This window comes from Arctopsyche grandis, chromosome 9 (assembly GCF_051622035.1).
Source record: "Arctopsyche grandis isolate Sample6627 chromosome 9, ASM5162203v2, whole genome shotgun sequence".
In the NCBI taxonomy this organism is placed as follows: domain Eukaryota; kingdom Metazoa; phylum Arthropoda; class Insecta; order Trichoptera; family Hydropsychidae; genus Arctopsyche; species Arctopsyche grandis.
Genome location: NC_135363.1, coordinates 3,091,962 through 3,164,050, shown reverse-complemented (window position 1 = coordinate 3,164,050; position 72,089 = coordinate 3,091,962). Strand labels below are relative to the sequence as shown.

The following is a 72,089-nucleotide window of genomic DNA, read 5'->3' as shown; positions in this document are numbered from 1 at the left end:
AAACAAATTTCACATTTATGTGGTTTTATCCCAGTATGCAATTTTTCATGTGACACACGGATTGATTTTTGAGAAAACGATTTTAGACAAATTTCACATTTGTGTGGTTTTATCCCAGTATGCAATTTTTTATGTTTCCGGAGAGTAGAATTTTCAGTAAATGATTTTTAACAAATGTTACATTTGTGTGGTTTTATCCCAGTATGAAATTTTTCATGTGACACACGGCTAGATTTTTGAGAAAACGATTTTAGACAAATTTCACATTTGTGTGGTTTTATCCCAGTATGCAATTTTTTATGTTTCCGGAGAGTAGAATTTTCAGTAAATGATTTTTAACAAATGTTACATTTGTGTGGTTTTATCCCAGTATGAAATTTTTCATGTGACACACGGCTAGAATTTTGAGAAAACGATTTTAGACAAATTTTACATTTATGTGGTTTTATCCCAGTATGCAATTTTTCATGTGACACAAGGCTAGATTTTTGAGAAATCGATTTTAGACAAATTTCACATTTATGTGGTTTTATCCCAGTATGCAATTTTTCATGTGACACACGGCTTGATTTTTGAGAAAACGATTTTAGACAAATTTCACATTTTTGTGGTTTTATCCCAGTATGCAATTTTTCATGTGACACACGGCTTGATTTTTGAGAAAACGATTTTAGACAAATTTCACATTTTTGTAGTTTTATCCCAGTATGCAATTTTTTATGTCTCTGGAGAGTAGAATTTTCAGTAAATGATTTTAAACAAATTTCACATTTGTGTGGTTTTATCCGAGTATGCAATTTTTTATGTTTCCGGAGAGTAGAATTTTCAGTAAATGATTTTTAACAAATGTTACATTTATGTGGTTTTATCCCAGTATGCAATTTTTTATGTCTCTGGAGAGTAGAATTTTCAGTAAATGATTTTAAACAAATTTCACATTTGTGTGGTTTTATCCGAGTATGCAATTTTTTATGTTTCCGGAGAGTAGAATTTTCAGTAAATGATTTTTAACAAATGTTACATTTGTGTGGTTTTATCCCAGTATGAAATTTTTCATGTGACACACGGCTAGATTTTTGAGAAAACGATTTTAGACAAATTTCACATTTGTGTGGTTTTATCCCAGTATGCAATTTTTTATGTTTCCGGAGAGTAGAATTTTCAGTAAATGATTTTTAACAAATGTTACATTTGTGTGGTTTTATCCCAGTATGAAATTTTTCATGTGACACACGGCTAGAATTTTGAGAAAACGATTTTAGACAAATTTCACATTTATGTGGTTTTATCCCAGTATGCAATTTTTCATGTGACACAAGGCTAGATTTTTGAGAAATCGATTTTAGACAAATTTCACATTTATGTGGTTTTATCCCAGTATGCAATTTTTCATGTGACACACGGCTTGATTTTTGAGAAAACGATTTTAGACAAATTTCACATTTTTGTGGTTTTATCCCAGTATGCAATTTTTCATGTGACACACGGCTTGATTTTTGAGAAAACGATTTTAGACAAATTTCACATTTTTGTAGTTTTATCCCAGTATGCAATTTTTTATGTCTCTGGAGAGTAGAATTTTCAGTAAATGATTTTAAACAAATTGCACATTTGTGTGGTTTTATCCGAGTATGCAATTTTTTATGTTTCCGGAGAGTAGAATTTTCAGTAAATGATTTTTAACAAATGTTACATTTATGTGGTTTTATCCCAGTATGCAATTTTTATGTTTCTGGAGAGTAGAATTTTCAGTAAATGATTTTAAACAAATGTTACATTTGTGTGGTTTTATCCCAGTTTGCAATTTTTCATGTGACAAAAGGTTAGATTTTTTAGTAAATGATTTTAGACAAATTTCACATTTTTGTAGTTTTATCCCAGTATGCAATTTTTTATGTCTCTGGAGAGTAGAATTTTCAGTAAATGATTTTAAACAAATTTCACATTTATGTGGTTTTATCCCAGTATGCAAATTTTCATGTGACACACGGATTGATTTTTGAGAAAACGATTTTAGACAAATTTCACATTTGTGTGGTTTTATCCCAGTATGCAATTTTTTATGTTTTCGGAGAGTAGAATTTTCAGTAAATGATTTTTAACAAATGTTACATTTGTGTGGTTTTATCCCAGTATGAAATTTTTCATGTGACACACGGCTAGATTTTTGAGAAAACGATTTTAGACAAATTTCACATTTATGTGGTTTTATCCCAGTATGCAATTTTTCATGTGACACACGGATTGATTTTTGAGAAAACGATTTTAGACAAATTTCACATTTGTGTGGTTTTATCCCAGTATGCAATTTTTTATGTTTCCGGAGAGTAGAATTTTCAGTATATGATTTTTAACAAATGTTACATTTGTGTGGTTTTATCCCAGTATGAAATTTTTCATGTGACACACGGCTAGATTTTTGAGAAATCGATTTTAGACAAATTTCACATTTATGTGGTTTTATCCCAGTATGCAATTTTTCATGTGACACACGGCTTGATTTTTGAGAAAACGATTTTAGACAAATTTCACATTTTTGTAGTTTTATCCCAGTATGCAATTTTTTATGTCTCTGGAGAGTAGAATTTTCAGTAAATGATTTTAGACAAATTTCACATTTATGTGGTTTTATCCCAGTATGCAATTTTTCATGTGACACAAGGCTAGATTTTTGAGAAATCGATTTTAGACAAATTTCACATTTGTGTGGTTTTATCCCAGTATGCAATTTTTTATGTCTCTGGAGAGTAGAATTTTCAGTAAATGATTTTAAACGAATTTCACATTTATGTGGTTTTATCCCAGTATGCAATTTTTCATGTGACACACGGATTGATTTTTGAGAAAACGATTTTAGACAAATTTCACATTTGTGTGGTTTTATCCCAGTATGCAATTTTTTATGTTTCCGGAGAGTAGAATTTTCAGTAAATGATTTTTAACAAATGTTACATTTGTGTGGTTTTATCCCAGTATGAAATTTTTCATGTGACACACGGCTAGATTTTTGAGAAAACGATTTTAGACAAATTTCACATTTGTGTGGTTTTATCCCAGTATGCAATTTTTTATGTTTCCGGAGAGTAGAATTTTCAGTAAATGATTTTTAACAAATGTTACATTTGTGTGGTTTTATCCCAGTATGAAATTTTTCATGTGACACACGGCTAGAATTTTGAGAAAACGATTTTAGACAAATTTCACATTTATGTGGTTTTATCCCAGTATGCAATTTTTCATGTGACACAAGGCTAGATTTTTGAGAAATCGATTTTAGACAAATTTCACATTTATGTGGTTTTATCCCAGTATGCAATTTTTCATGTGACACACGGCTTGATTTTTGAGAAAACGATTTTAGACAAATTTCACATTTTTGTGGTTTTATCCCAGTATGCAATTTTTCATGTGACACACGGCTTGATTTTTGAGAAAACGATTTTAGACAAATTTCACATTTTTGTAGTTTTATCCCAGTATGCAATTTTTTATGTCTCAAAAATTTCAGTAAATGATTTTTAACAAATGTTACATTTATGTGGTTTTATCCCAGTATGCAATTTTTTATGTCTCTGGAGAGTAGAATTTTCAGTAAATGATTTTAAACAAATTTCACATTTGTGTGGTTTTATCCGAGTATGCAATTTTTTATGTTTCCGGAGAGTAGAATTTTCAGTAAATGATTTTTAACAAATGTTACATTTATGTGGTTTTATCCCAGTATGCAATTTTTATGTTTCTGGAGAGTAGAATTTTCAGTAAATGATTTTAAACAAATGTTACATTTGTGTGGTTTTATCCCAGTTTGCAATTTTTCATGTGACAAAAGGTTAGATTTTTTAGTAAATGATTTTAGACAAATTTCACATTTTTGTAGTTTTATCCCAGTATGCAATTTTTTATGTCTCTGGAGAGTAGAATTTTCAGTAAATGATTTTAAACAAATTTCACATTTATGTGGTTTTATCCCAGTATGCAAATTTTCATGTGACACACGGATTGATTTTTGAGAAAACGATTTTAGACAAATTTCACATTTGTGTGGTTTTATCCCAGTATGCAATTTTTTATGTTTTCGGAGAGTAGAATTTTCAGTAAATGATTTTTAACAAATATTACATTTGTGTGGTTTTATCCCAGTATGAAATTTTTCATGTGACACACGGCTAGATTTTTGAGAAAACGATTTTAGACAAATTTCACATTTATGTGGTTTTATCCCAGTATGCAATTTTTCATGTGACACACGGATTGATTTTTGAGAAAACGATTTTAGACAAATTTCACATTTGTGTGGTTTTATCCCAGTATGCAATTTTTTATGTTTCCGGAGAGTAGAATTTTCAGTATATGATTTTTAACAAATGTTACATTTGTGTGGTTTTATCCCAGTATGAAATTTTTCATGTGACACACGGCTAGATTTTTGAGAAATCGATTTTAGACAAATTTCACATTTATGTGGTTTTATCCCAGTATGCAATTTTTCATGTGACACACGGCTTGATTTTTGAGAAAACGATTTTAGACAAATTTCACATTTTTGTAGTTTTATCCCAGTATGCAATTTTTTATGTCTCTGGAGAGTAGAATTTTCAGTAAATGATTTTAGACAAATTTCACATTTATGTGGTTTTATCCCAGTATGCAATTTTTCATGTGACACAAGGCTAGATTTTTGAGAAATCGATTTTAGACAAATTTCACATTTGTGTGGTTTTATCCCAGTATGCAATTTTTTATGTCTCTGGAGAGTAGAATTTTCAGTAAATGATTTTAAACAAATTTCACATTTATGTGGTTTTATCCCAGTATGCAATTTTTCATGTGACACACGGATTGATTTTTGAGAAAACGATTTTAGACAAATTTCACATTTGTGTGGTTTTATCCCAGTATGCAATTTTTTATGTTTCCGGAGAGTAGAATTTTCAGTAAATGATTTTTAACAAATGTTACATTTGTGTGGTTTTATCCCAGTATGAAATTTTTCATGTGACACACGGCTAGATTTTTGAGAAAACGATTTTAGACAAATTTCACATTTGTGTGGTTTTATCCCAGTATGCAATTTTTTATGTTTCCGGAGAGTAGAATTTTCAGTAAATGATTTTTAACAAATGTTACATTTGTGTGGTTTTATCCCAGTATGAAATTTTTCATGTGACACACGGCTAGAATTTTGAGAAAACGATTTTAGACAAATTTCACATTTATGTGGTTTTATCCCAGTATGCAATTTTTCATGTGACACAAGGCTAGATTTTTGAGAAATCGATTTTAGACAAATTTCACATTTATGTGGTTTTATCCCAGTATGCAATTTTTCATGTGACACACGGCTTGATTTTTGAGAAAACGATTTTAGACAAATTTCACATTTTTGTGGTTTTATCCCAGTATGCAATTTTTCATGTGACACACGGCTTGATTTTTGAGAAAACGATTTTAGACAAATTTCACATTTTTGTAGTTTTATCCCAGTATGCAATTTTTTATGTCTCTGGAGAGTAGAATTTTCAGTAAATGATTTTAAACAAATTTCACATTTGTGTGGTTTTATCCGAGTATGCAATTTTTTATGTTTCCGGAGAGTAGAATTTTCAGTAAATGATTTTTAACAAATGTTACATTTATGTGGTTTTATCCCAGTATGCAATTTTTTATGTCTCTGGAGAGTAGAATTTTCAGTAAATGATTTTAAACAAATTTCACATTTGTGTGGTTTTATCCGAGTATGCAATTTTTTATGTTTCCGGAGAGTAGAATTTTCAGTAAATGATTTTTAACAAATGTTACATTTATGTGGTTTTATCCCAGTATGCAATTTTTATGTTTCTGGAGAGTAGAATTTTCAGTAAATGATTTTAAACAAATGTTACATTTGTGTGGTTTTATCCCAGTTTGCAATTTTTCATGTGACAAAAGGTTAGATTTTTTAGTAAATGATTTTAGACAAATTTCACATTTTTGTAGTTTTATCCCAGTATGCAATTTTTTATGTCTCTGGAGAGTAGAATTTTCAGTAAATGATTTTAAACAAATTTCACATTTATGTGGTTTTATCCCAGTATGCAAATTTTCATGTGACACACAGATTGATTTTTGAGAAAACGATTTTAGACAAATTTCACATTTGTGTGGTTTTATCCCAGTATGCAATTTTTTATGTTTCCGGAGAGTAGAATTTTCAGTATATGATTTTTAACAAATGTTACATTTGTGTGGTTTTATCCCAGTATGAAATTTTTCATGTGACACACGGCTAGATTTTTGAGAAATCGATTTTAGACAAATTTCACATTTATGTGGTTTTATCCCAGTATGCAATTTTTCATGTGACACACGGCTTGATTTTTGAGAAAACGATTTTAGACAAATTTCACATTTTTGTAGTTTTATCCCAGTATGCAATTTTTTATGTCTCTGGAGAGTAGAATTTTCAGTAAATGATTTTAGACAAATTTCACATTTATGTGGTTTTATCCCAGTATGCAATTTTTCATGTGACACAAGGCTAGATTTTTGAGAAATCGATTTTAGACAAATTTCACATTTGTGTGGTTTTATCCCAGTATGCAATTTTTCATGTGACACACGGCTTGATTTTTGAGAAAACGATTTTAGACAAATTTCACATTTTTGTAGTTTTATCCCAGTATGCAATTTTTTATGTCTCTGGAGAGTAGAATTTTCAGTAAATGATTTTAAACAAATTTCACATTTGTGTGGTTTTATCCCAGTATGCAATTTTTTATGTTTCCGGAGAGTAGAATTTTCAGTAAATGATTTTTAACAAATGTTACATTTGTGTGGTTTTATCCCAGTATGAAATTTTTCATGTGACACACGGCTAGAATTTTGAGAAAACGATTTTAGACAAATTTTACATTTATGTGGTTTTATCCCAGTATGCAATTTTTCATGTGACACAAGGCTAGATTTTTGAGAAATCGATTTTAGACAAATTTCACATTTATGTGGTTTTATCCCAGTATGCAATTTTTCATGTGACACACGGCTTGATTTTTGAGAAAACGATTTCAGACAAATTTCACATTTTTGTGGTTTTATCCCAGTATGCAATTTTTCATGTGACACACGGCTTGATTTTTGAGAAAACGATTTTAGACAAATTTCACATTTTTGTAGTTTTATCCCAGTATGCAATTTTTTATGTCTCTGGAGAGTAGAATTTTCAGTAAATGATTTTAAACAAATTTCACATTTGTGTGGTTTTATCCGAGTATGCAATTTTTTATGTTTCCGGAGAGTAGAATTTTCAGTAAATGATTTTTAACAAATGTTACATTTATGTGGTTTTATCCCAGAATGCAATTTTTTATGTCTCTGGAGAGTAGAATTTTCAGTAAATGATTTTAAACAAATTTCACATTTGTGTGGTTTTATCCGAGTATGCAATTTTTTATGTTTCCGGAGAGTAGAATTTTCAGTAAATGATTTTTAACAAATGTTACATTTGTGTGGTTTTATCCCAGTATGAAATTTTTCATGTGACACACGGCTAGATTTTTGAGAAAACGATTTTAGACAAATTTCACATTTGTGTGGTTTTATCCCAGTATGCAATTTTTTATGTTTCCGGAGAGTAGAATTTTCAGTAAATGATTTTTAACAAATGTTACATTTGTGTGGTTTTATCCCAGTATGAAATTTTTCATGTGACACACGGCTAGAATTTTGAGAAAACGATTTTAGACAAATTTCACATTTATGTGGTTTTATCCCAGTATGCAATTTTTCATGTGACACAAGGCTAGATTTTTGAGAAATCGATTTTAGACAAATTTCACATTTATGTGGTTTTATCCCAGTATGCAATTTTTCATGTGACACACGGCTTGATTTTTGAGAAAACGATTTTAGACAAATTTCACATTTTTGTGGTTTTATCCCAGTATGCAATTTTTCATGTGACACACGGCTTGATTTTTGAGAAAACGATTTTAGACAAATTTCACATTTTTGTAGTTTTATCCCAGTATGCAATTTTTTATGTCTCTGGAGAGTAGAATTTTCAGTAAATGATTTTAAACAAATTGCACATTTGTGTGGTTTTATCCGAGTATGCAATTTTTTATGTTTCCGGAGAGTAGAATTTTCAGTAAATGATTTTTAACAAATGTTACATTTATGTGGTTTTATCCCAGTATGCAATTTTTTATGTCTCTGGAGAGTAGAATTTTCAGTAAATGATTTTAAACAAATTTCACATTTGTGTGGTTTTATCCGAGTATGCAATTTTTTATGTTTCCGGAGAGTAGAATTTTCAGTAAATGATTTTTAACAAATGTTACATTTATGTGGTTTTATCCCAGTATGCAATTTTTATGTTTCTGGAGAGTAGAATTTTCAGTAAATGATTTTAAACAAATGTTACATTTGTGTGGTTTTATCCCAGTTTGCAATTTTTCATGTGACAAAAGGTTAGATTTTTTAGTAAATGATTTTAGACAAATTTCACATTTTTGTAGTTTTATCCCAGTATGCAATTTTTTATGTCTCTGGAGAGTAGAATTTTCAGTAAATGATTTTAAACAAATTTCACATTTATGTGGTTTTATCCCAGTATGCAAATTTTCATGTGACACACGGATTGATTTTTGAGAAAACGATTTTAGACAAATTTCACATTTGTGTGGTTTTATCCCAGTATGCAATTTTTTATGTTTTCGGAGAGTAGAATTTTCAGTAAATGATTTTTAACAAATGTTACATTTGTGTGGTTTTATCCCAGTATGAAATTTTTCATGTGACACACGGCTAGATTTTTGAGAAAACGATTTTAGACAAATTTCACATTTATGTGGTTTTATCCCAGTATGCAATTTTTCATGTGACAAAAGGTTAGATTTTTTAGTAAATGATTTTAGACAAATTTCACATTTATGTGGTTTTATCCCAGTATGCAATTTTTCATGTGACACAAGGCTAGATTTTTGAGAAAACGATTTTAGACAAATTTCACATTTATGTGGTTTTATCCCAGTATGCAATTTTTATGTTTCTGGAGAGTAGAATTTTCAGTAAATGATTTTAAACAAATGTTACATTTGTGTGGTTTTATCCCAGTTTGCAATTTTTCATGTGACAAAAGGTTAGATTTTTTAGTAAATGATTTTAGACAAATTTCACATTTTTGTAGTTTTATCCGAGTATGCAATTTTTTATGTCTCTGGAGAGTAGAATTTTCAGTAAATGATTTTAAACAAATTTCACATTTATGTGGTTTTATCCCAGTATGCAATTTTTCATGTGACACACGGATTGATTTTTGAGAAAACGATTTTAGACAAATTTCACATTTGTGTGGTTTTATCCCAGTATGCAATTTTTTATGTTTTCGGAGAGTAGAATTTTCAGTAAATGATTTTTAACAAATGTTACATTTGTGTGGTTTTATCCCAGTATGAAATTTTTCATGTGACACACGGCTAGATTTTTGAGAAAACGATTTTAGACAAATTTCACATTTGTGTGGTTTTATCCCAGTATGCAATTTTTTATGTTTCCGGAGAGTAGAATTTTCAGTAAATGATTTTTAACAAATGTTACATTTGTGTGGTTTTATCCCAGTATGAAATTTTTCATGTGACACACGGCTAGAATTTTGAGAAAACGATTTTAGACAAATTTCACATTTATGTGGTTTTATCCCAGTATGCAATTTTTCATGTGACACAAGGCTAGATTTTTGAGAAATCGATTTTAGACAAATTTCACATTTATGTGGTTTTATCCCAGTATGCAATTTTTCATGTGACACACGGCTTGATTTTTGAGAAAACGATTTTAGACAAATTTCACATTTTTGTGGTTATATCCCAGTATGCAATTTTTCATGTGACACACGGCTTGATTTTTGAGAAAACGATTTTAGACAAATTTCACATTTTTGTAGTTTTATCCCAGTATGCAATTTTTTATGTCTCTGGAGAGTAGAATTTTCAGTAAATGATTTTAAACAAATTTCACATTTGTGTGGTTTTATCCGAGTATGCAATTTTTTATGTTTCCGGAGAGTAGAATTTTCAGTAAATGATTTTTAACAAATGTTACATTTATGTGGTTTTATCCCAGTATGCAATTTTTTATGTCTCTGGAGAGTAGAATTTTCAGTAAATGATTTTAAACAAATTTCACATTTGTGTGGTTTTATCCGAGTATGCAATTTTTTATGTTTCCGGAGAGTAGAATTTTCAGTAAATGATTTTTAACAAATGTTACATTTATGTGGTTTTATCCCAGTATGCAATTTTTATGTTTCTGGAGAGTAGAATTTTCAGTAAATGATTTTAAACAAATGTTACATTTGTGTGGTTTTATCCCAGTTTGCAATTTTTCATGTGACAAAAGGTTAGATTTTTTAGTAAATGATTTTAGACAAATTTCACATTTTTGTAGTTTTATCCCAGTATGCAATTTTTTATGTCTCTGGAGAGTAGAATTTTCAGTAAATGATTTTAAACAAATTTCACATTTATGTGGTTTTATCCCAGTATGCAAATTTTCATGTGACACACGGATTGATTTTTGAGAAAACGATTTTAGACAAATTTCACATTTGTGTGGTTTTATCCCAGTATGCAATTTTTTATGTTTCCGGAGAGTAGAATTTTCAGTAAATGATTTTTAACAAATGTTACATTTGTGTGGTTTTATCCCAGTATGAAATTTTTCATGTGACACACGGCTAGAATTTTGAGAAAACGATTTTAGACAAATTTCACATTTATGTGGTTTTATCCCAGTATGCAATTTTTCATGTGACACAAGGCTAGATTTTTGAGAAATCGATTTTAGACAAATTTCACATTTATGTGGTTTTATCCCAGTATGCAATTTTTCATGTGACACACGGCTTGATTTTTGAGAAAACGATTTTAGACAAATTTCACATTTTTGTGGTTTTATCCCAGTATGCAATTTTTCATGTGACACACGGCTTGATTTTTGAGAAAACGATTTTAGACAAATTTCACATTTTTGTAGTTTTATCCCAGTATGCAATTTTTTATGTCTCTGGAGAGTAGAATTTTCAGTAAATGATTTTAAACAAATTTCACATTTGTGTGGTTTTATCCGAGTATGCAATTTTTTATGTTTCCGGAGAGTAGAATTTTCAGTAAATGATTTTTAACAAATGTTACATTTATGTGGTTTTATCCCAGTATGCAATTTTTTATGTCTCTGGAGAGTAGAATTTTCAGTAAATGATTTTAAACAAATTTCACATTTGTGTGGTTTTATCCGAGTATGCAATTTTTTATGTTTCCGGAGAGTAGAATTTTCAGTAAATGATTTTTAACAAATGTTACATTTGTGTGGTTTTATCCCAGTATGAAATTTTTCATGTGACACACGGCTAGAATTTTGAGAAAACGATTTTAGACAAATTTCACATTTATGTGGTTTTATCCCAGTATGCAATTTTTCATGTGACACAAGGCTAGATTTTTGAGAAATCGATTTTAGACAAATTTCACATTTATGTGGTTTTATCCCAGTATGCAATTTTTCATGTGACACACGGCTTGATTTTTGAGAAAACGATTTTAGACAAATTTCACATTTTTGTGGTTTTATCCCAGTATGCAATTTTTCATGTGACACACGGCTTGATTTTTGAGAAAACGATTTTAGACAAATTTCACATTTTTGTAGTTTTATCCCAGTATGCAATTTTTTATGTCTCTGGAGAGTAGAATTTTCAGTAAATGATTTTAAACAAATTTCACATTTGTGTGGTTTTATCCGAGTATGCAATTTTTTATGTTTCCGGAGAGTAGAATTTTCAGTAAATGATTTTTAACAAATGTTACATTTATGTGGTTTTATCCCAGTATGCAATTTTTATGTTTCTGGAGAGTAGAATTTTCAGTAAATGATTTTAAACAAATGTTACATTTGTGTGGTTTTATCCCAGTTTGCAATTTTTCATGTGACAAAAGGTTAGATTTTTTAGTAAATGATTTTAGACAAATTTCACATTTTTGTAGTTTTATCCCAGTATGCAATTTTTTATGTCTCTGGAGAGTAGAATTTTCAGTAAATGATTTTAAACAAATTTCACATTTATGTGGTTTTATCCCAGTATGCAAATTTTCATGTGACACACGGATTGATTTTTGAGAAAACGATTTTAGACAAATTTCACATTTGTGTGGTTTTATCCCAGTATGCAATTTTTTATGTTTTCGGAGAGTAGAATTTTCAGTAAATGATTTTTAACAAATGTTACATTTGTGTGGTTTTATCCCAGTATGAAATTTTTCATGTGACACACGGCTAGATTTTTGAGAAAACGATTTTAGACAAATTTCACATTTATGTGGTTTTATCCCAGTATGCAATTTTTCATGTGACAAAAGGTTAGATTTTTTAGTAAATGATTTTAGACAAATTTCACATTTATGTGGTTTTATCCCAGTATGCAATTTTTCATGTGACACAAGGCTAGATTTTTGAGAAAACGATTTTAGACAAATTTCACATTTATGTGGTTTTATCCCAGTATGCAATTTTTATGTTTCTGGAGAGTAGAATTTTCAGTAAATGATTTTAAACAAATGTTACATTTGTGTGGTTTTATCCCAGTTTGCAATTTTTCATGTGACAAAAGGTTAGATTTTTTAGTAAATGATTTTAGACAAATTTCACATTTTTGTAGTTTTATCCGAGTATGCAATTTTTTATGTCTCTGGAGAGTAGAATTTTCAGTAAATGATTTTAAACAAATTTCACATTTATGTGGTTTTATCCCAGTATGCAAATTTTCATGTGACACACGGATTGATTTTTGAGAAAACGATTTTAGACAAATTTCACATTTGTGTGGTTTTATCCCAGTATGCAATTTTTATGTTTCTGGAGAGTAGAATTTTCAGTAAATGATTTTAAACAAATGTTACATTTGTGTGGTTTTATCCCAGTTTGCAATTTTTCATGTGACAAAAGGTTAGATATTTTAGTAAATGATTTTAGACAAATTTCACATTTTTGTAGTTTTATCCCAGTATGCAATTTTTTATGTCTCTGGAGAGTAGAATTTTCAGTAAATGATTTTAAACAAATTTCACATTTATGTGGTTTTATCCCAGTATGCAAATTTTCATGTGACACACGGATTGATTTTTGAGAAAACGATTTTAGACAAATTTCACATTTGTGTGGTTTTATCCCAGTATGCAATTTTTTATGTTTCCGGAGAGTAGAATTTTCAGTAAATGATTTTTAACAAATGTTACATTTGTGTGGTTTTATCCCAGTATGAAATTTTTCATGTGACACACGGCTAGATTTTTGAGAAAACGATTTTAGACAAATTTCACATTTATGTGGTTTTATCCCAGTATGCAATTTTTCATGTGACACAAGGCTAGATTTTTGAGAAATCGATTTTAGACAAATTTCACATTTATGTGGTTTTATCCCAGTATGCAATTTTTCATGTGACACACGGCTTGATTTTTGAGAAAACGATTTTAGACAAATTTCACATTTTTGTGGTTTTATCCCAGTATGCAATTTTTCATGTGACACACGGCTTGATTTTTGAGAAAACGATTTTAGACAAATTTCACATTTTTGTAGTTTTATCCCAGTATGCAATTTTTTATGTCTCTGGAGAGTAGAATTTTCAGTAAATGATTTTAAACAAATTTCACATTTGTGTGGTTTTATCCGAGTATGCAATTTTTTATGTTTCCGGAGAGTAGAATTTTCAGTAAATGATTTTTAACAAATGTTACATTTATGTGGTTTTATCCCAGTATGCAATTTTTTATGTCTCTGGAGAGTAGAATTTTCAGTAAATGATTTTAAACAAATTTCACATTTGTGTGGTTTTATCCGAGTATGCAATTTTTTATGTTTCCGGAGAGTAGAATTTTCAGTAAATGATTTTTAACAAATGTTACATTTGTGTGGTTTTATCCAAGTATGAAATTTTTCATGTGACACACGGCTAGAATTTTGAGAAAACGATTTTAGACAAATTTCACATTTATGTGGTTTTATCCCAGTATGCAATTTTTCATGTGACACAAGGCTAGATTTTTGAGAAATCGATTTTAGACAAATTTCACATTTATGTGGTTTTATCCCAGTATGCAATTTTTCATGTGACACACGGCTTGATTTTTGAGAAAACGATTTTAGACAAATTTCACATTTTTGTGGTTTTATCCCAGTATGCAATTTTTCATGTGACACACGGCTTGATTTTTGAGAAAACGATTTTAGACAAATTTCACATTTTTGTAGTTTTATCCCAGTATGCAATTTTTTATGTCTCTGGAGAGTAGAATTTTCAGTAAATGATTTTAAACAAATTTCACATTTGTGTGGTTTTATCCGAGTATGCAATTTTTTATGTTTCCAGAGAGTAGAATTTTCAGTAAATGATTTTTAACAAATGTTACATTTATGTGGTTTTATCCCAGTATGCAATTTTTATGTTTCTGGAGAGTAGAATTTTCAGTAAATGATTTTAAACAAATGTTACATTTGTGTGGTTTTATCCCAGTTTGCAATTTTTCATGTGACAAAAGGTTAGATTTTTTAGTAAATGATTTTAGACAAATTTCACATTTTTGTAGTTTTATCCCAGTATGCAATTTTTTATGTCTCTGGAGAGTAGAATTTTCAGTAAATGATTTTAAACAAATTTCACATTTATGTGGTTTTATCCCAGTATGCAAATTTTCATGTGACACACGGATTGATTTTTGAGAAAACGATTTTAGACAAATTTCACATTTGTGTGGTTTTATCCCAGTATGCAATTTTTTATGTTTTCGGAGAGTAGAATTTTCAGTAAATGATTTTTAACAAATGTTACATTTGTGTGGTTTTATCCCAGTATGAAATTTTTCATGTGACACACGGCTAGATTTTTGAGAAAACGATTTTAGACAAATTTCACATTTATGTGGTTTTATCCCAGTATGCAATTTTTCATGTGACAAAAGGTTAGATTTTTTAGTAAATGATTTTAGACAAATTTCACATTTATGTGGTTTTATCCCAGTATGCAATTTTTCATGTGACACAAGGCTAGATTTTTGAGAAAACGATTTTAGACAAATTTCACATTTATGTGGTTTTATCCCAGTATGCAATTTTTATGTTTCTGGAGAGTAGAATTTTCAGTAAATGATTTTAAACAAATGTTACATTTGTGTGGTTTTATCCCAGTTTGCAATTTTTCATGTGACAAAAGGTTAGATTTTTTAGTAAATGATTTTAGACAAATTTCACATTTTTGTAGTTTTATCCGAGTATGCAATTTTTTATGTCTCTGGAGAGTAGAATTTTCAGTAAATGATTTTAAACAAATTTCACATTTATGTGGTTTTATCCCAGTATGCAATTTTTCATGTGACACACGGATTGATTTTTGAGAAAACGATTTTAGACAAATTTCACATTTGTGTGGTTTTATCCCAGTATGCAATTTTTTATGTTTTCGGAGAGTAGAATTTTCAGTAAATGATTTTTAACAAATGTTACATTTGTGTGGTTTTATCCCAGTATGAAATTTTTCATGTGACACACGGCTAGATTTTTGAGAAAACGATTTTAGACAAATTTCACATTTGTGTGGTTTTATCCCAGTATGCAATTTTTTATGTTTCCGGAGAGTAGAATTTTCAGTAAATGATTTTTAACAAATGTTACATTTGTGTGGTTTTATCCCAGTATGAAATTTTTCATGTGACACACGGCTAGAATTTTGAGAAAACGATTTTAGACAAATTTCACATTTATGTGGTTTTATCCCAGTATGCAATTTTTCATGTGACACAAGGCTAGATTTTTGAGAAATCGATTTTAGACAAATTTCACATTTATGTGGTTTTATCCCAGTATGCAATTTTTCATGTGACACACGGCTTGATTTTTGAGAAAACGATTTTAGACAAATTTCACATTTTTGTGGTTATATCCCAGTATGCAATTTTTCATGTGACACACGGCTTGATTTTTGAGAAAACGATTTTAGACAAATTTCACATTTTTGTAGTTTTATCCCAGTATGCAATTTTTTATGTCTCTGGAGAGTAGAATTTTCAGTAAATGATTTTAAACAAATTTCACATTTGTGTGGTTTTATCCGAGTATGCAATTTTTTATGTTTCCGGAGAGTAGAATTTTCAGTAAATGATTTTTAACAAATGTTACATTTATGTGGTTTTATCCCAGTATGCAATTTTTTATGTCTCTGGAGAGTAGAATTTTCAGTAAATGATTTTAAACAAATTTCACATTTGTGTGGTTTTATCCGAGTATGCAATTTTTTATGTTTCCGGAGAGTAGAATTTTCAGTAAATGATTTTTAACAAATGTTACATTTATGTGGTTTTATCCCAGTATGCAATTTTTATGTTTCTGGAGAGTAGAATTTTCAGTAAATGATTTTAAACAAATGTTACATTTGTGTGGTTTTATCCCAGTTTGCAATTTTTCATGTGACAAAAGGTTAGATTTTTTAGTAAATGATTTTAGACAAATTTCACATTTTTGTAGTTTTATCCCAGTATGCAATTTTTTATGTCTCTGGAGAGTAGAATTTTCAGTAAATGATTTTAAACAAATTTCACATTTATGTGGTTTTATCCCAGTATGCAAATTTTCATGTGACACACGGATTGATTTTTGAGAAAACGATTTTAGACAAATTTCACATTTGTGTGGTTTTATCCCAGTATGCAATTTTTTATGTTTCCGGAGAGTAGAATTTTCAGTAAATGATTTTTAACAAATGTTACATTTGTGTGGTTTTATCCCAGTATGAAATTTTTCATGTGACACACGGCTAGAATTTTGAGAAAACGATTTTAGACAAATTTCACATTTATGTGGTTTTATCCCAGTATGCAATTTTTCATGTGACACAAGGCTAGATTTTTGAGAAATCGATTTTAGACAAATTTCACATTTATGTGGTTTTATCCCAGTATGCAATTTTTCATGTGACACACGGCTTGATTTTTGAGAAAACGATTTTAGACAAATTTCACATTTTTGTGGTTTTATCCCAGTATGCAATTTTTCATGTGACACACGGCTTGATTTTTGAGAAAACGATTTTAGACAAATTTCACATTTTTGTAGTTTTATCCCAGTATGCAATTTTTTATGTCTCTGGAGAGTAGAATTTTCAGTAAATGATTTTAAACAAATTTCACATTTGTGTGGTTTTATCCGAGTATGCAATTTTTTATGTTTCCGGAGAGTAGAATTTTCAGTAAATGATTTTTAACAAATGTTACATTTATGTGGTTTTATCCCAGTATGCAATTTTTTATGTCTCTGGAGAGTAGAATTTTCAGTAAATGATTTTAAACAAATTTCACATTTGTGTGGTTTTATCCGAGTATGCAATTTTTTATGTTTCCGGAGAGTAGAATTTTCAGTAAATGATTTTTAACAAATGTTACATTTGTGTGGTTTTATCCCAGTATGAAATTTTTCATGTGACACACGGCTAGAATTTTGAGAAAACGATTTTAGACAAATTTCACATTTATGTGGTTTTATCCCAGTATGCAATTTTTCATGTGACACAAGGCTAGATTTTTGAGAAATCGATTTTAGACAAATTTCACATTTATGTGGTTTTATCCCAGTATGCAATTTTTCATGTGACACACGGCTTGATTTTTGAGAAAACGATTTTAGACAAATTTCACATTTTTGTGGTTTTATCCCAGTATGCAATTTTTCATGTGACACACGGCTTGATTTTTGAGAAAACGATTTTAGACAAATTTCACATTTTTGTAGTTTTATCCCAGTATGCAATTTTTTATGTCTCTGGAGAGTAGAATTTTCAGTAAATGATTTTAAACAAATTTCACATTTGTGTGGTTTTATCCGAGTATGCAATTTTTTATGTTTCCGGAGAGTAGAATTTTCAGTAAATGATTTTTAACAAATGTTACATTTATGTGGTTTTATCCCAGTATGCAATTTTTATGTTTCTGGAGAGTAGAATTTTCAGTAAATGATTTTAAACAAATGTTACATTTGTGTGGTTTTATCCCAGTTTGCAATTTTTCATGTGACAAAAGGTTAGATTTTTTAGTAAATGATTTTAGACAAATTTCACATTTTTGTAGTTTTATCCCAGTATGCAATTTTTTATGTCTCTGGAGAGTAGAATTTTCAGTAAATGATTTTAAACAAATTTCACATTTATGTGGTTTTATCCCAGTATGCAAATTTTCATGTGACACACGGATTGATTTTTGAGAAAACGATTTTAGACAAATTTCACATTTGTGTGGTTTTATCCCAGTATGCAATTTTTTATGTTTTCGGAGAGTAGAATTTTCAGTAAATGATTTTTAACAAATGTTACATTTGTGTGGTTTTATCCCAGTATGAAATTTTTCATGTGACACACGGCTAGATTTTTGAGAAAACGATTTTAGACAAATTTCACATTTATGTGGTTTTATCCCAGTATGCAATTTTTCATGTGACAAAAGGTTAGATTTTTTAGTAAATGATTTTAGACAAATTTCACATTTATGTGGTTTTATCCCAGTATGCAATTTTTCATGTGACACAAGGCTAGATTTTTGAGAAAACGATTTTAGACAAATTTCACATTTATGTGGTTTTATCCCAGTATGCAATTTTTATGTTTCTGGAGAGTAGAATTTTCAGTAAATGATTTTAAACAAATGTTACATTTGTGTGGTTTTATCCCAGTTTGCAATTTTTCATGTGACAAAAGGTTAGATTTTTTAGTAAATGATTTTAGACAAATTTCACATTTTTGTAGTTTTATCCGAGTATGCAATTTTTTATGTCTCTGGAGAGTAGAATTTTCAGTAAATGATTTTAAACAAATTTCACATTTATGTGGTTTTATCCCAGTATGCAAATTTTCATGTGACACACGGATTGATTTTTGAGAAAACGATTTTAGACAAATTTCACATTTGTGTGGTTTTATCCCAGTATGCAATTTTTATGTTTCTGGAGAGTAGAATTTTCAGTAAATGATTTTAAACAAATGTTACATTTGTGTGGTTTTATCCCAGTTTGCAATTTTTCATGTGACAAAAGGTTAGATATTTTAGTAAATGATTTTAGACAAATTTCACATTTTTGTAGTTTTATCCCAGTATGCAATTTTTTATGTCTCTGGAGAGTAGAATTTTCAGTAAATGATTTTAAACAAATTTCACATTTATGTGGTTTTATCCCAGTATGCAAATTTTCATGTGACACACGGATTGATTTTTGAGAAAACGATTTTAGACAAATTTCACATTTGTGTGGTTTTATCCCAGTATGCAATTTTTTATGTTTCCGGAGAGTAGAATTTTCAGTAAATGATTTTTAACAAATGTTACATTTGTGTGGTTTTATCCCAGTATGAAATTTTTCATGTGACACACGGCTAGATTTTTGAGAAAACGATTTTAGACAAATTTCACATTTATGTGGTTTTATCCCAGTATGCAATTTTTCATGTGACACAAGGCTAGATTTTTGAGAAATCGATTTTAGACAAATTTCACATTTATGTGGTTTTATCCCAGTATGCAATTTTTCATGTGACACACGGCTTGATTTTTGAGAAAACGATTTTAGACAAATTTCACATTTTTGTGGTTTTATCCCAGTATGCAATTTTTCATGTGACACACGGCTTGATTTTTGAGAAAACGATTTTAGACAAATTTCACATTTTTGTAGTTTTATCCCAGTATGCAATTTTTTATGTCTCTGGAGAGTAGAATTTTCAGTAAATGATTTTAAACAAATTTCACATTTGTGTGGTTTTATCCGAGTATGCAATTTTTTATGTTTCCGGAGAGTAGAATTTTCAGTAAATGATTTTTAACAAATGTTACATTTATGTGGTTTTATCCCAGTATGCAATTTTTTATGTCTCTGGAGAGTAGAATTTTCAGTAAATGATTTTAAACAAATTTCACATTTGTGTGGTTTTATCCGAGTATGCAATTTTTTATGTTTCCGGAGAGTAGAATTTTCAGTAAATGATTTTTAACAAATGTTACATTTGTGTGGTTTTATCCAAGTATGAAATTTTTCATGTGACACACGGCTAGAATTTTGAGAAAACGATTTTAGACAAATTTCACATTTATGTGGTTTTATCCCAGTATGCAATTTTTCATGTGACACAAGGCTAGATTTTTGAGAAATCGATTTTAGACAAATTTCACATTTATGTGGTTTTATCCCAGTATGCAATTTTTCATGTGACACACGGCTTGATTTTTGAGAAAACGATTTTAGACAAATTTCACATTTTTGTGGTTTTATCCCAGTATGCAATTTTTCATGTGACACACGGCTTGATTTTTGAGAAAACGATTTTAGACAAATTTCACATTTTTGTAGTTTTATCCCAGTATGCAATTTTTTATGTCTCTGGAGAGTAGAATTTTCAGTAAATGATTTTAAACAAATTTCACATTTGTGTGGTTTTATCCGAGTATGCAATTTTTTATGTTTCCAGAGAGTAGAATTTTCAGTAAATGATTTTTAACAAATGTTACATTTATGTGGTTTTATCCCAGTATGCAATTTTTATGTTTCTGGAGAGTAGAATTTTCAGTAAATGATTTTAAACAAATGTTACATTTGTGTGGTTTTATCCCAGTTTGCAATTTTTCATGTGACAAAAGGTTAGATTTTTTAGTAAATGATTTTAGACAAATTTCACATTTTTGTAGTTTTATCCCAGTATGCAATTTTTTATGTCTCTGGAGAGTAGAATTTTCAGTAAATGATTTTAAACAAATTTCACATTTATGTGGTTTTATCCCAGTATGCAAATTTTCATGTGACACACGGATTGATTTTTGAGAAAACGATTTTAGACAAATTTCACATTTGTGTGGTTTTATCCCAGTATGCAATTTTTTATGTTTTCGGAGAGTAGAATTTTCAGTAAATGATTTTTAACAAATGTTACATTTGTGTGGTTTTATCCCAGTATGAAATTTTTCATGTGACACACGGCTAGATTTTTGAGAAAACGATTTTAGACAAATTTCACATTTATGTGGTTTTATCCCAGTATGCAATTTTTCATGTGACAAAAGGTTAGATTTTTTAGTAAATGATTTTAGACAAATTTCACATTTATGTGGTTTTATCCCAGTATGCAATTTTTCATGTGACACAAGGCTAGATTTTTGAGAAAACGATTTTAGACAAATTTCACATTTATGTGGTTTTATCCCAGTATGCAATTTTTATGTTTCTGGAGAGTAGAATTTTCAGTAAATGATTTTAAACAAATGTTACATTTGTGTGGTTTTATCCCAGTTTGCAATTTTTCATGTGACAAAAGGTTAGATTTTTTAGTAAATGATTTTAGACAAATTTCACATTTTTGTAGTTTTATCCGAGTATGCAATTTTTTATGTCTCTGGAGAGTAGAATTTTCAGTAAATGATTTTAAACAAATTTCACATTTATGTGGTTTTATCCCAGTATGCAAATTTTCATGTGACACACGGATTGATTTTTGAGAAAACGATTTTAGACAAATTTCACATTTGTGTGGTTTTATCCCAGTATGCAATTTTTTATGTTTTCGGAGAGTAGAATTTTCAGTAAATGATTTTTAACAAATGTTACATTTGTGTGGTTTTATCCCAGTATGAAATTTTTCATGTGACACACGGCTAGATTTTTGAGAAAACGATTTTAGACAAATTTCACATTTGTGTGGTTTTATCCCAGTATGCAATTTTTTATGTTTCCGGAGAGTAGAATTTTCAGTAAATGATTTTTAACAAATGTTACATTTGTGTGGTTTTATCCCAGTATGAAATTTTTCATGTGACACACGGCTAGAATTTTGAGAAAACGATTTTAGACAAATTTCACATTTATGTGGTTTTATCCCAGTATGCAATTTTTCATGTGACACAAGGCTAGATTTTTGAGAAATCGATTTTAGACAAATTTCACATTTATGTGGTTTTATCCCAGTATGCAATTTTTCATGTGACACACGGCTTGATTTTTGAGAAAACGATTTTAGACAAATTTCACATTTTTGTGGTTTTATCCCAGTATGCAATTTTTCATGTGACACACGGCTTGATTTTTGAGAAAACGATTTTAGACAAATTTCACATTTTTGTAGTTTTATCCCAGTATGCAATTTTTTATGTCTCTGGAGAGTAGAATTTTCAGTAAATGATTTTAAACAAATTTCACATTTGTGTGGTTTTATCCGAGTATGCAATTTTTTATGTTTCCGGAGAGTAGAATTTTCAGTAAATGATTTTTAACAAATGTTACATTTATGTGGTTTTATCCCAGTATGCAATTTTTTATGTCTCTGGAGAGTAGAATTTTCAGTAAATGATTTTAAACAAATTTCACATTTGTGTGGTTTTATCCGAGTATGCAATTTTTTATGTTTCCGGAGAGTAGAATTTTCAGTAAATGATTTTTAACAAATGTTACATTTATGTGGTTTTATCCCAGTATGCAATTTTTATGTTTCTGGAGAGTAGAATTTTCAGTAAATGATTTTAAACAAATGTTACATTTGTGTGGTTTTATCCCAGTTTGCAATTTTTCATGTGACAAAAGGTTAGATTTTTTAGTAAATGATTTTAGACAAATTTCACATTTTTGTAGTTTTATCCCAGTATGCAATTTTTTATGTCTCTGGAGAGTAGAATTTTCAGTAAATGATTTTAAACAAATTTCACATTTATGTGGTTTTATCCCAGTATGCAAATTTTCATGTGACACACGGATTGATTTTTGAGAAAACGATTTTAGACAAATTTCACATTTGTGTGGTTTTATCCCAGTATGCAATTTTTTATGTTTTCGGAGAGTAGAATTTTCAGTAAATGATTTTTAACAAATGTTACATTTGTGTGGTTTTATCCCAGTATGAAATTTTTCATGTGACACACGGCTAGATTTTTGAGAAAACGATTTTAGACAAATTTCACATTTATGTGGTTTTATCCCAGTATGCAATTTTTCATGTGACAAAAGGTTAGATTTTTTAGTAAATGATTTTAGACAAATTTCACATTTATGTGGTTTTATCCCAGTATGCAATTTTTCATGTGACACAAGGCTAGATTTTTGAGAAAACGATTTTAGACAAATTTCACATTTATGTGGTTTTATCCCAGTATGCAATTTTTATGTTTCTGGAGAGTAGAATTTTCAGTAAATGATTTTAAACAAATGTTACATTTGTGTGGTTTTATCCCAGTTTGCAATTTTTCATGTGACAAAAGGTTAGATTTTTTAGTAAATGATTTTAGACAAATTTCACATTTTTGTAGTTTTATCCCAGTATGCAATTTTTTATGTCTCTGGAGAGTAGAATTTTCAGTAAATGATTTTAAACAAATTTCACATTTATGTGGTTTTATCCCAGTATGCAAATTTTCATGTGACACACGGATTGATTTTTGAGAAAACGATTTTAGACAAATTTCACATTTGTGTGGTTTTATCCCAGTATGCAATTTTTTATGTTTTCGGAGAGTAGAATTTTCAGTAAATGATTTTTAACAAATGTTACATTTGTGTGGTTTTATCCCAGTATGAAATTTTTCATGTGACACACGGCTAGATTTTTGAGAAAACGATTTTAGACAAATTTCACATTTATGTGGTTTTATCCCAGTATGCAATTTTTCATGTGACAAAAGGTTAGATTTTTTAGTAAATGATTTTAGACAAATTTCACATTTATGTGGTTTTATCCCAGTATGCAATTTTTCATGTGACACAAGGCTAGATTTTTGAGAAAACGATTTTAGACAAATTTCACATTTATGTGGTTTTATCCCAGTATGCAATTTTTTATGTTTCTGGAGAGTAGAATTTTCAGTAAATGATTTTAAACAAATGTTACATTTGTGTGGTTTTATCCTAGTATGCAATTTTTTATGTTTCCGGAGAGTAGATTTTTCAGTAAATGATTTTAAACAAATGTTACATTTGTGTGGTTTTATCCCAGTATGCAATTTTTCATGTGACAAAAGGTTAGATTTTTTAGTAAATGATTTTAGACAAATTTCACATTTATGTGGTTTTATCCCAGTATGCAATTTTTCATGTGACACAAGGCTAGATTTTTGAGAAAACGATTTTAGACAAATTTCACATTTATGTGGTTTTATCCCAGTATGCAATTTTTTATGTTTCTGGAGAGTAGAATTTTCAGTAAATGATTTTAAACTAATGTTACATTTGTGTGGTTTTATCCCAGTATGCAATTTTTTATGTTTCCGGAGAGTAGATTTTTCAGTAAATGATTTTAAACAAATGTTACATTTGTGTGGTTTTATCCCAGTATGCAATTTTTCATGTGACAAAAGGTTAGATTTTTTAGTAAATGATTTTAGACAAATTTCACATTTGTGTGGTTTTATCCCAGCATGCGATTTTTTATGATTCTCGAGACTAAATTTTGCAGAAAATGATTTCAGACAAATTTCACAATTGAATGGCTTTTCCCCTGTGTGAGATCTCAAATGTCTGACAAGGGTATATTTTCGAGAAAGTGATTTTAAACAAATATCACATTTGAACAGCTTTTCTCCAGGATGTGATCTTTTGTGTAAAATAAGTTCAGATTCACTGGGAAATGGCTTTACGCACATTTCACTATTCTTTCGGTGAATTGTCGATTGTGAAGACTCATCGTCCCATATTGAATCTTCCAATAAAACTTCTTCAGTCTTGATCTTCAAGCAATCGTCTACCCTCAGTCGAGACGATTCGTTGTTTCGAAAACAAGCCTTTCGAAAGCTGATCAACGAATCCAGAGTGGTCTTACACGAAATACACACCCTGTCTGGCAACCCATCGCCTCTTTTAACCTGCAGATGGAAAAAAAAATAGGATGAAGCGGTGAGAAGAGTCAACCACAATAATTGTAACCTATAACCAGCACCGACCTGAATTTGACAGCAGGTCCGAATGCGTTGCTCCAGACGCTCTAGATGAGGATCGCCGAAGATGGAGACGGAAGATTCGGCCGGAGCTGGTCCGAGACAAAGCCTGCACTCCATCGTCCCTGTGCTGAACTCTGACAGCAACCACTTATCTCGACTTGCTTTGTTTTTAGTGACATCTTTAGTCTAAATTTGGTACCATGTAGTCATTGCCCACCAACTCGGCGCACCAACAACTCAATTTTTCAACAACGATTTTTCAATGGCTACGTCCGGTTCGGTGATTACTAGTCAAATGTGAACCTGTCACAGGACAACTGGTCGCTCTAGATCGGTCACTCGTGATCATCCGTCACGCTAGAACTGGTCACGAGAAAACTAGTCAAACGCTAAAACTGGTCACGAGAAAACTGGTCACACGCTAAAACTGGTCACGAGAAAATTGGTCACACCCAAAAATTTAAAATTGGTCACACAAACAAAAATATTCTCAAATAATTTTTATTTACGAAATTTTTATTATTATCGACTAGACATATGTTCGAGCGAAAGGCCCTCGTGGCCGTGGCCGTTGTTTGTGGTCTTCGCGAAGAGTTCGCGGGCATCTGTCAGCTCATCTGACGCTCTCTTGCCTCTAGCCACGCCGAGAAGGTTTGCAATCGCAGTTTTACCGTGTGACCAGTTTTCTCGTGACCAGTTTTAGCGTGTGACTAGTTTTCTCGTGACCAGTTTTAGCGTGACGGATAATCACGAGTGATCGATCTAGAGCGACCAGTTGTCCTGTGACAGGTTCACATTTGACTAGAAGTCCGTTTACCCTACGTCCACACTACCGATATTTACGAATTTTTCCATAACCAGTTCAAAAAAAAAATACCAGAGCGGAGTTTCTAACCTTCAAAGTTGGGATACGATCTTGAAGTTCGGCGACTGGTATGTAGCAGGTATAGCAAAAGTATTTCCTCGATTTGCAGCAATTGGTGCAGGCACTACGTCCTTCTACTTCATCCAAAGAGGTGGTATCTTCGATGCACATGCCTAAAAAGGGCTCCTCATCTAATTCTTTGACAAGTTTGGGATCCATCGTGTATAGCTGCACGTCATAATACTATCGAATGTGGCCATGGCAAGACTGGAATCTATAAACAATACGCAAAAAATTAATATTTTCATTGCAATCTGATTCGTTAGCCACTTAGATTTTAATGTATTATAAAATGAGATATGTTGTAGACAGGGCAGGCAAAAAAAAATGGTTGACAGTAGTGAACCATTTTTTGTGCATAAAAGCCGCCGGTTATTCGATTACACTGAGCAACAAAAAAAATTACCAGAGTAGAGACCAGCCAATCTTTACTAAGTTTGACCCACTGAATTCGAATATGATATTGATTTTTGTTGGTGGGTGATCGTTTACGAGATATGAGCGTTTAAAAAAATCCGCTGTACAGACGCCAGGGGTCCTCAACTCGAGAAACACCTGCCGTCGGTTGTCGGTTTCCTCACGGTGCCTTCCTTCGTCGTCGGTGGTCTGGTCTCTGCTGATGATGGCTGCTCTGCTCTGTCCCTTTCTCTTTCGTAGTGTGCGTGGGATGCGTGATGTGGAAAAAGGCGGGAAATTGTAAACCAATGAAAACAGGGCGTAAATCTGTTTATGTATTGCGACTGTATTTTAAATATATAAATTATACAGAGATCAAGCAGGGGGCAAAGGGGGGGGGGAGTAAACAAAGAAACCACGCGTGATTTTTGAGGTTAGCCACGCGTAGCTCAGTTGTCTGCCTTCTGGACGAAGACAAACCAGGCTTCCTCTGGTGCACACCGGACGGATACTGCAGCTGGTCTCCAAGTATCGTCACAACCCATCACCAGTGGCCGAGCTGGTGATTTCGGTGGGGAGGAGCTAACTGCGTGTTTATGCCGAAGCCGTGGGCGCGCAACTGTCAGTGGCCGTTGTTTTTCAGGGTGGCCAGCACAAAAATATTTCGGCCAACTCGTGGGTCGTAAGGCCACGAAAGCCGATCATCAGACATAGTCTGAACATACTCCCTCCGTTGGAATCCAGAGGATCGGATTCCAAAACAAATGAAACAATAGTGCACAAGAGACTAATGAAACATGACAAATGAGATAACAAAAGAACACAACAACAAAGACATAAACAATACACAAACAAACAAAAAAAACAACAAAAAACCAACACCAGTGCTAGGTAACAATATTGCTCAACCGTTACATGTCCCATATGCATTGATAGCTTCATTACCAGCACCAATCAACAAACAAGACACAAAAACTAAATGGAAACACATTGAACTAAAGCCACAACACAAATGAAAGAAGCCAACTTTAATGTGGGACGTTTTGAACGTTCGCCACTCCGTTGCACAAATTCACTGAGTGCTGCTCGACTGGCAGTCGAGCTACTCGCCGGACTGCTCGCTTGGTGTTGCTGATGGAGGAGTAGTATGACCTACTCCTGTGACCCTCTCTGACAGGGGCCGCTGCTGCATGTGCTGGTGTGGTAACACCCTCACTCCGGGCTGATCGACCAGATTCTCCTGCTGTTGCGCAACTAGTGGTGCGCCAACTAGGAACTGGCCAGGAGTTATTGGAGCTGGGTTGGGAAGGTCGAAAGACGTGAGGGTTAGAGGTCGCGGGTACATTGCGCTTCGGCAAGCGGAATCTTCGTTCCGCGGAAATACGCGATTCGTCCAGGGGACGCGTAAGTGCACGGCCCGAGTGAAAAAGCGTGCAGCGGAGCGTTTAGCGTTGCGTGCAAGCAGCGAAAGAGCGTTTGCGCAGTGTCCTCAGTGAAACGCTGAACGCTCCACGCTTTTTCACAGCGTTCGTATGAGCTGGTCACTGTTTTCGTAAATCACAAACCAGTTTGAAGTTGCACGCGACGCCCCGCTACACGCCCCGTTCATCGCAAACACGCACGCTGTTGCCGCCGCGCCGCTGGCCTGCCACTCAGGACGCTCGCATCTCTTTATATGTGTTTGACATGAACGCTGCACGCTCCGTCCCGCCCGACGCTCAAGTCGAGCGTGCACTCAGGCCGTGCACTAACTGTCTTGACTGGACGTCTCGCGCCAAAACAAGATAACGGATCACGACCCGTTGGGTGATGGCAATTCCGAGAATCGCTTGAAACTGTGGGCGCTTCTAGAGAGCCGCCCAATATCCAGCCCAAAGCTGTATCCATCATTGCGATGCGTCCTCCTCTGTCACCGCGTGACTTGGTGCACGGCCTGAGTGAAAAAGCGTGCAGCGGAGCGATTAGCGTTGCGTGCAAGCGGCGAAAGAGCGTTCGCGCAGTGTCCTCAGTGCAACGCTGAACGCTCCACGCTCACAGCGCTCGTGTGAGCTGGTCACTTTTTTCGTCATGGCGTCGGGGTATTATTGTACTTAGAAGAAAACGTGTGGTTAAAATATTTTAATAACTACAGACAAGGTCCAAGTGAGATAATTAAACAAAGAAGGCTGTGTGGGGAGTTTTCTACGTTGCATGAAACTTTGCGATTAAATGAAGATAAATTCTACGAGTACACTAGGATGACGGTGACAACTTTTGACTATATATTAAAAAAAATTTAATCACGATTAAAACTGACGAGAACAAATTTTCATCCATCGGATTCTATAACCCCTGCAGAAAAGTTGATAGTGACTATAAGGTAAGTTATAAATAAAACTCATATTTATTTCGATATAACAGATGTATTTATTAATTAATATGCGAGTACATATAGAATTTACTAGTGTTCTAATTAATTATTAATTGCTATTATTAAAAGATGAATCTTCTGGATGATTATGATTATGATTATGGAAGGGAATACAATTAGTTTTGATACAGAGCGCGTTCGTTTTCAACGCATGCTTCTATTAGCCACTCATTAATTTTAACGCGAAAACGTAATTTTTGAAGCTCATTTAATTTCTTCGTTGTCGGTAATACACTTCTAAAAAATAGAAAATCTTCGTCATTTTTTAAATCTTCATCTTGGCTGTCTTTCAGACGTTTTTCCATTAACATCAATTTTTTTTTTCTATCTCCAAAATGTCATCTTTGATAGAACGTTTTCTGATTGTTGATGATGGTTGAGAACTAGAAGAGCCAGCAGGTGACTGTTCATGATACAATCTCGGGGATGACACAGAATCAAATATATCTGTATCAGTTTGGGTATTTTCTGTGTTATGACTACTCTCATCTACGGTTAAGTTGCCTGTAGATGAAGCAGGGGTAACTTCTGTTTTCATAAATGACATTATATTCAAATATTGCCAAGTTGACTCCCATGTTTCCGTTTCTGCTCCTGATCTGAGAACTGGTTGCTTTTTTAACTCCTTTCTATATTGGTCTTTCAGATGTTTCCATCGTTTTTTTAATGCATCTTCTGTAAAAAATATAATAATAATAATTACTTACATGTATTTCATTTGATTACAGGTACCTCGCTACAGGAAACTCTTTTCGATCACTGGCGTTTAGTTTTCGAATGGGTAAAACAACAATAGCAAACATTGTATATTTAACTTGTTCAGCTATATGGATGGAACTGGTTGATGTACATATGCCTCACCCAACCCATAACGACTTAAAGAAGATAGCAAGTGATTATTACAGACTCTGGCAGTTCCCAATGTGCATTGGTTCTATTGACGGCAAGCACTGCAGGGTGAAATGTCCAGATAAGTCTGGTTCTTCATATTTTAACTATAAAAATTATTTTTCGATAATATTGCAAGGAGTTGCAGATGCAAATAAAAAATTTATAGCCATAGAAGTGGGAGGAAAAGGTAAACAAAGCGATGGAGGCACCTTTCACTATTCAACTTTAAATATGTTAATGGAGAATGGTCAACTAGATGTTCCTCCACCCGATGTGATACCAGGGACTGCTATACGTGTGCCATGTTTAATTGCTGATGAAGCGTATCCTTTAAAAGAACACATAATGCGACCATTTCCTTCCATAAATTTGGATATAAAAAGTGAATATTATAAACAAACATACAAATAAATTTGGATATAAATAGTGAATATTATAAACAAACGCCTGTCACGTGCACGGAAGTCTATTGAATGTACTTTTGGCATTTTAAATGCGAAGTGGCGTATTTTAAGTAAAGCGATTGAAACTAACACAGAAAATGCTTGCCTCATCATAAAAACTACGTGTTTATTGCATAATATCATACGTGACCTTGAAGGATCTATTGCTGATGTCAATAATCTTGCAAACTTTCAGATCGAAATAGCGTCTAATAACTCCTCAAGTAGGAGAAACAACAGTTCATCACTGATTGCGAGAAACATACGCCAACAATTTTGTGATTATTTTTGGGATAATAGAATTTAAAGTATTATAAGTAACGTACAATCAATAAATAAGTTAATAAAATAATTATTTACCTTCAATTCGTAGTTTTAATGATAATTCCTTCAACACTTTCTGTTTAATTATCCTATTTTTATATAGGGCATGAGTTGTTGACCATAATTCTGGTTTAAGTTCGATTTCTAGAATAATATCTTGGAAAGACATTGCGCGCACGCTCCCGTCCCGCTGCAAATCACAAACTGGTTTGAAGTTGCACGCGACGCGCCGCTACACGCACCGATCATTGCAAACACGCATACTGTTGCCGCCGCGAGCGTTCGTGTGAGCTGGTCACTGTTTTCGTAAATCACAAACCGGTTTGAAGCTGCAGCGACGCCCCGCTACACGCCCCGCCCCGTTCATCTCAAACAAGCATGCTGTTGCCGCCGCGCCGCTGGCCTGCCACTGCCACTGCCACTGCCACTGCACGCTCGCATCTCTTTATGTGTTTGACATGAACGCTGCACGCTCTACCCCGCCCGACGCTCAAGTCTAGAGCTAGAACTAGAATGATACGTTTGCCATTGCGGAACATCGCATGATAGGCGTCGCTGCCTATCACCATATCAACTGTACCGGGATTATCGAATGACGGATCGGCAACAGGGAGATGAAGCGGCAAATGGCTCCGAATCTCGGACACGTTGCGCGATGGAAGTTGATTCGCGATCTCGGGCATGATTGCGCAATCGAGATCAACACTGGAGCCCTGATTGGGGATGGGCGCTAGAATTCGAATTACCGCGCCACTAGTAATGGACGTCCTATTTGAACCTATTCCTACCAGGTTGACGTCCATCCTTTTCGACTTTAAGGCGAGTCGCCTTCTCAAGTCTTCAGAGATGAGGTTGAGTTCGGAGCCGTTATCTAACAATGCTCGAACCTTGTGCAATCGCCCATCTCCGCCGCGAACTTGTACTTCCACGGTGGATAACAGGACAGTTCGGGCGTGAGAAGGCGATGCGCGTCTCACCGAATGTAAAACCAACGATGATTTTACGGGTTTGGCGTTCTCTGATTTCTTGGGGCTCCGATAATGTTTGGCCTTATTTGAAGGCGAAGTTTGGTATAGAGTTGCGTCATGCAACATGGTGTGATGAGCATGACCGCATTCGAAGCATCTCTGCTTTGTTTGGCACACGTGAACTATGTGCCCTGGTCTCAAGCAGTTGAGACATAGTCGAAGTTTTATGGCGTTCGACCTACGCTCATCACCGCTCATTTGGCGGAATGATGGACAGGCTAGCAGAGAATGACTTCCGCTGCAACTGATGCAGGAGGGGCGTTCCCCTCTCACATGCAGAACTGCTGCCTTCGGATTCGTAATGGTTCTTGGTCGAGGATTCGACTCGCCTTTTAAGACGAAGTCAGCATTTGCCATCGATTGGCACTGAAGCGTCAGAAATTCGATGAGTTTGTGGAATGTACACTCCTCATGTTTTGGCGCTTGAAGCTCCCATTGTCGAACCGTGTATCGATCGAGCTTCCTAGTGATGCACATGACCAAAATTTCGTCCCAAGTGTCGACCGGAACGCCTAAGTTGCACGGACGTGCATATTAAAGTCGTCTATGCAACGATGCAAACTTGCGTAACTATTGGACGCAATTTGTTCCGCGTCCAATATTGCGCGAATGTGGGACTGAACAACAATTTTTTTATTGTTGTAGCGCTGCTTCAGAATGGACCAAGCGCGCGAGAAGGAATCATCAGCTAACTCTAAGCTACTAACTACGCGCTTGGGCTCTCCTTTTAGGACTGCTAACAAGCATTGGAAACGGGCGAGTTGAGAAGTTTCGCCGGCCATCGCGACCAAGAAGCGTTGTGAAAAAAGGGGCCAATTTTGGACGTTGCCTTCGAAGGTGGGCAACTCCAAACGGGGCAATTTTATTTGCCGAATTTGAATGCGATACAGCGGACATCGTGACGGCAGCGCCCCCTACTGGCGAAGCGCTCAGTTGCGGCTCCCGCAATCTGAGCATTTCCATACATCGTTCGAGGGCGATTAAGTATTCCGTCTCGAACTCGTCAATGACGGATTCGGAGGCCCGAGCCTCCGCTTCGTCCAGCTCGTCAATCTGAGTCCGACCGGTGTACTCTGTGAGGTGGATTACATGCCATCTCGCTTACACCCAAATATTACGCTCTACAACCATATACACAACGAAAGCATTTAAATTGGAATTACCGCTTGAGTTAGTACGTTTAGATAAAAAAAATATTGAGATAGAAAACCAATCCTTATAAACGTGGTGAAATAAAAAATTTTCCAAATAAATGAAAAACAGCACGGAAAAAAAATCCGTAAAAAAAATATATTTTTGACTTTTAAAATTCGCTCGACAATTAATTAGAAGTATTTTAAAGCAATGAAATATAACAATTAATAGGAAAAATATCTGACTATTGATTCCAATACTCACTTTGAGCGTGACAATCCTAAATTTTGAGTTAAAGACCGCAAAAGCCAAAAAACTGTAAAAATCGCGGATTTTTTTAAACGCACATATCTCGTAAACGATCACCCACCAACAAAAATCAATATCATATTCCAATTCAACGGGTCAAACTTAGTAAAGATTGGCTGGTCTCCACTCTGGTTTTTTTTTTTTGTTGCTCAGTGTAATCGAATTACCGGCGGCTTTTATGCACAAAAAATGGTTCACTACTGTCAACCATTTTTTTTTGCCTGCCCTGTCTACAACATATCTCATTTTATAATACATTAAAATCTAAGTGGCTAACGAATCAGATTGCAATGAAAATATTAATTTTTTGCGTATTGTTTATAGATTCCAGTCTTGCAATGGCCACATTCGATAGTATTATGACGTGCAGCTATACACGATGGATCCCAAACTTGTCAAAGAATTAGATGATAATTGCTCAGTAATAATTACTCTATTGAAATTGTCGGCCATATCTACATGATAATTTCATAAAGTGCGAATAAATTTATTTGATACTCTTTGTGACTTTATGATTTTCTCACTGGGGTCTTAACTTAGGCCGCAAAAATTTATTCTTAAGCAGGGTTTCTAAACCGGGCAGCAATTTTTTTTTTTTCAAATAGTTTTTACATTTTAGCCTTTTATCTATCCAAAATCTTATGTATGCAGGGTTTCTAAACTAAGGTTCACGAATTGTTATTATGGTCTTTGATTTTGATAAAAAAAAATGGGAGAATCTTTGGTTTTCGATATTTTCCCCTAAAATTATGTTTTCAAATCCTACGTATTCAGGGTTTCTCAACTGAGTTCCGTAAAATAATATTTCTTAAGAAGACTTACGTATGAACAGTTTCTAGACCAAGGTTCGCAAACGCGCCTTCATGGGTTCTGCTATTCATATCAAACATGTATGTATACTATACATTGTATAGGCAGTGGCGGACTGGGACCGAAATCAGTGCTTGCCAGGAATCAGTTCGGTGATTACTAGTCAAATGTGAAATGGTCACAGGACAACCGGTCGCTCTAGATCGGTCACACGTGATCACCCGTCACACTAAAACTGGTCACACCCAAAAATTAAAAATTGGTCGAATTTTTGGGTGTGACCAGTTTTTTCGTGACTAATTTTCGGGTGTGACCAGTTTTAGTGTGACGAGTGATCACGTGTGACCAATCTAGAACGACCGGTTGTCCTGTGACTGGTTCACATATGACTAGTAGTCCGTTTACCCAGGAATCAAAGGGGGTTCACCCAGGGTTAAAAAAAATTGTCCCCCCCAAATAACAAAATTGTATTCTTTCCATCACGCTAAAAATCAAGGGTAAAAAATAAATAAAATTTTCAAAAATGGGAATAAACAAATTTAGGTACAAGAAAAATGGTAAAAGCAAAATAGATCCATAAATTACATTGTATATTTCGTTTTATCCCTTGTCCTAGGTAAATAGAATGCACCATAAAATAATGCGGCATAAAAGCGGCTTTTACTTTCGATAGAAAACAATCAGGGACGTCATTTCAGCTTTTTCTTGGGAGGGGGGGGGGGGGGCAGGCAAAGATTGGTCAAATTGAAATTTTTTAAAAAATCTTTTTTAAATCGCAATAAAAATGGAAAATATTCATTGCATACATGAGTTATAAAATATGAAAAAATAAGCTTATTATTGACATTTCATATCTAGAATTATAAATCCAATTCCAAGTTATATATAAAATTTCGTGAGCACCAGTTAAGAGGGCTGTAAACCCGAATCCTTAATTTTGTTGCCGTTCCTTTCTTCGATATATATATTGAGTGAATGCGACAATTCGATATATATATATATTGATTGAATGCGAAAGTTGCTCTTCGACCAGATAAAAAGTATTTTAAATCGATAAAATCGAGGTTTCGTATTCTCTTATTTTCTCCTCCGAAACTGGACCAATTTTTAAAAAATTTCATCCTCGGTATGAGAAAGATATTTTTTGTGCAACTATGCGCGTATTTTTTTTTAAATCGACCGTTAAATAAGCACGCTGGACTCTTTTCGTGGGTGTAAAAAAGAGGCGATTTTATAGATGTTTGGCGGCTCCTAAGCTCCTATAAAAAATAACTAATCAAAAAAATAGTTATTTTTTTAGATGCATCCCAATGGTGGATATCCATAGCATATTAAAAAATAATTTCTCTAGTTCCATAATTGAGGAAGGGAGAAGTCTAATACGTTTGTATGGACAAGGCGCTGGTGTCCAGCCCTCTTAACCGAAAGTGACAGCTTACTCCTGTTGGCAGTTTACCTGATTTTTCTTCTTCTATTTTAATCGACCCTTTAAATATGTGTGCTCTTCACGATTTCATGTATCAATTACCTTGTATCCATATGATGAAAATATAATTAAAAAAATCATTAAATTTTAATTAACGTGGGATTTTTTCTCTAAAAAAAGTCAAAAATGTTTTTTACCACACCCCTGAACGTATCAAGCTGAAACAAACAAACATTAATAAAGATGATCAATAAACGACAAAAAAATAAAAAGCACGAAATTTTAATTCTGTTTTAAGTGCACTGATTCCTTTTATAAAATGGAATTTATTGCGAAATTGTCAATTGTCAGTGGGATATTTATAATATAAAAAATAATCGTGTATCTACATGTAATCGACGTGATCCTGTTCTTCTATAAAATATTCCACCTGTTTGCAGACCGATGGATGACAGTAATTTACTGTATGTTGAAAGGAACGGTGCCACGCTTCCAACCATTTGTGTATTTCTTCTGGGAAGATTCAAAATATTTGACCATTGATTTAAATTATCGAGCATTTCAATGAGTGACTCCTTATTACTTGAATTGAATTCACACAACCAATTGAAAAAAAAATGCATTTGCTGTATTATTCTAGTCATTTTGACTTTGAGATCCGGTATACAATCCAGTTGATTGTTCGTCACATCCATATGACGGCAGAACAATTTTCGAAGTTAGTTTTTATACCTACTACTGAAACCATATTTCCTAAATTTCAATCATTAAAAGCGTGGGAAAGATTTACTTATAAGAAAGTTTTTATTGTACCTATTCTTCTTTACTTTTGCCAACTCGCAACTCGGCATTTTAATGCAGTTTATGTTAATAATTAACAATTCGAAAAAGAAATTGGGTTTAAAATTAAAAAAAAAGTTTCTCACCACGATCACTCTCGTCAATCTGACCGAAAGTAAACAAAGTCGTCCAAATTCATTGAAAATAACAATGAAAATGTATAACGTTTTACATTCGGGTACGAGAAGTGTTTTAATTTGTTTTAATAAGGAAGCGAATCGTTTTCTCTCGATAACCAACGTACCTTGTTATGCAACCGGAGATCTGCGTATTCACGTTCTATTTCAACTAAATTTTTTTTAAATTGGCGATGATTAAGACCATTAGCTATACTGGAGCTACTTTGCAAATTTTTTCTGAAAATGTGTGCACACAAAGCGCTTCTTGATGAATGATGCAATGGTAAGCAAGTACCTAGTGATTAATTTTTACTTTCAGAATAGCAACAAACCCTTTTCTAACGTCGGTCATACTTTTCGCGCCGTATGTTGAAATTGACACAATTTTAGGGTACTTTGGAAAAAGAGCCACGGTTTGCCGACCCTAGGCTTAGGATGATGAAGTATGTATGTTAACTAAAATTATCTCAATTTCATCCAATAAATAAAAATTATTATGTGGCGGCTCGCTTATACGACATGGTCGAGTTTGGTTGCCTTCCTGGGGGCAACTCGGCTGGGTTCGGAGAACCGCTACTCACTCTGCCTTCAGCTGTCATATAATAAACACGTGCATTCAACATGCCAGTCGTCTCATTCGTTCATCCCCCATAATTACATTTAAAATAAATAAAACAAGTAAGCCAAATAATAGATCTGTGTATTTAATTTTAAATTATTATTTCTCTTAAAATGATTTAAATACACTGCAATGAGGAGAAATGTCATGTGAGGGGGGGCGCCAGAAACACCATGGCTAGGGTTGCCAACCGTCCCGGAATTGGAATCACTGTCCCGTATCCCGGATGAATGCTAAATTATCCCGGAAATTTTGAGGAAACTATTACATTTATTTTTATTGTAATTGACATTGAGTACATAAATCCGTTGAACGTCCTTCCAATGTACACATAGTCCCAGGACAGAATATTATGCCACCCCATTGAACCGCGTTCGCGCCCATTTGGTTATAAATAATTCACACAGTTATAAATAATTCACAATAAGATCTTTTGGGCTAGTTTTTTTTTGTAAGCTCATCCTTATTTACTAATTTATTCACCAACAAAAAGAGTTTGATAAATGAGTTTGCTCCTGAATTACGTAAAGCATATACGAGCGTTTCTGCGAAGATTTTTTTATTATGTCGTTAACAACACCGTGATTTTTTCTTTTGCTGCAGCTTTACTATATTTAATTTGTGAAAAAAATACTTTCATTTATGTTTTAAATTGCTTGTGAGTCTTAAATAGATTTTTTTTAAGCAAAAGCAATTCTTTTTAAAGAGAGAAATGCAAGTATTATAGCATTAATAAAAACTAGCATGTTTTATAAAAATAAAATCGCGACAATAGAGGGTATTTCAAAGAGCAAGAAAAATCGGTTGAGCTGATGAAAATTGTGTCTTTCATTATGTTCGTCCCTGCAGTAATGCTTACCCAGAAAGAGTATTTAGTCACATGAAGTGTGTGCAAATAAGACCTCTTTTACTCTTATGTATTCGAATAAAGGAACCAAAGTAATATTTTTCGCATGTAAAAACTATAAAATATGTTCCGAACGAATAAAAAAAAAATATAAAAATCGAGTTTTGAGCTATTTGTCCCGGAATTGTCTCAGAAAAAGTTGGCAACCCTAACAATGGCACGGATGCCGCCAAAATGTAAGAATATTAACAGTATATATATAATAACAATAGATTTTCGAGTAATGATTTTAAACAAATTTCACATTTGTGTGGTTTTATCCAGCATGCAATTTTTTTATGTTTATTGAGGTTAGATTTGTGATTAAATGATTTTAGACAAATTACACACTTGTAAGGCTTTCCCCCGTGTGAGATCTCAAATGTGAACCAAGTTTACTTTTAGAAATAATTGATTTTAAAAAAATGTTTAAAAAGGTTTTATCCCAGGATGCACATTTTTATGTTTCTCGAGACTAGATTTTTCAGTAAATGATTTCAGACAAATTTCACAATTTAATGGCTTTTCCCCTGTGTGAGATCTCAAATGTATCACAAGTTCACCTTTATGAATAAATGATTTTAAACAAATGTCACATTTATGTGGTTTTATCCCAGTATGCAATTTTTCATGTGACACAAGGATATATTTTTGAGAAAACGATTTTAGACAAATTTAAAATTTATGTGGTTTCATGCAATTCTTTATGTTTCTGGAGAGTATATATTTTAGTAAATGATTTTAAACAAATGTTACATCTGTTTGGTTTTATCTCGGCATGCAATTTTTTATGTTTCACAAGGCTAGATTTTTGAGTAAACGATTTTAGACAAATTTCACATTTATGTGGTTTTATCCCAGTATGCAATTTTTCATGTGACACAAGGCTAGATTTATGAGTAAACGATTTTAGACAAATTTCACATTTATGTGGTTTTATCCCAGTATGCAATTTTTCATGTGACACAAGGCTAGATTTATGAGTAAACGATTTTAGACAAATTTCACATTTATGTGGTTTTATCCCAGTATGCAATTTTTCATGTGATACAAGGCTAGATTTTTGAGAAAACGATTTTAGACAAATTTCACATTTATGTGGTTTTATCCCAGTATGCAATTTTTCATGTGTCACAAGGCTAGATTTTTGAGTAAACGATTTTAGACAAATTTCACATTTATGTGGTTTTATCCCAGTATGCAATTTTTTATGTTTCTGGAGAGTATATATTTTAGTAAATGGTTTTAAACAAATGTTACATCTGTTCGGTTTTATCTTGGCATGCAATTTTTTATGTGTCACGAGATACCATTTTTGAGTAAATGATTTTAAACAAATGTTACATTTGTGTGGTTTTATCTCGCCATGCAATTTTTTATGTTTCTCGAAATGACATTTTTGAGTAAATGATTTTAAACAAATGTTACATTTGTGTGGTTTTATCCCAGTATGCAATTTTTCATGTGACAAAAGGCTAGATTTTTTAGTAAATGTTTTTAGACAAATTTCACATTTATGTGGTTTTATCCCAGTATGCAATTTTTCATGTGACACAAGGCTAGATTTATAAGCAAACGATTTTAGACAAATTTCGCATTTATGTGGTTTTATCCCAGTATGCAATTTTTCATGTGACACAAGGCTAGATTTTTGAGTAAACGATTTTAGACAAATTTCACATTTATGTGGTTTTATCCCAGTATGCAATTTTTCATGTGACACAAGGCTAGATTTATGAGCAAACGATTTTAGACAAATTTCACATTTATGTGGTTTTATCCCAGTATGCAATTTTTCATGTGACACAAGGCTAGATTTTTGAGTAAACGATTTTAGACAAATTTCACATTTATGTGGTTTTATCCCAGTATGCGATTTTTCATGTATTTGGAGACAAAATTTTTTAGTAAATGATTTTAAACAAATGTTACATTTGTGTGGTTTTATCCCAGTATGAAAGTTTTCATGTGACATAAGGCTAGATTTTTGAGTAAACGATTTTAGACAAATTTCACATTTATGTGGTTTTATTCCAGTATGCAATTTTTTATGTTTCCGCAGAGTAGATTTTTCAGTAAATGATTTTAAACAAATGTTACATTTGTGTGGTTTTATCCCAGTATGCGTATTTTTATGATTCTCGAGACTAAATTTTGCAGCAAATGATTTCAGACAAATTTCACATTTGAATGGCTTTACCCCAATGTGAGATCTCAAATGTTTGACAAGGGTATCTTTTCGAGAAAGTGATTTTAAACAAATATCACATTTGAACAGCTTTTCTCCAGGATGTGATCTTTTGTATAAAATATGTTCAGATTCACTGGGAAATGGCTTTACGCACATTTCACTATTCTTTCGGTGAATTGTCGATTGTGAAGACTCGTCGTCCCATATTGAATCTTCCAATAAAACTTCGTTAGTCTTGATCTTCAAGCAATCGTCTACCCTCAGTCGAGACGATTCCTGAGTGGTCTTACACGAAAGACACACCCTGTCTGGCAACCCATCGCCTCTTTTAACCTGCAGATGGAAAAAAAGTAGGATCAAGCGGTGAGAAGAGTCAACCACAATAATTGTGACCTATAACCAGCACCGACCTGAATTTGACAGCAGGTCCGAATGCTTTGCTCCAGACGCTCTGGATGAGGATCGCCGAAGATGGAGACGGAAGATTCGGCCGGAGCTGGTCCGAGACAAAGCCTGCACTCCATCGTCCCTGTGTTGAACTCTGACAGCAACCACTTCTCTCGACTTGCCCTCGCCTTGCTATTTTTTTCAGTGACAAATTTGGTCTAAATGTGGTATTATGTAGTTATGGTAAACGGATTACTAGTCATATGTGAACTAGTCACAGGACAACCGGTCGCTCTAGATTGGTGACACATGATCACCCGTCACACTAAAACTGGTCACGAGAAAACTGATCACAAGAAAACTGGTCACACCCTAAAAACGGTCAAGAGAAAACTGTTAGACCGATTTTAGGGTGTGACCAGTTTTCTCGTAACCAGTTTTAGTATGACGGGTGATCACATGTGACCGATCTAGAGCGACCGGTTCACATTTGACTTGTAATCACTGAACTGTTGTTATACCAGAGAAATGTTAGGCCACAAATTATTTGTCCCCACACAGTCCCAGGACAGAATATTACGCCACCCCATTGAACCGCGTTCGCGCCCATTCGTAACGGTTATAAATAATTCACAATAAGATCTTTTGGGCTAGTTTTTTTTTGTAAGCTCATCCTTATTTACTACTTTATTCACCAACAAAAAGAGTTTGATAAATGAGTTTGCTCCTGAATTACGTAAAGCTATGGGGGATGAACGAATGAGACGACTGGCATGTTAATGCACGTGTTTTATTTATGACAGCTGAAGGCAGAGTGAGTAGCGGCTCTCCGAACCCAGCCGAGTTGGTCCCCACTCGCATGAAGGCAACCAAACTCTACCATGTCGTATAAACGAGCCGCCACAAAGCATATACGAGCGTTTCTGCGAAGATTTTATTATTTCGTTAACAACACCGTGATTTTTTCTTTTGCTGCAGCTTTACTATATTTAATTTGTGAAAAAAATACTTTCATTTATGTTTTAAATTGCTTGTGAGTCTTAAATAGATCTTTTTGTAAGCAAAAGCAATTCTTTTTAAAGAGAGAAATGCAAGTATTATAGCATTAATAAAAACTAGCATCTTTTATAAACATAAAATCGCGACAATAGAGGGTATTTCAAAGAACAAGAAAAATCGGTTGAGCTGATGAAAATTGTGTCTTTCATTATGTTCATCCCTGCAGTAATGCTTACCCAGAAAGAGTATTTAGTCACATGAAGTGTGTGGACGAAGGCCAGGAATAACATGAATATCACCTTAGAAAAGGCGAAATTGCAAATAAGACCTCTTTTACTCATGTATATAGGATCCGGATGTGAAGGATTCCAAAGGAAACGCGCAGATTCAGTCAAAACTATTTATTATAACATATCGTCCGGCCTGTTCTCCAACAAGTGACCATAACAACACGCATCCGGACTCTCCCATGCATACCACACACATACTTTATCCCTATCAGTTTGACCAACCACACATACGGCTCGGCTCGTTTAAAAATCATTCCTACATTCGGTCATTCCTGACTGTCATTCGCCCTCGGATGACATTCTTCGTCTTTTATATTTTTACAGCATTTCATCTCATATTCTTTTACATTTCATCTTCCACTCTATACAATGTATCATCTTACATTCTTTTAAAACATTTCCTCTATCATCCTCAACAATGTTTAATCTTCCATTCCATAAAATCATCTTATATTCTTCTAAACATGCTTTCAATTGTCACAATTACAATTTACATCACAATTACAATCATCATCACAATTACAATCATCATCACAACTACATATCAATACACTTATACATCAATAATTTTACAATTTACATAACAATTACAATTATAACAAATTAATCGTTACACATTTCACTACAAATTAATTTTTACATTTCAACACAATTCAATCTTCAATAAAGTTACACATAAATCATCACAATTAAAGTTACACATAAATCATCACAATTACAATTTAAAATTATTTCAAGCAATACAAAACAGAAAGGTATCACAATTACAATTTAAAATTATTACAAGCAATACAAAACATTAGAATCAATACCTTTACAATGACAAGTTAAATCTTTACATCGGAAACAATCACATTTTAAAACATTACTAGAATTAGCAATAAAACATTACACCTTTCAATCATCAAATTACAAGTAAGGCTTAACTAAAACCCCTCCAGGTATTTCACTTATTCTCTAATTCACTCACACACACTTCACTTCCATCGGTACAACTTAAATACTATCCAATGCCCGCGGCGATTCTCCGTGACCGTCCGACGAACCTGCCGTCACCCCACAGATTTTCTGCTAGTAATTTACCATAAATGAAGTCAACACATATTGGTTCTGGCTCACTGATACATCCAATAAGTCTTTTCTCAATCCACGGTCCTATTTTCTTTTTCATTGAAGTAACATCAATCAGACTACGACCGAGCTTGAAAGTGAATACAGTGTCCTTTGGTGTTGAAATTTTGACTGGGTCCCTTATTCCTTCTTGTGATTTAGCCATATCCTTTTCTTTGTCTTTATGTTTCTCCTTTTCTTTATTCTCATCTTCAGAATTCTTCAAATGACTATAATTCTTAGATCCTTTTCCAAATTGATCATCGGGTGGTTCATCTGTATTTGAAGACAGTATGTCTCTGTAATCCAAAAGTCTTTTTCTGTGCAAACCATCACTGTTCACACTTACATCGGCCATGTTCGCATCGTCCTCTTCATTATTGGAAACAATGAGTCTGCTTCACGAGAGAGCAGACATCTCTCGTGAAGCCCGTTGCTGCAAAGGTCTTTTGTGACATTTAAATTGTCTTTTACATGCCTGTTGCCACACTTCCTTACAATCCCTCATCTCTTGCTCTTTTTTTCTCCTCGGCAGACTCCGTTCTAAGTTATCCTTCATCAAAACACACGGTTTATTAACAAATATCACTTTGTTGCCGTCAATGCACATAAGAACGGATTCTGTGATGGGGCTACCCAACAGGGCGGCACCCGGGATACTGACTTCTTTTCTTATTTCTTCTTGTATTGTCAAGACAGTCTTTGTTTTGGTACTGTAACATTGAGCTGATATGTGCCCAAACTCGTTACAATTGAAACAACGAGTTCCTCTCTTCTTAAACCTGCAGACGGCTGCTAAATGACCTGGTCCACCGCAATTGTAGCATTGTGGCCTCCCTCTTTCTCAGTTTTCACGGTTTCTTACGGGCCCCGTCACCCTGGGTTCGTCGTCCTCTCTAATTTTCTCGCACTGCGAAACTCACGTCTTCAGCTCCTTAATAGATCCAGCTCCGCTCAGCATCATTTTTTCGTACTTGTCAAAACCGAGTACACCAATTATATATGAAATAATCGCTTCCTCCTCGATAAAGCTGCACTTGGCTGCGATCCCCTTCATTCTGTAGATGTAGCTTAAACTATCTTCCGCTCTTCCCTTTTTCTCTAACCTCAGTTCCCTGTGCACGTCCGCACTATTCAATCGATGACCGAACTCTCCGGTCAACCTTTTCTTCAGTATCGCCCACGTGGTTATGCCCGTTTCTGAGTCTAGGAAATTCTTGGCAGTCCCCTCACACAGCATCCGCCCATACACCAACTAATGTGTCTCCGTCCAGCCGAGGATTTGCGCGTGTTCTTCGAGGCGCTCAATCCACACTGCAATAGGGCTATTTCTGCCGTTACATTTCGGCAGACCGAAACAAACCTCCAGATCTCGGAAATTGAACTGTGGTATCTCCCTCGTCGTCGTTGCCACTGGCGTTGTCGTCTTTCTCGTCGTGGATATCATCATCGTAGCGTGGCGTGACGTCACCCACGTCATCTTTATGCTCGTACGCGTTATAGCAGTCATCGCGCGTCCTTAAACTCAACTGTCACAATTCCCCGTTGTCGTCTGACCGCTCCTGGCTGTCACTGGAATGTCTTCGGAAATCTCGGAAGAGCACCCAAATATAGGATCCGGATGTGAATGATTCCAAGCGAAACGCGCAGATTCAGTCAAAACTATTTATTATATCATATCGTCCGGCCTGATCTCCAACAAGTGACCATAACAACACGCATCCGGACTCTCCCATGCATACCACACACATACTTTATCCCTAGCAGTTTGACCAACCACACATACGGCTCGGCTCGTTTAAAAATCATTCCTACATGTATATATTTTTTTGTATTCGAATAAAGGAACCAAAGTAATATTTTTCGCATGTAAAAACAATAAAATATGTTCGGAAGGAAGAAAAAAAAAAATAAAAATCGAGTTTTGAGCTATTTGTCCCGGAATTGTCTCAGAAAAAGTTGGCAACCTTAACAATGGCACGGATGCCGCCAAAATGTAAGAATATTAACAGTATATATAATAACAATAGATTTTCGAGTAATGATTTTAAACAAATTTCACATCTGTGTGGTTTTATCCAGCACGAAATTTTTGTATGTTTATTGAGGTTAGATTTGTGAGTAAATGATTTGAGACAAATTACACACTTGTAAGGCTTTCCCCCGTGCGAGAACTCAAATGTAACCCAAGTTTACTTTTAGAAATAAATGATTTTTATGTTTCTCGAGACTAGATTTTTCAGTAAATGATTTCAGACAAATTTCACAATTGAATGGCTTTTCCCCTGTGTGAGATCTCAAATGTATCACAAGTACACCTTTATGAATAAATGATTTTAAACGAATGTCACATTTATGTGGTTTTATCCCAGTATGCAATTTTTCATGTGACACAAGGGTATATTTTTGAGAAAACGATTTTAGACAAATTTCACATTTGTGTGGTTTTATCCCCGTATGAAATTTTTCATGAGACACAAGGCTAGATTTTTGAAAAAACGATTTTAGACAAATTTCACATTTATGTGGTTTTATCCCAGTATGCAATTTTTATGTTTCTGGAGAGTAGAATTTTCAGTAAATGATTTTAAACAAATGTTACATTTGTGTGGTTTTATCCCAGTATGCAATTTTTTATGTTTCCGGAGAGTAGAATTTTCAGTAAATGATTTTTAACAAATGTTACATTTGTGTGGTTTTATCCCAGTATGAAATTTTTCATGTGACACACGGCTAGATTTTTGAGAAAACGATTTTAGACAAATTTCACATTTATGTGGTTTTATCCCAGTATGCAATTTTTCATGTGACACACGGATTGATTTTTGAGAAAACGATTTTAGACAAATTTCACATTTGTGTGGTTTTATCCCAGTATGCAATTTTTTATGTTTCCGGAGAGTAGAATTTTCAGTAAATGATTTTTAACAAATGTTACATTTGTGTGGTTTTATCCCAGTATGAAATTTTTCATGTGACACACGGCTAGATTTTTGAGAAAACGATTTTAGACAAATTTCACATTTATGTGGTTTTATCCCAGTATGCAATTTTTTATGTTTCCGGAGAGTAGAATTTTCAGTAAATGATTTTTAACAAATGTTACATTTGTGTGGTTTTATCCCAGTATGAAATTTTTCATGTGACACACGGCTAGATTTTTGAGAAAACGATTTTAGACAAATTTCACATTTATGTGGTTTTATCCCAGTATGCAATTTTTCATGTGACACACGGATTGATTTTTGAGAAAACGATTTTAGACAAATTTCACATTTGTGTGGTTTTATCCCAGTATGCAATTTTTTATGTTTCCGGAGAGTAGAATTTTCAGTAAATGATTTTTAACAAATGTTACATTTGTGTGGTTTTATCCCAGTATGAAATTTTTCATGTGACACACGGCTAGATTTTTGAGAAAACGATTTTAGACAAATTTCACATTTATGTGGTTTTATCCCAGTATGCAATTTTTCATGTGACACAAGGCTAGATTTTTGAGAAATCGATTTTAGACAAATTTCACATTTATGTGGTTTTATCCCAGTATGCAATTTTTCATATGACACACGGCTTGATTTTTGAGAAAACGATTTTAGACAAATTTCACATTTTTGTAGTTTTATCCCAGTATGCAATTTTTTATGTCTCTGGAGAGTAGAATTTTCAGTAAATGATTTTAAACAAATTTCACATTTATGTGGTTTTATCCCAGTATGCAATTTTTCATGTGACACACGGATTGATTTTTGAGAAAACGATTTTAGACAAATTTCACATTTGTGTGGTTTTATCCCAGTATGCAATTTTTTATGTTTCCGGAGAGTAGAATTTTCAGTAAATGATTTTAAACAAATTTCACATTTATGTGGTTTTATCCCAGTATGCAATTTTTCATGTGACACACGGATTGATTTTTGAGAAAACGATTTTAGACAAATTTCACATTTGTGTGGTTTTATCCCAGTATGTAATTTTTTATGTTTCCGGAGAGTAGAATTTTCAGTAAATGATTTTTAACAAATGTTACATTTGTGTGGTTTTATCCCAGTATGAAATTTTTCATGTGACACACGGCTAGATTTTTGAGAAAACGATTTTAGACAAATTTCACATTTGTGTGGTTTTATCCCAGTATGCAATTTTTTATGTTTCCGGAGAGTAGAATTTTCAGTAAATGATTTTAAACAAATGTTACATTTATGTGGTTTTATCCCAGTATGCAATTTTTATGTTTCTGGAGAGTAGAATTTTCAGTAAATGATTTTAAACAAATGTTACATTTGTGTGGTTTTATCCCAGTTTGCAATTTTTCATGTGACAAAAGGTTAGATTTTTTAGTAAATGATTTTAGACAAATTTCACATTTTTGTAGTTTTATCCCAGTATGCAATTTTTTATGACTCTGGAGAGTAGAATTTTCAGTAAATGATTGTAAACAAATTTCACATTTATGTGGTTTTATCCCAGTATGCAATTTTTCATGTGACACACGGATTGATTTTTGAGAAAACGATTTTAGACAAATTTCACATTTGTGTGGTTTTATCCCAGTATGCAATTTTTCATGTGACACAAGGCTAGATTTTTGAGAAAATGATTTTAGACGAATTTCACATTTATGTGGTTTTATCCAAGTATGCAAATTTTTATGTTTCTGGAGAGTAGAATTTTCAGTAAATGATTTTAAACAAATTTCACATTTATGTGGTTTTTTCCCAGTATGCAATTTTTTATGTTTCCGGAGAGTAGAATTTTCAGTAAATGATTTTAAACAAATGTTACATTTATGTGGTTTTATCCCAGTATGCAGTTTTTATGTTTCTGGAGAGTAGAATTTTCAGTAAATGATTTTAAACAAATGTTACATTTGTGTGGTTTTATCCCAGTTTGCAATTTTTCATGTGACAAAAGGTTAGAATTTTCAGTAAATGATTTTAGACAAATTTCACATTTATGTGGTTTTATCCCAGTATGCAATTTTTCATGTGACACAAGGCTAGATTTTTGAGAAATCGATTTTAGACAAATTTCACATTTATGTGGTTTTATCCCAGTATGCAATTTTTCATGTGACACACGGCTTGATTTTTGAGAAAACGAATTTAGACAAATTTCACATTTTTGTAGTTTTATCCCAGTATGCAATTTTTTATGTCTCTGGAGAGTAGAATTTTCAGTAAATGATTTTAGACAAATTTCACATTTATGTGGTTTTATCCCAGTATGCAATTTTTCATGTGACACAAGGCTAGATTTTTGAGAAATCGATTTTAGACAAATTTCACATTTATGTGGTTTTATCCCAGTATGCAATTTTTCATGTGACACACGGCTTGATTTTTGAGAAAACGAATTTAGACAAATTTCACATTTTTGTAGTTTTATCCCAGTATGCAATTTTTTATGTCTCTGGAGAGTAGAATTTTCAGTAAATGATTTTAAACAAATTTCACATTTATGTGGTTTTATCCCAGTATGCAATTTCTCATGTGACACACGGATTGATTTTTGAGAAAACGATTTTAGACAAATTTCACATTTGTGTGGTTTTATCCCAGTATGCAATTTTTTATGTTTCCGGAGAGTAGAATTTTCAGTAAATGATTTTTAACAAATGTTACATTTGTGTGGTTTTATCCCAGTTTGCAATTTTTCATGTGACACAAGGCTAGATTTTTGAGAAATCGATTTTAGAAAAATTTCACATTTATGTGGTTTTATCCCAGTATGCAATTTTTCATGTGACACACGGCTTGATTTTTGAGAAAACGATTTTAGACAAATTTCACATTTATGTGGTTTTATCCCAGTATGCAATTTTTCATGTGACACAAGGCTAGATTTTTGAGAAATCGATTTTAGACAAATTTCACATTTATGTGGTTTTATCCCAGTATGCAATTTTTCATGTGACACACGGCTTGATTTTTGAGAAAACGATTTTAGACAAATTTCACATTTTTGTAGTTTTATCCCAGTATGCAATTTTTTATGTCTCTGGAGAGTAGAATTTTCAGTAAATGATTTTAAACAAATTTCACATTTATGTGGTTTTATCCCAGTATGCAATTTTTCATGTGACACACGGATTGATTTTTGAGAAAACGATTTTAGACAAATTTCACATTTGTGTGGTTTTATCCCAGTATGCAATTTTTTATGTTTCCGGAGAGTAGAATTTTCAGTAAATGATTTTTAACAAATGTTACATTTGTGTGGTTTTATCCCAGTATGAAATTTTTCATGTGACACACGGCTAGATTTTTGAGAAAACGATTTTAGACAAATTTCACATTTATGTGGTTTTATCCCAGTATGCAATTTTTCATGTGACACACGGATTGATTTTTGAGAAAACGATTTTAGACAAATTTCACATTTGTGTGGTTTTATCCCAGTATGCAATTTTTTATGTTTCCGGAGAGTAGAATTTTCAGTAAATGATTTTTAACAAATGTTACATTTGTGTGGTTTTATCCCAGTATGAAATTTTTCATGTGACACACGGCTAGATTTTTGAGAAAACGATTTTAGACAAATTTCACATTTATGTGGTTTTATCCCAGTATGCAATTTTTTATGTTTCCGGAGAGTAGAATTTTCAGTAAATGATTTTTAACAAATGTTACATTTGTGTGGTTTTATCCCAGTATGAAATTTTTCATGTGACACACGGCTAGATTTTTGAGAAAACGATTTTAGACAAATTTCACATTTATGTGGTTTTATCCCAGTATGCAATTTTTCATGTGACACACGGATTGATTTTTGAGAAAACGATTTTAGACAAATTTCACATTTGTGTGGTTTTATCCCAGTATGCAATTTTTTATGTTTCCGGAGAGTAGAATTTTCAGTAAATGATTTTTAACAAATGTTACATTTGTGTGGTTTTATCCCAGTATGAAATTTTTCATGTGACACACGGCTAGATTTTTGAGAAAACGATTTTAGACAAATTTCACATTTATGTGGTTTTATCCCAGTATGCAATTTTTCATGTGACACAAGGCTAGATTTTTGAGAAATCGATTTTAGACAAATTTCACATTTATGTGGTTTTATCCCAGTATGCAATTTTTCATATGACACACGGCTTGATTTTTGAGAAAACGATTTTAGACAAATTTCACATTTTTGTAGTTTTATCCCAGTATGCAATTTTTTATGTCTCTGGAGAGTAGAATTTTCAGTAAATGATTTTAAACAAATTTCACATTTATGTGGTTTTATCCCAGTATGCAATTTTTCATGTGACACACGGATTGATTTTTGAGAAAACGATTTTAGACAAATTTCACATTTGTGTGGTTTTATCCCAGTATGCAATTTTTTATGTTTCCGGAGAGTAGAATTTTCAGTAAATGATTTTTAACAAATGTTACATTTGTGTGGTTTTATCCCAGTATGAAATTTTTCATGTGACACACGGCTAGATTTTTGAGAAAACGATTTTAGACAAATTTCACATTTATGTGGTTTTATCCCAGTATGCAATTTTTTATGTCTCTGGAGAGTAGAATTTTCAGTAAATGATTTTAGACAAATTTCACATTTATGTGGTTTTATCCCAGTATGCAATTTTTCATGTGACACAAGGCTAGATTTTTGAGAAATCGATTTTAGACAAATTTCACATTTATGTGGTTTTATCCCAGTATGCAATTTTTCATGTGACACACGGCTTGATTTTTGAGAAAACGATTTTAGACAAATTTCACATTTTTGTAGTTTTATCCCAGTATGCAATTTTTTATGTCTCTGGAGAGTAGAATTTTCAGTAAATGATTTTAAACAAATTTCACATTTATGTGGTTTTATCCCAGTATGCAATTTTTCATGTGACACACGGATTGATTTTTGAGAAAACGATTTTAGACAAATTTCACATTTGTGTGGTTTTATCCCAGTATGCAATTTTTTATGTTTCCGGAGAGTAGAATTTTCAGTAAATGATTTTTAACAAATGTTACATTTGTGTGGTTTTATCCCAGTATGAAATTTTTCATGTGACACACGGCTAGATTTTTGAGAAAACGATTTTAGACAAATTTCACATTTGTGTGGTTTTATCCCAGTATGCAATTTTTTATGTTTCCGGAGAGTAGAATTTTCAGTAAATGATTTTAAACAAATGTTACATTTATGTGGTTTTATCCCAGTATGCAGTTTTTATGTTTCTGGAGAGTAGAATTTTCAGTAAATGATTTTAAACAAATGTTACATTTGTGTGGTTTTATCCCAGTTTGCAATTTTTCATGTGACAAAAGGTTAGATTTTTTAGTAAATGATTTTAGACAAATTTCACATTTTTGTAGTTTTATCCCAGTATGCAATTTTTTATGTCTCTGGAGAGTAGAATTTTCAGTAAATGATTTTAGACAAATTTCACATTTATGTGGTTTTATCCCAGTATGCAATTTTTCATGTGACACAAGGCTAGATTTTTGAGAAATCGATTTTAGACAAATTTCACATTTATGTGGTTTTATCCCAGTATGCAATTTTTCATGTGACACACGGCTTGATTTTTGAGAAAACGAATTTAGACAAATTTCACATTTTTGTAGTTTTATCCCAGTATGCAATTTTTTATGTCTCTGGAGAGTAGAATTTTCAGTAAATGATTTTAAACAAATTTCACATTTATGTGGTTTTATCCCAGTATGCAATTTCTCATGTGACACACGGATTGATTTTTGAGAAAACGATTTTAGACAAATTTCACATTTGTGTGGTTTTATCCCAGTATGCAATTTTTTATGTTTCCGGAGAGTAGAATTTTCAGTAAATGATTTTTAACAAATGTTACATTTGTGTGGTTTTATCCCAGTTTGCAATTTTTCATGTGACACAAGGCTAGATTTTTGAGAAATCGATTTTAGAAAAATTTCACATTTATGTGGTTTTATCCCAGTATGCAATTTTTCATGTGACACACGGCTTGATTTTTGAGAAAACGATTTTAGACAAATTTCACATTTATGTGGTTTTATCCCAGTATGCAATTTTTCATGTGACACAAGGCTAGATTTTTGAGAAATCGATTTTAGACAAATTTCACATTTATGTGGTTTTATCCCAGTATGCAATTTTTCATGTGACACACGGCTTGATTTTTGAGAAAACGATTTTAGACAAATTTCACATTTTTGTAGTTTTATCCCAGTATGCAATTTTTTATGTCTCTGGAGAGTAGAATTTTCAGTAAATGATTTTAAACAAATTTCACATTTATGTGGTTTTATCCCAGTATGCAATTTTTCATGTGACACACGGATTGATTTTTGAGAAAACGATTTTAGACAAATTTCACATTTGTGTGGTTTTATCCCAGTATGCAATTTTTTATGTTTCCGGAGAGTAGAATTTTCAGTAAATGATTTTTAACAAATGTTACATTTGTGTGGTTTTATCCCAGTATGAAATTTTTCATGTGACACACGGCTAGATTTTTGAGAAAACGATTTTAGACAAATTTCACATTTGTGTGGTTTTATCCCAGTATGCAATTTTTTATGTTTCCGGAGAGTAGAATTTTCAGTAAATGATTTTAAACAAATGTTACATTTATGTGGTTTTATCCCAGTATGCAATTTTGATGTTTCTGGAGAGTAGAATTTTCAGTAAATGATTTTAAACAAATGTTACATTTGTGTGGTTTTATCCCAGTTTGCAATTTTTCATGTGACAAAAGGTTAGATTTTTTAGTAAATGATTTTAGACAAATTTCACATTTTTGTAGTTTTATCCCAGTATGCAATTTTTTATGACTCTGGAGAGTAGAATTTTCAGTAAATGATTGTAAACAAATTTCACATTTATGTGGTTTTATCCCAGTATGCAATTTTTCATGTGACACACGGATTGATTTTTGAGAAAACGATTTTAGACAAATTTCACATTTGTGTGGTTTTATCCCAGTATGCAATTTTTCATGTGACACAAGGCTAGATTTTTGAGAAAATGATTTTAGACGAATTTCACATTTATGTGGTTTTATCCAAGTATGCAAATTTTTATGTTTCTGGAGAGTAGAATTTTCAGTAAATGATTTTAAACAAATTTCACATTTATGTGGTTTTTTCCCAGTATGCAATTTTTTATGTTTCCGGAGAGTAGAATTTTCAGTAAATGATTTTAAACAAATTTCACATTTATGTGGTTTTATCCCAGTATGCAGTTTTTATGTTTCTGGAGAGTAGAATTTTCAGTAAATGATTTTAAACAAATGTTACATTTGTGTGGTTTTATCCCAGTTTGCAATTTTTCATGTGACAAAAGGTTAGATTTTTTAGTAAATGATTTTAGACAAATTTCACATTTTTGTAGTTTTATCCCAGTATGCAATTTTTTATGTCTCTGGAGAGTAGAATTTTCAGTAAATGATTTTAGACAAATTTCACATTTATGTGGTTTTATCCCAGTATGCAATTTTTCATGTGACACAAGGCTAGATTTTTGAGAAATCGATTTTAGACAAATTTCACATTTATGTGGTTTTATCCCAGTATGCAATTTTTCATGTGACACACGGCTTGATTTTTGAGAAAACGAATTTAGACAAATTTCACATTTTTGTAGTTTTATCCCAGTATGCAATTTTTTATGTCTCTGGAGAGTAGAATTTTCAGTAAATGATTTTAAACAAATTTCACATTTATGTGGTTTTATCCCAGTATGCAATTTTTCATGTGACACACGGATTGATTTTTGAGAAAACGATTTTAGACAAATTTCACATTTGTGTGGTTTTATCCCAGTATGCAATTTTTTATGTTTCCGGAGAGTAGAATTTTCAGTAAATGATTTTTAACAAATGTTACATTTGTGTGGTTTTATCCCAGTATGAAATTTTTCATGTGACACACGGCTAGATTTTTGAGAAAACGATTTTAGACAAATTTCACATTTATGTGGTTTTATCCCAGTATGCAATTTTTTATGTCTCTGGAGAGTAGAATTTTCAGTAAATGATTTTAGACAAATTTCACATTTATGTGGTTTTATCCCAGTATGCAATTTTTCATGTGACACAAGGCTAGATTTTTGAGAAATCGATTTTAGACAAATTTCACATTTATGTGGTTTTATCCCAGTATGCAATTTTTCATGTGACACACGGCTTGATTTTTGAGAAAACGATTTTAGACAAATTTCACATTTGTGTGGTTTTATCCCAGTATGCAATTTTTTATGTTTCCGGAGAGTAGAATTTTCAGTAAATGATTTTTAACAAATGTTACATTTGTGTGGTTTTATCCCAATATGAAATTTTTCATGTGACACACGGCTAGATTTTTGAGAAAACGATTTTAGACAAATTTCACATTTGTGTGGTTTTATCCCAGTATGCAATTTTTTATGTTTCCGGAGAGTAGAATTTTCAGTAAATGATTTTAAACAAATGTTACATTTATGTGGTTTTATCCCAGTATGCAATTTTTATGTTTCTGGAGAGTAGAATTTTCAGTAAATGATTTTAAACAAATGTTACATTTGTGTGGTTTTATCCCAGTTTGCAATTTTTCATGTGACAAAAGGTTAGATTTTTTAGTAAATGATTTTAGACAAATTTCACATTTTTGTAGTTTTATCCCAGTATGCAATTTTTTATGACTCTGGAGAGTAGAATTTTCAGTAAATGATTGTAAACAAATTTCACATTTATGTGGTTTTATCCCAGTATGCAATTTTTCATGTGACACAAGGCTAGATTTTTGAGAAAATGATTTTAGACGAATTTCACATTTATGTGGTTTTATCCAAGTATGCAAATTTTTATGTTTCTGGAGAGTAGAATTTTCAGTAAATGATTTTAAACAAATGTTACATTTGTGTGGTTTTATCCCAGTATGCAATTTTTCATGTGACAAAAGGTTAGATTTTTTAGTAAATGATTTTAGACAAATTTCACATTTGTGTGGTTTTATCCCAGCATGCGATTTTTTATGATTCTCGAGACTAAATTTTGCAGAAAATGATTTCAGACAAATTTCACAATTGAATGGCTTTTCCCCTGTGTGAGATCTCAAATGTCTGACAAGGGTATATTTTCGAGAAAGTGATTTTAAACAAATATCACATTTGAACAGCTTTTCTCCAGGATGTGATCTTTTGTGTAAAATAAGTTCAGATTCACTGGGAAATGGCTTTACGCACATTTCACTATTCTTTCGGTGAATTGTCGATTGTGAAGACTCATCGTCCCATATTGAATCTTCCAATAAAACTTCTTCAGTCTTGATCTTCAAGCAATCGTCTACCCTCAGTCGAGACGATTCGTTGTTTCGAAAACAAGCCTTTCGAAAGCTGATCAACGAATCCAGAGTGGTCTTACACGAAATACACACCCTGTCTGGCAACCCATCGCCTCTTTTAACCTGCAGATGGAAAAAAAAATAGGATGAAGCGGTGAGAAGAGTCAACCACAATAATTGTAACCTATAACCAGCACCGACCTGAATTTGACAGCAGGTCCGAATGCGTTGCTCCAGACGCTCTAGATGAGGATCGCCGAAGATGGAGACGGAAGATTCGGCCGGAGCTGGTCCGAGACAAAGCCTGCACTCCATCGTCCCTGTGCTGAACTCTGACAGCAACCACTTATCTCGACTTGCTTTGTTTTTAGTGACATCTTTAGTCTAAATTTGGTACCATGTAGTCATTGCCCACCAACTCGGCGCACCAACAACTCAATTTTTCAACAACGATTTTTCAATGGCTACGTCCGGTTCGGTGATTACTAGTCAAATGTGAACCTGTCACAGGACAACTGGTCGCTCTAGATCGGTCACTCGTGATCATCCGTCACGCTAGAACTGGTCACGAGAAAACTAGTCAAACGCTAAAACTGGTCACGAGAAAACTGGTCACACGCTAAAACTGGTCACGAGAAAATTGGTCACACCCAAAAATTTAAAATTGGTCACACAAACAAAAATATTCTCAAATAATTTTTATTTACGAAATTTTTATTATTATCGACTAGACATATGTTCGAGCGAAAGGCCCTCGTGGCCGTGGCCGTTGTTTGTGGTCTTCGCGAAGAGTTCGCGGGCATCTGTCAGCTCATCTGACGCTCTCTAGCCTCTAGCCACGCCGAGAAGGTTTGCAATCGCAGTTTTACCGTGTGACCAGTTTTCTCGTGACCAGTTTTAGCGTGTGACTAGTTTTCTCGTGACCAGTTTTAGCGTGACGGATAATCACGAGTGATCGATCTAGAGCGACCAGTTGTCCTGTGACAGGTTCACATTTGACTAGAAGTCCGTTTACCCTACGTCCACACTACCGATATTTACGAATTTTTCCATAACCAGTTCAAAAAAAAAATACCAGAGCGGAGTTTCTAACCTTCAAAGTTGGGATACGATCTTGAAGTTCGGCGACTGGTATGTAGCAGGTATAGCAAAAGTATTTCCTCGATTTGCAGCAATTGGTGCAGGCACTACGTCCTTCTACTTCATCCAAAGAGGTGGTATCTTCGATGCACATGCCTAAAAAGGGCTCCTCATCTAATTCTTTGACAAGTTTGGGATCCATCGTGTATAGCTGCACGTCATAATACTATCGAATGTGGCCATGGCAAGACTGGAATCTATAAACAATACGCAAAAAATTAATATTTTCATTGCAATCTGATTCGTTAGCCACTTAGATTTTAATGTATTATAAAATGAGATATGTTGTAGACAGGGCAGGCAAAAAAAAATGGTTGACAGTAGTGAACCATTTTTTGTGCATAAAAGCCGCCGGTTATTCGATTACACTGAGCAACAAAAAAAATTACCAGAGTAGAGACCAGCCAATCTTTACTAAGTTTGACCCACTGAATTCGAATATGATATTGATTTTTGTTGGTGGGTGATCGTTTACGAGATATGAGCGTTTAAAAAAATCCGCTGTACAGACGCCAGGGGTCCTCAACTCGAGAAACACCTGCCGTCGGTTGTCGGTTTCCTCACGGTGCCTTCCTTCGTCGTCGGTGGTCTGGTCTCTGCTGATGATGGCTGCTCTGCTCTGTCCCTTTCTCTTTCGTAGTGTGCGTGGGATGCGTGATGTGGAAAAAGGCGGGAAATTGTAAACCAATGAAAACAGGGCGTAAATCTGTTTATGTATTGCGACTGTATTTTAAATATATAAATTATACAGAGATCAAGCAGGGGGCAAAGGGGGGGGGGAGTAAACAAAGAAACCACGCGTGATTTTTGAGGTTAGCCACGCGTAGCTCAGTTGTCTGCCTTCTGGACGAAGACAAACCAGGCTTCCTCTGGTGCACACCGGACGGATACTGCAGCTGGTCTCCAAGTATCGTCACAACCCATCACCAGTGGCCGAGCTGGTGATTTCGGTGGGGAGGAGCTAACTGCGTGTTTATGCCGAAGCCGTGGGCGCGCAACTGTCAGTGGCCGTTGTTTTTCAGGGTGGCCAGCACAAAAATATTTCGGCCAACTCGTGGGTCGTAAGGCCACGAAAGCCGATCATCAGACATAGTCTGAACATACTCCCTCCGTTGGAATCCAGAGGATCGGATTCCAAAACAAATGAAACAATAGTGCACAAGAGACTAATGAAACATGACAAATGAGATAACAAAAGAACACAACAACAAAGACATAAACAATACACAAACAAACAAAAAAAACAACAAAAAACCAACACCAGTGCTAGGTAACAATATTGCTCAACCGTTACATGTCCCATATGCATTGATAGCTTCATTACCAGCACCAATCAACAAACAAGACACAAAAACTAAATGGAAACACATTGAACTAAAGCCACAACACAAATGAAAGAAGCCAACTTTAATGTGGGACGTTTTGAACGTTCGCCACTCCGTTGCACAAATTCACTGAGTGCTGCTCGACTGGCAGTCGAGCTACTCGCCGGACTGCTCGCTTGGTGTTGCTGATGGAGGAGTAGTATGACCTACTCCTGTGACCCTCTCTGACAGGGGCCGCTGCTGCATGTGCTGGTGTGGTAACACCCTCACTCCGGGCTGATCGACCAGATTCTCCTGCTGTTGCGCAACTAGTGGTGCGCCAACTAGGAACTGGCCAGGAGTTATTGGAGCTGGGTTGGGAAGGTCGAAAGACGTGAGGGTTAGAGGTCGCGGGTACATTGCGCTTCGGCAAGCGGAATCTTCGTTCCGCGGAAATACGCGATTCGTCCAGGGGACGCGTAAGTGCACGGCCCGAGTGAAAAAGCGTGCAGCGGAGCGTTTAGCGTTGCGTGCAAGCAGCGAAAGAGCGTTTGCGCAGTGTCCTCAGTGAAACGCTGAACGCTCCACGCTTTTTCACAGCGTTCGTATGAGCTGGTCACTGTTTTCGTAAATCACAAACCAGTTTGAAGTTGCACGCGACGCCCCGCTACACGCCCCGTTCATCGCAAACACGCACGCTGTTGCCGCCGCGCCGCTGGCCTGCCACTCAGGACGCTCGCATCTCTTTATATGTGTTTGACATGAACGCTGCACGCTCCGTCCCGCCCGACGCTCAAGTCGAGCGTGCACTCAGGCCGTGCACTAACTGTCTTGACTGGACGTCTCGCGCCAAAACAAGATAACGGATCACGACCCGTTGGGTGATGGCAATTCCGAGAATCGCTTGAAACTGTGGGCGCTTCTAGAGAGCCGCCCAATATCCAGCCCAAAGCTGTATCCATCATTGCGATGCGTCCTCCTCTGTCACCGCGTGACTTGGTGCACGGCCTGAGTGAAAAAGCGTGCAGCGGAGCGATTAGCGTTGCGTGCAAGCGGCGAAAGAGCGTTCGCGCAGTGTCCTCAGTGCAACGCTGAACGCTCCACGCTCACAGCGCTCGTGTGAGCTGGTCACTTTTTTCGTCATGGCGTCGGGGTATTATTGTACTTAGAAGAAAACGTGTGGTTAAAATATTTTAATAACTACAGACAAGGTCCAAGTGAGATAATTAAACAAAGAAGGCTGTGTGGGGAGTTTTCTACGTTGCATGAAACTTTGCGATTAAATGAAGATAAATTCTACGAGTACACTAGGATGACGGTGACAACTTTTGACTATATATTAAAAAAAATTTAATCACGATTAAAACTGACGAGAACAAATTTTCATCCATCGGATTCTATAACCCCTGCAGAAAAGTTGATAGTGACTATAAGGTAAGTTATAAATAAAACTCATATTTATTTCGATATAACAGATGTATTTATTAATTAATATGCGAGTACATATAGAATTTACTAGTGTTCTAATTAATTATTAATTGCTATTATTAAAAGATGAATCTTCTGGATGATTATGATTATGATTATGGAAGGGAATACAATTAGTTTTGATACAGAGCGCGTTCGTTTTCAACGCATGCTTCTATTAGCCACTCATTAATTTTAACGCGAAAACGTAATTTTTGAAGCTCATTTAATTTCTTCGTTGTCGGTAATACACTTCTAAAAAATAGAAAATCTTCGTCATTTTTTAAATCTTCATCTTGGCTGTCTTTCAGACGTTTTTCCATTAACATCAATTTTTTTTTCTATCTCCAAAATGTCATCTTTGATAGAACGTTTTCTGATTGTTGATGATGGTTGAGAACTAGAAGAGCCAGCAGGTGACTGTTCATGATACAATCTCGGGGATGACACAGAATCAAATATATCTGTATCAGTTTGGGTATTTTCTGTGTTATGACTACTCTCATCTACGGTTAAGTTGCCTGTAGATGAAGCAGGGGTAACTTCTGTTTTCATAAATGACATTATATTCAAATATTGCCAAGTTGACTCCCATGTTTCCGTTTCTGCTCCTGATCTGAGAACTGGTTGCTTTTTTAACTCCTTTCTATATTGGTCTTTCAGATGTTTCCATCGTTTTTTTAATGCATCTTCTGTAAAAAATATAATAATAATAATTACTTACATGTATTTCATTTGATTACAGGTACCTCGCTACAGGAAACTCTTTTCGATCACTGGCGTTTAGTTTTCGAATGGGTAAAACAACAATAGCAAACATTGTATATTTAACTTGTTCAGCTATATGGATGGAACTGGTTGATGTACATATGCCTCACCCAACCCATAACGACTTAAAGAAGATAGCAAGTGATTATTACAGACTCTGGCAGTTCCCAATGTGCATTGGTTCTATTGACGGCAAGCACTGCAGGGTGAAATGTCCAGATAAGTCTGGTTCTTCATATTTTAACTATAAAAATTATTTTTCGATAATATTGCAAGGAGTTGCAGATGCAAATAAAAAATTTATAGCCATAGAAGTGGGAGGAAAAGGTAAACAAAGCGATGGAGGCACCTTTCACTATTCAACTTTAAATATGTTAATGGAGAATGGTCAACTAGATGTTCCTCCACCCGATGTGATACCAGGGACTGCTATACGTGTGCCATGTTTAATTGCTGATGAAGCGTATCCTTTAAAAGAACACATAATGCGACCATTTCCTTCCAGAAATTTGGATATAAAAAGTGAATATTATAAACAAACATACAAATAAATTTGGATATAAATAGTGAATATTATAAACAAACGCCTGTCACGTGCACGGAAGTCTATTGAATGTACTTTTGGCATTTTAAATGCGAAGTGGCGTATTTTAAGTAAAGCGATTGAAACTAACACAGAAAATGCTTGCCTCATCATAAAAACTACGTGTTTATTGCATAATATCATACGTGACCTTGAAGGATCTATTGCTGATGTCAATAATCTTGCAAACTTTCAGATCGAAATAGCGTCTAATAACTCCTCAAGTAGGAGAAACAACAGTTCATCACTGATTGCGAGAAACATACGCCAACAATTTTGTGATTATTTTTGGGATAATAGAATTTAAAGTATTATAAGTAACGTACAATCAATAAATAAGTTAATAAAATAATTATTTACCTTCAATTCGTAGTTTTAATGATAATTCCTTCAACACTTTCTGTTTAATTATCCTATTTTTATATAGGGCATGAGTTGTTGACCATAATTCTGGTTTAAGTTCGATTTCTAGAATAATATCTTGGAAAGACATTGCGCGCACGCTCCCGTCCCGCTGCAAATCACAAACTGGTTTGAAGTTGCACGCGACGCGCCGCTACACGCACCGATCATTGCAAACACGCATACTGTTGCCGCCGCGAGCGTTCGTGTGAGCTGGTCACTGTTTTCGTAAATCACAAACCGGTTTGAAGCTGCAGCGACGCCCCGCTACACGCCCCGCCCCGTTCATCTCAAACAAGCATGCTGTTGCCGCCGCGCCGCTGGCCTGCCACTGCCACTGCCACTGCCACTGCACGCTCGCATCTCTTTATGTGTTTGACATGAACGCTGCACGCTCTACCCCGCCCGACGCTCAAGTCTAGAGCTAGAACTAGAATGATACGTTTGCCATTGCGGAACATCGCATGATAGGCGTCGCTGCCTATCACCATATCAACTGTACCGGGATTATCGAATGACGGATCGGCAACAGGGAGATGAAGCGGCAAATGGCTCCGAATCTCGGACACGTTGCGCGATGGAAGTTGATTCGCGATCTCGGGCATGATTGCGCAATCGAGATCAACACTGGAGCCCTGATTGGGGATGGGCGCTAGAATTCGAATTACCGCGCCACTAGTAATGGACGTCCTATTTGAACCTATTCCTACCAGGTTGACGTCCATCCTTTTCGACTTTAAGGCGAGTCGCCTTCTCAAGTCTTCAGAGATGAGGTTGAGTTCGGAGCCGTTATCTAACAATGCTCGAACCTTGTGCAATCGCCCATCTCCGCCGCGAACTTGTACTTCCACGGTGGATAACAGGACAGTTCGGGCGTGAGAAGGCGATGCGCGTCTCACCGAATGTAAAACCAACGATGATTTTACGGGTTTGGCGTTCTCTGATTTCTTGGGGCTCCGATAATGTTTGGCCTTATTTGAAGGCGAAGTTTGGTATAGAGTTGCGTCATGCAACATGGTGTGATGAGCATGACCGCATTCGAAGCATCTCTGCTTTGTTTGGCACACGTGAACTATGTGCCCTGGTCTCAAGCAGTTGAGACATAGTCGAAGTTTTATGGCGTTCGACCTACGCTCATCACCGCTCATTTGGCGGAATGATGGACAGGCTAGCAGAGAATGACTTCCGCTGCAACTGATGCAGGAGGGGCGTTCCCCTCTCACATGCAGAACTGCTGCCTTCGGATTCGTAATGGTTCTTGGTCGAGGATTCGACTCGCCTTTTAAGACGAAGTCAGCATTTGCCATCGATTGGCACTGAAGCGTCAGAAATTCGATGAGTTTGTGAAATGTACACTCCTCATGTTTTGGCGCTTGAAGCTCCCATTGTCGAACCGTGTATCGATCGAGCTTCCTAGTGATGCACATGACCAAAATGTCGTCCCAAGTGTCGACCGGAACGCCTAAGTTGGCCAGTGCACGGACGTGCATATTAAAGTCGTCTATGCAACGATGCAAACTTGCGTAACTATTGGACGCAATTTGTTCCGCGTCCAATATTGCGCGAATGTGGGACTGAACAACATTTTTTTTATTGTTGTAGCGCTGCTTCAGAATGGACCAAGCGCGCGAGAAGGAATCATCAGCTAACTCTAAGCTACCAACTACGCGCTTGGGCTCTCCTTTTAGGACTGCTAACAAGCATTGGAAACGGGCGAGTTGAGAAGTTTCGCCGGCCATCGCGACCAAGAAGCGTTGTGAAAAAAGGGGCCAATTTTGGACGTTGCCTTCGAAGGTGGGCAACTCCAAACGGGGCAATTTTATTTGCCGAATTTGAATGCGATACAGCGGACATCGTGACGGCAGCGCCCCCTACTGGCGAAGCGCTCAGTTGCGGCTCCCGCAATCTGAGCATTTCCATACATCGTTCGAGGGCGATTAAGTATTCCGTCTCGAACTCGTCAATGACGGATTCGGAGGCCCGAGCCTCCGCTTCGTCCAGCTCGTCAATCTGAGTCCGACCGGTGTACTCTGTGAGGTGGATTACATGCCATCTCGCTTACACCCAAATATTACGCTCTACAACCATATACACAACGAAAGCATTTAAATTGGAATTACCGCTTGAGTTAGTACGTTTAGATAAAAAAAATATTGAGATAGAAAACCAATCCTTATAAACGTGGTGAAATAAAAAATTTTCCAAATAAATGAAAAACAGCACGGAAAAAAAATCCGTAAAAAAAATATATTTTTGACTTTTAAAATTCGCTCGACAATTAATTAGAAGTATTTTAAAGCAATGAAATATAACAATTAATAGGAAAAATATCTGACTATTGATTCCAATACTCACTTTGAGCGTGACAATCCTAAATTTTGAGTTAAAGACCGCAAAAGCCAAAAAACTGTAAAAATCGCGGATTTTTTTAAACGCACATATCTCGTAAACGATCACCCACCAACAAAAATCAATATCATATTCCAATTCAACGGGTCAAACTTAGTAAAGATTGGCTGGTCTCCACTCTGGTTTTTTTTTTTTGTTGCTCAGTGTAATCGAATTACCGGCGGCTTTTATGCACAAAAAATGGTTCACTACTGTCAACCATTTTTTTTTGCCTGCCCTGTCTACAACATATCTCATTTTATAATACATTAAAATCTAAGTGGCTAACGAATCAGATTGCAATGAAAATATTAATTTTTTGCGTATTGTTTATAGATTCCAGTCTTGCAATGGCCACATTCGATAGTATTATGACGTGCAGCTATACACGATGGATCCCAAACTTGTCAAAGAATTAGATGATAATTGCTCAGTAATAATTACTCTATTGAAATTGTCGGCCATATCTACATGATAATTTCATAAAGTGCGAATAAATTTATTTGATACTCTTTGTGACTTTATGATTTTCTCACTGGGGTCTTAACTTAGGCCGCAAAAATTTATTCTTAAGCAGGGTTTCTAAACCGGGCAGCAATTTTTTTTTTTTTCAAATAGTTTTTACATTTTAGCCTTTTATCTATCCAAAATCTTATGTATGCAGGGTTTCTAAACTAAGGTTCACGAATTGTTATTATGGTCTTTGATTTTGATAAAAAAAAATGGGAGAATCTTTGGTTTTCGATATTTTCCCCTAAAATTATGTTTTCAAATCCTACGTATTCAGGGTTTCTCAACTGAGTTCCGTAAAATAATATTTCTTAAGAAGACTTACGTATGAACAGTTTCTAGACCAAGGTTCGCAAACGCGCCTTCATGGGTTCTGCTATTCATATCAAACATGTATGTATACTATACATTGTATAGGCAGTGGCGGACTGGGACCGAAATCAGTGCTTGCCAGGAATCAGTTCGGTGATTACTAGTCAAATGTGAAATGGTCACAGGACAACCGGTCGCTCTAGATCGGTCACACGTGATCACCCGTCACACTAAAACTGGTCACACCCAAAAATTAAAAATTGGTCGAATTTTTGGGTGTGACCAGTTTTTTCGTGACTAATTTTCGGGTGTGACCAGTTTTAGTGTGACGAGTGATCACGTGTGACCAATCTAGAACGACCGGTTGTCCTGTGACTGGTTCACATATGACTAGTAGTCCGTTTACCCAGGAATCAAAGGGGGTTCACCCAGGGTTAAAAAAAATTGTCCCCCCCAAATAACAAAATTGTATTCTTTCCATCACGCTAAAAATCAAGGGTAAAAAATAAATAAAATTTTCAAAAATGGGAATAAACAAATTTAGGTACAAGAAAAATGGTAAAAGCAAAATAGATCCATAAATTACATTGTATATTTCGTTTTATCCCTTGTCCTAGGTAAATAGAATGCACCATAAAATAATGCGGCATAAAAGCGGCTTTTACTTTCGATAGAAAACAATCAGGGACGTCATTTCAGCTTTTTCTTGGGAGGGGGGGGGGGGGGCAGGCAAAGATTGGTCAAATTGAAATTTTTTAAAAAATCTTTTTTAAATCGCAATAAAAATGGAAAATATTCATTGCATACATGAGTTATAAAATATGAAAAAATAAGCTTATTATTGACATTTCATATCTAGAATTATAAATCCAATTCCAAGTTATATATAAAATTTCGTGAGCACCAGTTAAGAGGGCTGTAAACCCGAATCCTTAATTTTGTTGCCGTTCCTTTCTTCGATATATATATTGAGTGAATGCGACAATTCGATATATATATATATTGATTGAATGCGAAAGTTGCTCTTCGACCAGATAAAAAGTATTTTAAATCGATAAAATCGAGGTTTCGTATTCTCTTATTTTCTCCTCCGAAACTGGACCAATTTTTAAAAAATTTCATCCTCGGTATGAGAAAGATATTTTTTGTGCAACTATGCGCGTATTTTTTTTTAAATCGACCGTTAAATAAGCACGCTGGACTCTTTTCGTGGGTGTAAAAAAGAGGCGATTTTATAGATGTTTGGCGGCTCCTAAGCTCCTATAAAAAATAACTAATCAAAAAAATAGTTATTTTTTTAGATGCATCCCAATGGTGGATATCCATAGCATATTAAAAAATAATTTCTCTAGTTCCATAATTGAGGAAGGGAGAAGTCTAATACGTTTGTATGGACAAGGCGCTGGTGTCCAGCCCTCTTAACCGAAAGTGACAGCTTACTCCTGTTGGCAGTTTACCTGATTTTTCTTCTTCTATTTTAATCGACCCTTTAAATATGTGTGCTCTTCACGATTTCATGTATCAATTACCTTGTATCCATATGATGAAAATATAATTAAAAAAATCATTAAATTTTAATTAACGTGGGATTTTTTCTCTAAAAAAAGTCAAAAATGTTTTTTACCACACCCCTGAACGTATCAAGCTGAAACAAACAAACATTAATAAAGATGATCAATAAACGACAAAAAAATAAAAAGCACGAAATTTTAATTCTGTTTTAAGTGCACTGATTCCTTTTATAAAATGGAATTTATTGCGAAATTGTCAATTGTCAGTGGGATATTTATAATATAAAAAATAATCGTGTATCTACATGTAATCGACGTGATCCTGTTCTTCTATAAAATATTCCACCTGTTTGCAGACCGATGGATGACAGTAATTTACTGTATGTTGAAAGGAACGGTGCCACGCTTCCAACCATTTGTGTATTTCTTCTGGGAAGATTCAAAATATTTGACCATTGATTTAAATTATCGAGCATTTCAATGAGTGACTCCTTATTACTTGAATTGAATTCACACAACCAATTGAAAAAAAAATGCATTTGCTGTATTATTCTAGTCATTTTGACTTTGAGATCCGGTATACAATCCAGTTGATTGTTCGTCACATCCATATGACGGCAGAACAATTTTCGAAGTTAGTTTTTATACCTACTACTGAAACCATATTTCCTAAATTTCAATCATTAAAAGCGTGGGAAAGATTTACTTATAAGAAAGTTTTTATTGTACCTATTCTTCTTTACTTTTGCCAACTCGCAACTCGGCATTTTAATGCAGTTTATGTTAATAATTAACAATTCGAAAAAGAAATTGGGTTTAAAATTAAAAAAAAAGTTTCTCACCACGATCACTCTCGTCAATCTGACCGAAAGTAAACAAAGTCGTCCAAATTCATTGAAAATAACAATGAAAATGTATAACGTTTTACATTCGGGTACGAGAAGTGTTTTAATTTGTTTTAATAAGGAAGCGAATCGTTTTCTCTCGATAACCAACGTACCTTGTTATGCAACCGGAGATCTGCGTATTCACGTTCTATTTCAACTAAATTTTTTTTAAATTGGCGATGATTAAGACCATTAGCTATACTGGAGCTACTTTGCAAATTTTTTCTGAAAATGTGTGCACACAAAGCGCTTCTTGATGAATGATGCAATGGTAAGCAAGTACCTAGTGATTAATTTTTACTTTCAGAATAGCAACAAACCCTTTTCTAACGTCGGTCATACTTTTCGCGCCGTATGTTGAAATTGACACAATTTTAGGGTACTTTGGAAAAAGAGCCACGGTTTGCCGACCCTAGGCTTAGGATGATGAAGTATGTATGTTAACTAAAATTATCTCAATTTCATCCAATAAATAAAAATTATTATGTGGCGGCTCGCTTATACGACATGGTCGAGTTTGGTTGCCTTCCTGGGGGCAACTCGGCTGGGTTCGGAGAACCGCTACTCACTCTGCCTTCAGCTGTCATATAATAAACACGTGCATTCAACATGCCAGTCGTCTCATTCGTTCATCCCCCATAATTACATTTAAAATAAATAAAACAAGTAAGCCAAATAATAGATCTGTGTATTTAATTTTAAATTATTATTTCTCTTAAAATGATTTAAATACACTGCAATGAGGAGAAATGTCATGTGAGGGGGGGCGCCAGAAACACCATGGCTAGGGTTGCCAACCGTCCCGGAATTGGAATCACTGTCCCGTATCCCGGATGAATGCTAAATTATCCCGGAAATTTTGAGGAAACTATTACATTTATTTTTATTGTAATTGACATTGAGTACATAAATCCGTTGAACGTCCTTCCAATGTACACATAGTCCCAGGACAGAATATTATGCCACCCCATTGAACCGCGTTCGCGCCCATTTGGTTATAAATAATTCACACAGTTATAAATAATTCACAATAAGATCTTTTGGGCTAGTTTTTTTTTGTAAGCTCATCCTTATTTACTAATTTATTCACCAACAAAAAGAGTTTGATAAATGAGTTTGCTCCTGAATTACGTAAAGCATATACGAGCGTTTCTGCGAAGATTTTTTTATTATGTCGTTAACAACACCGTGATTTTTTCTTTTGCTGCAGCTTTACTATATTTAATTTGTGAAAAAAATACTTTCATTTATGTTTTAAATTGCTTGTGAGTCTTAAATAGATTTTTTTTAAGCAAAAGCAATTCTTTTTAAAGAGAGAAATGCAAGTATTATAGCATTAATAAAAACTAGCATGTTTTATAAAAATAAAATCGCGACAATAGAGGGTATTTCAAAGAGCAAGAAAAATCGGTTGAGCTGATGAAAATTGTGTCTTTCATTATGTTCGTCCCTGCAGTAATGCTTACCCAGAAAGAGTATTTAGTCACATGAAGTGTGTGCAAATAAGACCTCTTTTACTCTTATGTATTCGAATAAAGGAACCAAAGTAATATTTTTCGCATGTAAAAACTATAAAATATGTTCCGAACGAATAAAAAAAAAATATAAAAATCGAGTTTTGAGCTATTTGTCCCGGAATTGTCTCAGAAAAAGTTGGCAACCCTAACAATGGCACGGATGCCGCCAAAATGTAAGAATATTAACAGTATATATATAATAACAATAGATTTTCGAGTAATGATTTTAAACAAATTTCACATTTGTGTGGTTTTATCCAGCATGCAATTTTTTTATGTTTATTGAGGTTAGATTTGTGATTAAATGATTTTAGACAAATTACACACTTGTAAGGCTTTCCCCCGTGTGAGATCTCAAATGTGAACCAAGTTTACTTTTAGAAATAATTGATTTTAAAAAAATGTTTAAAAAGGTTTTATCCCAGGATGCACATTTTTATGTTTCTCGAGACTAGATTTTTCAGTAAATGATTTCAGACAAATTTCACAATTTAATGGCTTTTCCCCTGTGTGAGATCTCAAATGTATCACAAGTTCACCTTTATGAATAAATGATTTTAAACAAATGTCACATTTATGTGGTTTTATCCCAGTATGCAATTTTTCATGTGACACAAGGATATATTTTTGAGAAAACGATTTTAGACAAATTTAAAATTTATGTGGTTTCATGCAATTCTTTATGTTTCTGGAGAGTATATATTTTAGTAAATGATTTTAAACAAATGTTACATCTGTTTGGTTTTATCTCGGCATGCAATTTTTTATGTTTCACAAGGCTAGATTTTTGAGTAAACGATTTTAGACAAATTTCACATTTATGTGGTTTTATCCCAGTATGCAATTTTTCATGTGACACAAGGCTAGATTTATGAGTAAACGATTTTAGACAAATTTCACATTTATGTGGTTTTATCCCAGTATGCAATTTTTCATGTGACACAAGGCTAGATTTATGAGTAAACGATTTTAGACAAATTTCACATTTATGTGGTTTTATCCCAGTATGCAATTTTTCATGTGATACAAGGCTAGATTTTTGAGAAAACGATTTTAGACAAATTTCACATTTATGTGGTTTTATCCCAGTATGCAATTTTTCATGTGTCACAAGGCTAGATTTTTGAGTAAACGATTTTAGACAAATTTCACATTTATGTGGTTTTATCCCAGTATGCAATTTTTTATGTTTCTGGAGAGTATATATTTTAGTAAATGGTTTTAAACAAATGTTACATCTGTTCGGTTTTATCTTGGCATGCAATTTTTTATGTGTCACGAGATACCATTTTTGAGTAAATGATTTTAAACAAATGTTACATTTGTGTGGTTTTATCTCGCCATGCAATTTTTTATGTTTCTCGAAATGACATTTTTGAGTAAATGATTTTAAACAAATGTTACATTTGTGTGGTTTTATCCCAGTATGCAATTTTTCATGTGACAAAAGGCTAGATTTTTTAGTAAATGTTTTTAGACAAATTTCACATTTATGTGGTTTTATCCCAGTATGCAATTTTTCATGTGACACAAGGCTAGATTTATAAGCAAACGATTTTAGACAAATTTCGCATTTATGTGGTTTTATCCCAGTATGCAATTTTTCATGTGACACAAGGCTAGATTTTTGAGTAAACGATTTTAGACAAATTTCACATTTATGTGGTTTTATCCCAGTATGCAATTTTTCATGTGACACAAGGCTAGATTTATGAGCAAACGATTTTAGACAAATTTCACATTTATGTGGTTTTATCCCAGTATGCAATTTTTCATGTGACACAAGGCTAGATTTTTGAGTAAACGATTTTAGACAAATTTCACATTTATGTGGTTTTATCCCAGTATGCGATTTTTCATGTATTTGGAGACAAAATTTTTTAGTAAATGATTTTAAACAAATGTTACATTTGTGTGGTTTTATCCCAGTATGAAAGTTTTCATGTGACATAAGGCTAGATTTTTGAGTAAACGATTTTAGACAAATTTCACATTTATGTGGTTTTATTCCAGTATGCAATTTTTTATGTTTCCGCAGAGTAGATTTTTCAGTAAATGATTTTAAACAAATGTTACATTTGTGTGGTTTTATCCCAGTATGCGTATTTTTATGATTCTCGAGACTAAATTTTGCAGCAAATGATTTCAGACAAATTTCACATTTGAATGGCTTTACCCCAATGTGAGATCTCAAATGTTTGACAAGGGTATCTTTTCGAGAAAGTGATTTTAAACAAATATCACATTTGAACAGCTTTTCTCCAGGATGTGATCTTTTGTATAAAATATGTTCAGATTCACTGGGAAATGGCTTTACGCACATTTCACTATTCTTTCGGTGAATTGTCGATTGTGAAGACTCGTCGTCCCATATTGAATCTTCCAATAAAACTTCGTTAGTCTTGATCTTCAAGCAATCGTCTACCCTCAGTCGAGACGATTCCTGAGTGGTCTTACACGAAAGACACACCCTGTCTGGCAACCCATCGCCTCTTTTAACCTGCAGATGGAAAAAAAGTAGGATCAAGCGGTGAGAAGAGTCAACCACAATAATTGTGACCTATAACCAGCACCGACCTGAATTTGACAGCAGGTCCGAATGCTTTGCTCCAGACGCTCTGGATGAGGATCGCCGAAGATGGAGACGGAAGATTCGGCCGGAGCTGGTCCGAGACAAAGCCTGCACTCCATCGTCCCTGTGTTGAACTCTGACAGCAACCACTTCTCTCGACTTGCCCTCGCCTTGCTATTTTTTTCAGTGACAAATTTGGTCTAAATGTGGTATTATGTAGTTATGGTAAACGGATTACTAGTCATATGTGAACTAGTCACAGGACAACCGGTCGCTCTAGATTGGTGACACATGATCACCCGTCACACTAAAACTGGTCACGAGAAAACTGATCACAAGAAAACTGGTCACACCCTAAAAACGGTCAAGAGAAAACTGTTAGACCGATTTTAGGGTGTGACCAGTTTTCTCGTAACCAGTTTTAGTATGACGGGTGATCACATGTGACCGATCTAGAGCGACCGGTTCACATTTGACTTGTAATCACTGAACTGTTGTTATACCAGAGAAATGTTAGGCCACAAATTATTTGTCCCCACACAGTCCCAGGACAGAATATTACGCCACCCCATTGAACCGCGTTCGCGCCCATTCGTAACGGTTATAAATAATTCACAATAAGATCTTTTGGGCTAGTTTTTTTTTGTAAGCTCATCCTTATTTACTACTTTATTCACCAACAAAAAGAGTTTGATAAATGAGTTTGCTCCTGAATTACGTAAAGCTATGGGGGATGAACGAATGAGACGACTGGCATGTTAATGCACGTGTTTTATTTATGACAGCTGAAGGCAGAGTGAGTAGCGGCTCTCCGAACCCAGCCGAGTTGGTCCCCACTCGCATGAAGGCAACCAAACTCTACCATGTCGTATAAACGAGCCGCCACAAAGCATATACGAGCGTTTCTGCGAAGATTTTATTATTTCGTTAACAACACCGTGATTTTTTCTTTTGCTGCAGCTTTACTATATTTAATTTGTGAAAAAAATACTTTCATTTATGTTTTAAATTGCTTGTGAGTCTTAAATAGATCTTTTTGTAAGCAAAAGCAATTCTTTTTAAAGAGAGAAATGCAAGTATTATAGCATTAATAAAAACTAGCATCTTTTATAAACATAAAATCGCGACAATAGAGGGTATTTCAAAGAACAAGAAAAATCGGTTGAGCTGATGAAAATTGTGTCTTTCATTATGTTCATCCCTGCAGTAATGCTTACCCAGAAAGAGTATTTAGTCACATGAAGTGTGTGGACGAAGGCCAGGAATAACATGAATATCACCTTAGAAAAGGCGAAATTGCAAATAAGACCTCTTTTACTCATGTATATAGGATCCGGATGTGAAGGATTCCAAAGGAAACGCGCAGATTCAGTCAAAACTATTTATTATAACATATCGTCCGGCCTGTTCTCCAACAAGTGACCATAACAACACGCATCCGGACTCTCCCATGCATACCACACACATACTTTATCCCTATCAGTTTGACCAACCACACATACGGCTCGGCTCGTTTAAAAATCATTCCTACATTCGGTCATTCCTGACTGTCATTCGCCCTCGGATGACATTCTTCGTCTTTTATATTTTTACAGCATTTCATCTCATATTCTTTTACATTTCATCTTCCACTCTATACAATGTATCATCTTACATTCTTTTAAAACATTTCCTCTATCATCCTCAACAATGTTTAATCTTCCATTCCATAAAATCATCTTATATTCTTCTAAACATGCTTTCAATTGTCACAATTACAATTTACATCACAATTACAATCATCATCACAATTACAATCATCATCACAACTACATATCAATACACTTATACATCAATAATTTTACAATTTACATAACAATTACAATTATAACAAATTAATCGTTACACATTTCACTACAAATTAATTTTTACATTTCAACACAATTCAATCTTCAATAAAGTTACACATAAATCATCA

At 34.3% G+C, this 72,089-nt stretch overlaps 5 protein-coding genes across 6 annotated transcripts; all 5 read right to left on the bottom strand.

Annotated features, from left to right (window-relative positions):
- Positions 1-20,946: 20,946 nt before the first annotated feature.
- On the bottom strand, positions 20,947-26,090 carry LOC143917067 (uncharacterized). The gene is made up of 3 exons (XM_077438461.1): positions 25,767-26,090; positions 24,975-25,309; positions 20,947-24,896 (listed from the first exon to the last, which is right to left on the bottom strand). The coding sequence occupies exons 2-3, from the start codon at positions 25,086-25,088 to the stop codon at positions 23,577-23,579; spliced, it is 1,434 nt and encodes a 477-aa protein (XP_077294587.1). The 5' UTR covers positions 25,089-25,309; positions 25,767-26,090; the 3' UTR covers positions 20,947-23,576.
- A 2,591-nt stretch (positions 26,091-28,681) lies between these two features.
- Positions 28,682-31,035, bottom strand: LOC143917087 (uncharacterized). Its single transcript, XM_077438484.1, has 2 exons — positions 30,397-31,035; positions 28,682-29,377 (listed from the first exon to the last, which is right to left on the bottom strand). Exons 1-2 carry the CDS (start codon positions 30,527-30,529, stop codon positions 29,013-29,015), a joined length of 498 nt encoding a protein of 165 aa, XP_077294610.1. The 5' UTR covers positions 30,530-31,035; the 3' UTR covers positions 28,682-29,012.
- A 5,671-nt stretch (positions 31,036-36,706) lies between these two features.
- On the bottom strand, positions 36,707-40,694 carry LOC143917055 (uncharacterized). The gene is made up of 2 exons (XM_077438442.1): positions 40,133-40,694; positions 36,707-40,055 (listed from the first exon to the last, which is right to left on the bottom strand). Exons 1-2 carry the CDS (start codon positions 40,244-40,246, stop codon positions 38,214-38,216), a joined length of 1,956 nt encoding a protein of 651 aa, XP_077294568.1. The 5' UTR covers positions 40,247-40,694; the 3' UTR covers positions 36,707-38,213.
- Positions 40,695-51,693: 10,999 nt separating this feature from the next.
- On the bottom strand, positions 51,694-57,095 carry LOC143917076 (uncharacterized). 2 transcript variants are annotated; one of them, XM_077438472.1, is made up of 3 exons: positions 55,803-56,079; positions 54,973-55,295; positions 51,694-54,894 (listed from the first exon to the last, which is right to left on the bottom strand). In XM_077438472.1, the coding sequence occupies exons 2-3, from the start codon at positions 55,084-55,086 to the stop codon at positions 53,938-53,940; spliced, it is 1,071 nt and encodes a 356-aa protein (XP_077294598.1). In that variant the 5' UTR covers positions 55,087-55,295; positions 55,803-56,079; the 3' UTR covers positions 51,694-53,937. The 2 variants fall into 2 exon arrangements, with proteins under 2 accessions (XP_077294598.1, XP_077294597.1); XM_077438471.1 differs by lacking the exon at positions 54,973-55,295 and having other exon boundaries at positions 52,036-54,894; positions 55,865-57,095.
- Positions 57,096-66,711: 9,616 nt separating this feature from the next.
- LOC143917056 (uncharacterized) lies at positions 66,712-70,699 on the bottom strand. The gene is made up of 2 exons (XM_077438444.1): positions 70,138-70,699; positions 66,712-70,060 (listed from the first exon to the last, which is right to left on the bottom strand). The coding sequence occupies exons 1-2, from the start codon at positions 70,249-70,251 to the stop codon at positions 68,219-68,221; spliced, it is 1,956 nt and encodes a 651-aa protein (XP_077294570.1). The 5' UTR covers positions 70,252-70,699; the 3' UTR covers positions 66,712-68,218.
- Between the last annotated feature and the right edge of the window lie 1,390 nt (positions 70,700-72,089).

Excerpts from the sequence above, each read along its gene's own strand:
- LOC143917067 (XM_077438461.1), bottom strand. The coding sequence starts at position 25,088 with ATGGAGTGCAGGCTTTGTCTCGGACCAGCTCCGGCCGAATCTTCCGTC. Across the intron at positions 24,897-24,974 it reads GGACCTGCTGTCAAATTCAG|GTTAAAAGAGGCGATGGGTT; the intron begins GTCGGTGCTGGT and ends TTCCATCTGCAG.
- LOC143917087 (XM_077438484.1), bottom strand. The coding sequence starts at position 30,529 with ATGTCTTTCCAAGATATTATTCTAGAAATCGAACTTAAACCAGAATTA. Across the intron at positions 29,378-30,396 it reads ATTAAAACTACGAATTGAAG|AAGATGCATTAAAAAAACGA; the intron begins GTAAATAATTAT and ends TATTTTTTACAG.
- LOC143917055 (XM_077438442.1), bottom strand. The coding sequence starts at position 40,246 with ATGGAGTGCAGGCTTTGTCTCGGACCAGCTCCGGCCGAATCTTCCGTC. Across the intron at positions 40,056-40,132 it reads GGACCTGCTGTCAAATTCAG|GTTAAAAGAGGCGATGGGTT; the intron begins GTCGGTGCTGGT and ends TTCCATCTGCAG.
- LOC143917076 (XM_077438471.1), bottom strand. The coding sequence starts at position 56,053 with ATGGATCCCAAACTTGTCAAAGAATTAGATGAGGAGCCCTTTTTAGGC. Across the intron at positions 54,895-55,864 it reads ATCGTATCCCAACTTTGAAG|GTTAAAAGAGGCGATGGGTT; the intron begins GTTAGAAACTCC and ends TTCCATCTGCAG.
- LOC143917056 (XM_077438444.1), bottom strand. The coding sequence starts at position 70,251 with ATGGAGTGCAGGCTTTGTCTCGGACCAGCTCCGGCCGAATCTTCCGTC. Across the intron at positions 70,061-70,137 it reads GGACCTGCTGTCAAATTCAG|GTTAAAAGAGGCGATGGGTT; the intron begins GTCGGTGCTGGT and ends TTCCATCTGCAG.